The sequence below is a fragment of the Acanthochromis polyacanthus genome, chromosome 3 (assembly GCF_021347895.1).
Source record: "Acanthochromis polyacanthus isolate Apoly-LR-REF ecotype Palm Island chromosome 3, KAUST_Apoly_ChrSc, whole genome shotgun sequence".
Taxonomy (NCBI): domain Eukaryota; kingdom Metazoa; phylum Chordata; class Actinopteri; family Pomacentridae; genus Acanthochromis; species Acanthochromis polyacanthus.
Window position 1 is genome coordinate 5961540 of NC_067115.1, and position 72089 is coordinate 6033628.

Consider the following 72089-nt stretch of genomic DNA (forward strand, 5'->3'; position numbering starts at 1 on the left):
GAGAAAATGAAGCCCGGATTTTGCTACTTCCTGGTCGCCATTTTGGATTTTTTGGAGGCAGTGTCTATGGGCGGGCCATACTGAGAGCTGATGACTCTCTTATCCCGCCCACATTTTACGGCAGAGGCTTCTGTTGCTGCTTTCGCAATAAAAGGATCTGTCAATCATTCCAGACAAGACTGTCTATCAAGTATAGCCACGCCCCCTGGCTCCGCCAACTTTAACGATTTATTTAAAATTCAGTATTGATTTATTTTAAGATCGGCCACCTGATCTCTCATTTTGACCATAAAAACTAACGGGAAAAAAATCCTGAACTGTAGAAAATCAGTTTATCAAATTTTATTTTTTCCGGTGATGAATTGGGGTCTATGGAGCAAAAGCTTTTTGGAGCCAACCCTAGCAGACGGCGTGATATTGCAAGTTTTTGACACTTCCGGGTGGGCTTAATTTTTGGAGCCAGATGCTACATACATCTTTATATACAGACTATGATTAAAATATGAAAAATGCAATGACTAAAAGACAAAACTGAATAAGAATAAGAAAAGAATAATAACAATAAATGATACATAATGATAAGAGATGAAGTCAAAGTGTCAAGCTCCACTTGAATCAAAGGTCAATGAAAAGAGATGAGTCTTGAACAGTGGGGAAGCATGGATAACTCTGTGAGGAACGTAAGGTTTTATCTTGGCTGAAAGTCTCACAAAAATCTGTCAAAGATCAGATCAAGGTTTTTAAGGGGAATAAAAAACTATTGTATGAAGACAAAGGGCCAAGAGTGCTCAGTATGACCCAAAAGGTTCGGACCACCAAACATAACAATCTCTGTCCTATTTTCATTCAGGTGAAGAAAGCGGTGATCCATCCATTTTTTTAAAATATCTTTTCTGCAGTCAAGCATGGACTACACTGAGTTTTTACTTCTTTTAAATAGGCAGATAGACTGCAAAACAATGAAAAGGAATGCAGTGGTTCATAAAAACAGACCATAAGGAGAGCAGGAGAAGACCCAAAATAGAGCCCTGGAGGACCCCAAGAGTAATAGAGGCTGCAATCAAATAACATTCACCTCAATACACCAACAAAATGTCAGACACAACCTGACCCACAGTGTCCTTAATGCCCACATGGCTTAGCAACTCCCGGCTCAATATTTACCAGACACACACAAACATGAAGCTGATCTTCTCATTCCAAAACTTCAAAAGAAAAACAACAGGATGTGCTAAGTGTTTAAAATGCTGAATTACCTTGGAAAAAGCATCACATAATTGTAGGATATTAACAGTGTCCTCAGAGTGAACTAGAAGTGTTGTATGAACATGTCAGAAGTGTAGTTCAAAGACGGGTTAAACCCTGCCATCACAGAGGGAGGTGAGATGCAGTGAATCGTACAATGAAGACAAACGTGCTTTTCTGTGAGGTACTTAGCTTTGCGCTCACTTGTACAAACAAAAAGTAACGGAAAAATCTATTTTCATAATGAAAAAAAAAACGGTGAGCTTAAGATTAAAATTCCAGTCGTGTTTACTTCCCACCTCCGCACATCTGTCCAACGCGAGGCAAGTTTGTTTGTTTCAGTGTTGCAAAGTTCTAAAAGTTGTCAGCCAGCCAGCACATTTCTGACATTAGAAAGGTGCAGGTGGGAGATTTATCTGCTGTAAGAGATTAAATCATCATGACTTGTGTATATCTTTCTGTAAATAAAATTCCTATGTGCAGCTTTTCTCATTTTTGGTAATTCACTTGTTGAAAGGATTCTGCAGCATCTGGCTCACCCACTGCCTCAGTGTCTTTCAGGGACAGCTTAGGCCCATCTATAACCCTCAAGTATCCTCCTCCTCAAGACCCAGTGAACCCACTGGGAACAAAGCAGACAAATCCCAGGCTTAGTGCTCTCCACATTAAACAAAACCCATTTCCCAGTGGACAGACCAGCCGCGCCACTGAATAATCCTGGTAAACCAGGCTCAGGACGGGTTGCTTCCAGGCACGGAGGGTACTAAATCTAACACGCTGTCACCAGCTGGGAGATAAACTTCCATACATTCATGCTCTCTAATGCGGACGGGGTTTCCCTGCACAAACAGGCAGCTATAATGTGCATTCAATCACTGCCTTTTTACCCACAGACAGCATTCTTGCGCTCAGAATATATCTATACATCAGTCTGCAACAGTAGCACAAGAGGAGCACGCTACAACTCCAATTATCCGCCACACTCTGCTTTTAACCTTTTTGTATTTCCCTGTGAGAAGATGTGAGGCTGTTTGTTCTGTAATTCTAGAGGGAAAAAGTTGATTAGACCACCCCTTGATGCCTTCTTACTTTTCCCAGTTACTCCCAGCAACCGAATGGCAGCCACACATGATTGGCAGGCAGGAGCTTTTATCTGTTTGTATAGCTGAAGGTCTGTATAGCTTTTGGCATTTATGGCTGGACAAGGTCAAATAATGTGGTAGTTCTGTCCAACATTTAATTGCCTTTTATTGACTTTGGTAAAGTCTAGTCGTCTGGGACAAAATCTGTCACTTCATCGTTGTGTAAAGCTCTTTGTCGCATGTGTGTTCCCATTCAGCGTTTAACATAATATATAGCTGTGGATCTGAATACCAAGTTGTTGAGTGAAAGCCTTGCGCCTCCTAACTTTTAGCCTTTCAGGAACTTGTTTTTGACTTAGTGCAAATCTTGGTTTTGAAAAGGCCAGAGGGGTCAGACTTTAATTGTTCCCTCAGAGGAACCAGTAATCTTTTAAATCAGTGATAGTGAAAACATGTCAATCCTTAAAGATTGTGCTGCAGAAGAAAGCCTGCTTTAAAAGGAACTTTTTTTTTTTTTTTTACATAAGCACTTCCTGTAAATGAATAGATTCCTGATATGATAATAAACTTAATGCTATTCTGAACACATCAATCATAAATATAAGAAGTGAAATATGGAGACATAAAGATGTTTTGGTTGACGCTAAAGTTTAATAAAAAATACTAAGGATGAACTCTATTTTTCTTCTACCTGTATGCTTGAAAACTAAATTTAGTGCATAACTAGCAATAAGCACATTGTGTATGAATATAACTGGACATATTTTAGTTGCATTATAGGCAAGTAAAACACTCTGGAGTGTGTAAACCATCACAGTGCTCTATAATAATAATATATGACACACTGACAAGACACACAATAACAAAATTCTTCATTCCATTCAGTTGCCAAAAAAATTAATTTATGCTTGTATTTCTCATTCCTATACCATAAATGCACATCTCATCTTTTTATTATGTAGCTTAAGGCCTAAGGCTAATATACAATTGTGAAAACATGGAGTTTGGTATGCTAACCTGCTAACAAAAGCAATTTTTAGTCACCTTGTTAATAATAGATGACTGAGCTAAAATTTGTTGGACATACACCCCCTGTCAAAAGTTTTAGGACAGTGTCTCATTCAAATAAAGTAGAACCTGTCCTACAACTTTTGACAGGGGGTGTATTTCATCATATGGATGTGATCAGGGCAGGACTCTGATCATACATGTAAAGTTTCAGGCAGATTGGAGCATGTTCAGGGCATTTACACAGCATTTGGAATTTCATGGCGAAGGATCAGAATTCCAGAGGCCGCCACGGACACGTCCTTTGACTTTGGAAAAAGATTTTAATAACTTTGGATCATTAAGGCCTCCTGTATGTACTGGCCGAATTTGAGGTGAATTGGAGTTTCCCCCTAGGAGGAGTTCGCTCTAGAAAAAAAACGAAAAATGGGCAAAATCTGACATTCAACACAAAATAGTTCACTTCCTGTTGGGTTTGGAATGTGGCTGTCACTGACTTTTTTGTTCAGCCTGATGTGCTGCACATGTGTACCAAATTTCGTAGATACACCCCCAGTCAAAAGTTGTAGGACAGGTTCTACTTTATTTGAATGAGAAAGTGTCCTAAAACTTTTGACAGGGGGTGTACATTTAAATCTCGATCCCTGAAGTGTTTGTTTGTATGGGTGCGCATCGATATTACCTGAAGGCTAAACTGCAAAACAGAGGAAAAACAGCTTCCAATAATGGAGATAACCCCCACCAGCCTGCATTGGTGGGAGTACTGAGGGGGAGTCTTCACTATTTCAGGGAATAGCATGTGCTCGCTGCCCAATGTACAGATGGGTGACAAACTCAACTGTCTATATATGGACCTTGTTTTGCTTTTTACTTATTTTCACAAGTTAACTAATTCTTATTTTGGCATATGAAGGAGCCTGAACTGCTTTATTTTCACAGAAATTCCCGCTCAACTGATCCTGTACAGTGACCTTCAGAGTTTAAAGCTTAGAGGTGGTAAAAGTGAAAATCTGAAAATCTATATGCTTCTCAAAGAGCACAAAGTGATCCGGTGCAGATTAAAGCTGCAACACGTTCCTCAACTAGCAGCACATCACGATGCTGGATTGGTGTGAAATTCAGCAGAAGCAGCAATTTATAAAAGCACTTTTTGTTAAATAATTGTTTCCGAGCAAGTGAAAATCATAAACAATATGATCCAAAGCAGAGTGGTTAAAATGGCCTTAACTGTGAACATAAAGTTCCAGTGAAATCCATTTCATTCTATTCTACAAAAAAAAATATCACAATCTGTTCGACTTGACTTCATAAAGTCCTCAGAAAGAAGGTGCTTCACGTTACTAAACTGTGTCTTTTATGTTTATTCATACAACATATGAGTTAGTGAACATTTTTTAACCTACTGTATGCTTCAAGTGGTGTTCAGTATGCTGTGTGGCTTAGCTGGGCTTCTTTTAGTGAAAGAAACTTGACTTGAGGTGTTCCTTTGATTTTCATTTGTCCGATACAAGGCAATAATCTTACAGTGACGTCTAATATGTAGACACCGATGCAAGGAAAATAATCTTACTTCTAAATTCCGTTGCTCTTTTACACCTTTTCTCTGCTTCCCCTCAGAATCAGAGGTGGATGAGTGAAGGTGAACTGTGGTTTTTCTCCCTCTAAGGTTTTAGCGGGATGAGATGAGAAAACAGCAACCCATTCATCATGGCATGCTGTAAATGAGGGAAGAAGAGTGATTTATGCTGCTAATAGCATCATAATTACTAGGAATGGTAGTGAATTACAACATCTAAAAACCTAGAAAAGGAAAGGTGGAAACTTGGCTGCTTTACACAAACTTAGAATCTCCTTCCTGATGTGATGTCATCAAAGCCCATTCCTTAAGTTTTTCTCAGGGTTTACTTATGAAGGCTCATATTTGTTAAGAGACGCTTCTGATCTCCACTTTCTACTTGTGAAACTAAACAAAGCTAAGATGCCTTCATGCATGGGAGCTGAAGGTCACAGAAGTGCAACGTCTCTGGCGTGGTTTCAGCCAAGGGCCTGAGCTGCATGTCGTATGCCTTTCTTTCACCTCACTGCTGAAAGGTTTTCCTTGGTCTCTTCACTTCCAACCATTCAAGAAAAGCAAAATGTGCCAAAACACAATCTTTAAGAGCAATGCCCCACTGCAGGACTTTCAGAGTAAGGTGAGGAGTGTCACTATATTACATTCATTTCCAAGATTTTCCGAAGTATTAAAGCTTTGGTCACAATTTGTTTCCAGATGTGCACCTAAACACGTAGCAGCTCATCTGGACTGAGACTTTGTTTGGACCACATGTTTCAGATTGTGATTAGAAAAGCAGACTGGCTCAGCAGAGAACAAAGTGAAATTTAATTTCAACCGCTGATTAACGCCGCATGCCGACTTGCAATCACACCAAGCTTCAGTTAAAACTCTGGGATTTCCCTGCCTGCTGCACATTACTGTTCATCTCACTACGTAAACCTGCTCTGCTCAATTTAGATCAGATTCTAGTCCATATTTTCCAAAAGGAGAAATGTTTTCATTTAAGCATTATCAGTTTATGCAGAGATATTCTGAGAGAATTAGCTAAAAGGGTAAACATGGAAGAAAACCGTGTCGTGTGATACATGCTGCACAAACACTTTCAGTTTATCCTATAATCCTATTGGAGTCTGACAAGCAAATACGTCCATGTATATAAAGATGAAAACATCATCTTTCTTTACTGACAAGTTGAGGTGCCAAAGATCAACCTGCTATGATCAAAACCCCAAAGACAAGCTCTTCAAGCATTGGCCAAAAAGTACAGTTTTACTCACCAGAAACGGGATTATTCTTTAAACATATTTACAGATCACACATCTCAAAGTTCATGCACCCAACGCAAGAACTTAAGATTAATTCAACACACGTACTAAAGACTTGATTAAGCTGCTAAAAGAATTCAGCTAATCTGTCTAGACCGATGTTTATCAGAGAAAACATGTGCAAAGGATTCCTACAAAAAAAACAAAACAAAAAAAGTAATCCTTTAACAGGAAGGTCTTACTGAGAAACACAATGATCTATTACATCGCTTTTTTTTAGCAGAAAACATATCACAGGGACTCAGAACAGCCACAGGCCTGTTCTTTGTGTTGGTCTGACTTCATATTATATCATAAATTTCTCTGAGGCCTGTTTGTGAAGACTGACCACTTTGAATGTGAGCACAGCTGGAAAACCCCGACGTGAAGCCAGTGTTCCAGATGACCCTCACAAAAGCTTCTGTTCAGACGCTGCACACGGTAATGTAGTGGGCGGCTGAGCACATCAAACAGTCCGAGAGCTTCAGTCTGAGTGTGTCCGGAGCGAGTAGTTCAGTGTAGGTGTTCAATGGCAAATCTCGACTTCACTGACTCAATGTCGCCATCTATTGGCTAAGTTTTACACTTCTAAAGAAAAAAAGGACTTGAATAAAGGCGTTCATTACCTCAAGCTTTATTTAAATACGTTTTTGCACAGTTTTGTTGCCACGTACAGGTACAACTAACCAGAACAGATATTGTAGATCAGGCTTCCCATTTTCCACTCGTGTTCATTTCTTGCTAAGCGGTGGAATATACTTCCTTCTGACCAGAATATATTTAGTGTAATCCTCATCTATGAAGAGCCACGGACAGTATGAGGGGGAAAAGGCAGCACGTTGATTTGCAGGACTTGTAAGAAATGTGTAATTTGGCAAGAATTACTAACCAAATAGAGGCAAAGTTCGGAGACAAAACGCATGCAAAAGACACATTAATTCTTGATTTTCAGAGCATGCTGCAAATTTCATAAACCAGCGCATTTTAAATGGTATACTGGAGAAATAAAGCTTGTGGTATTGCTTTTCTTTATCTCCTTACAGACAAGGATGTGTTAAATCTGATGACTACTGAACGTGTCGGCTCCATGTCTGGATGAGCACCCTGCTTACTTTACTGGAAAGGTCACAGCGGCAAAGTTAATATGTTACTAGGCTGGAACTAGTACATTTTCCATGTTACACAGCACAAATTTGAACTGCATGTAGCGTCATTAACGGTTATGCTGACACAAAATCGCAGTACTGATGTCTCAGATGCATGTTTAAGTGTCAGAAGGCCTTCACTTTAACACACTGAACAAGCAGCAGTGCTCCATATCCCATGCCTGAAAGGACTGCTAATTTTGTAGGGGAAAACAAAGGTCAATTTGGATCCATTTAAACCCGAGTAAAAATTAATGTATTGTATGAGCAGCTTCATTCTCTACATGTGTTGAAGTGAATGTAGTTTCTGCACGGTGAGCTGACCTCATCTCTAATCATTGTAATGTACTAATTAGAGATTTATCAACTGAAAAATGCCTTTTTAATATAATTATTACCAAATTACAAGAAAACTTTCTCAAGAATTAACAGTTATACATCTGTTATGTGTTTAGGACCGTATTAAAGAAACAGTGTTGCACATAAAAAGTCTCAGATTAAACAATTAGACTGTTACACTATATTTTATTTCAAATTCAAAACGCTATCTCCAATTTATTGCCTGCTTTACCGCGCTAACTTTGCATTTTTTTGCCTACCAATTTAAAAGCTCATCTCATGTGGTTTTAGTTTTGACAGACAGCGAGTGTCAGTGCAGCACCGCCTCAGTGAGCAGGGAGGACAGTTGTACCGCATCAGTGCGCGTTGGTCGCCATCTCCTCTCTTTTCAGGCATATCTTGAGTGTCTCAGTCCAGCACCTGTCTGTGGTGATGAGTCGGTGTATGTGGGTGGACCTGTCGTCTATGTGGCCCGTTTGCCAACCGCAGCTTCAACAATGTGTGATTGTGTCAACACAAACACCACTCTGCTTCCGTCTTCCTCCACCGTGCTCAACTTCCCAAGCAGCAGGACACAGCATGGAGGCCGGTCGGTGGACTTTTTTTTCCTTCTTTACCGTGTTCATTTTTCACCTGCAAAGGTACAACGTAGGTTAAAAGACAACACAGCCACACTGTTGATGTTCATTAAAAGAAAACTACATTCTAATCAATATTTGTCTTTGGGGGATGGAGTGAGATGTTTAAAGCTCTGACCTGTGGTCCGAGTGTCAGCTAAACATTTTCTTTAGTTTGGAAAAGAAGCCTCCCTCCTCCTCCTTCTGCTGCTGCTGCTTGTCCTGTCCCTCCTCTGAGCTGGTCGATTTTGCACCGGAGCTTGAAGTGCTGCTGCCCCCTCCTGGACAAAAACATGCACTTCATCAGATGAGTACAGGGGAACTGTGTCTATAGGCTCACGTAAGTTCTCCGTTTAAAGCTTCCGTGTCTCCTCTGTCTTGCTGCCTGTGATCTGCGAGTGAGGATGGACAGGGGAATCCTCCTTGTACCTTTTTGCAGAAGTCTTTTCCGCACCCATGACACATAAAAGAGGTGGAACACACAGGTGGAATATACGAACTATGTGTATTTAATATAAATCACTCTGTTACATGACGTCACTCTATAATTGTAAAGTAGTCTTTTGTGTGTCGTGCCTCTTTTATACTTCACAATGCAAATACATCCCAATGTATGATATCTGGATATTCTTGTCACATTATGACATGTTGTGAATTGAATTCTTTGTTAAAAAAAAAAAAAAGAGTTGTAAGATGTCATGACACCATCATCTGCAGACATCATAAAACACAGGAGCAGGCTGGAACAAAACAATGGACATAGGTGGCAAACGTCTTTAAAACGACAGCTCTGACTCAAAGATGCCTCATGTTGTTCAATGCCTATCGCCTTGACTGCTTTCTACTTGTGTCTCCTCGCCTTGTACACTCACATTCCTGGCAGAGGTGATTAAAACACGAGGACGGGAGTCAAGGGAAAGAAATTAAGGATGCACAAACTGAAAAATAAAAGAGGAATATGCGTGTGTATGCGTCTGTGGAGTGATGTTCTGACTGAACGGTGCAGCTGAACTCTCGTCCTGACCTGCTGAAGGGGTGACGCCGTTGACAGTCCCCTGAACATCCGTCTCCTCCTCTGCATAACTCTGCAACAGAGAGCGCTGCCTTCGAGTTAACTTCCTGCAGGGCAAAGAGAAAACAATTACTGACATACAAATTAAACCATGTAATTATTCCAATTCACAATGTAATATCATGTCATAAAATGTAACAAACTAACAGAGCCGGTTTAAAACAGGCCGACTATGGCTTGCAGCATTAAGGAGTGACTGAAGTCATTCATCGCAGGGGAAAATGGGAGTGCCAGCAAATAGTTCATTCACTTTGCCAAAGTTTGTCTGCAGTAATTGGACTGCAAACACAGATATGACATAACCTAGACTGATATTAAGCATTATTTCAGGCAATTTGTCCAGTCTCTGTGCCCTAATATCAGAAAAAAATAACACACACACGCATAATGTTAGTGTTTTGACAAGAGGACAGCTATGAGGATACACTCATTAGGGGCACTGTTTGTGTGTCACTACTAGAAAGTAAGAACAGCCAAAATGATCCTGATGAGCAGAACTAACGCTAACCAAGCCAGCCATGGGACAATAATCTGACAAAAACTGGACATTTAGAAGTTGTTTGCTTTGACATAACAAGTGATTAAATAGAGACTAAAGACAGTGTCCAAAGGAACTTCATACAGGGTAGGGATAGGACTGTGGGAAGTTTGTGATGAGCTACAGTCAGTGAGGTGCTGCAAACACGCTGCCTGATAATGAAGTACTGCAAAGAGTGTCACTGAAACCTGGAAAAAGTGCAACAGAAAACGACTTTTAGCCAAAATATGAGGATTTTTGATACAAACAACTTCATACTTGACACAGTTCATCTCAGAACTCAACAATAAACTAATAACAAAGTGTGAAGTACATCAGATTAATGGTTGTCCAAAAAAAAAGCAAAGAACAGACCAACTTATACAACCTCGACAGTTAGTTAAAATAAGTAGTATTTGGCTGTCTATGCCACAGAAAAAAATCCACATTCTGGCAGATGAATCCACACATATTTCTTGGTAACTTGGAAAGAAATATTTCTATTCACATGTAAACTTAATCTACAGCAAAAAAAAAGAAAAAGAAAAGCTTTGCAGGTGTAAACAACAGTAACGTGCATGTAATTTGTAAATAGTGTAATTTTATGATCATGTCAGAGTGACAACTAACTAACACTTCTGTTACATGACCATGACGTGCTGTCTAGGACAACTTCACGGCTACAGCGAACTGAAAACAGATTTAGAACATCTGCGTGCGTCTTACTTCGGCACCCTGATCTTCATGTGGACATAATGATCTCCGTAGCTGTAACTGTTCATCCTCCTGATGCCTTTCCCCTGCAGCCGGATCACCTGATCAGCCTGGCAACCCTGGGGAATCTGAAAACACAGGTGAAGATTTGAAAAGGAAAGCTAATTTGCCACTACGTGTGTGTCCAACACATAAAGCGAGAAACTCTACAGAACAGAAAACTGGAACACGTTCTTATCATTTTGCTGTAGAAGAAGGCAGACAGAACCACTACACAGGACAGACTTAACTCTAAACCCATTTTCAATTGAACTGAATCAATGTAATAACAAATACATGTAAGGTTTGAATTAAATAAAATATCACTTAAAAATAGCACCAAGACTATCAACAGATTCATATTATATTAACCCTTTAAGCTTCAGTCAATTCCAGCCGTTTTCAGTATAAAAAAATCGCTAATATTCTATTTTTAAATAAAAAAAATTACGAAAAATATGGGGAATATTGGACGCGCATCGGGAGGTGCATTTCCTTGAAAACGACCGATTCGGGGATTTTATACCGACTTCAGGACATGTTTTGGACAAAATAGTTTCCTGGCTTGTGTCATCTGATGTAAAAGGTTGGATTATGGCCGTTTTTTGTGGAATCTTTTTTTTGTGTGTAATAATAAACCCGGAAATGTGAGTCGCGCTGTGTGCTTTGAAGCCGTGTATAGAGAACGGATGGATGGATATTCGTTTTTGTCGGACAAATGTGTTTTTCTCACCCGCTGTGGTAATCGCATCTGAAAGTGGTTTATACCGGCGGATTCATGAGAATCTAAGCTTTCCATCGGTGTATAGTGTTTGTATAATCGCGTTTGCACCCGTCGGACATTCTTGAAATTCCTATGCAAATTAGTAGGTGTACCGCCGGCGGTACACTGAAGCTTAAAGGGTTAAGTATAAGGGAGAGCTCGGAGGATCATGTTTGATGTTCTCGTCAGTACAATCTAACCCTGCCAGGTACTTACCACCATACTGATGGTTTCATGGAGGCCCTGTGCCGTGGCTGTTCCTCCCAGGATGGCCTGGGCTATGGAGATGAACACATCAGAGTGGATGTCTGCTCCGTTACGTCTGAACACTGGGCTCCTCTGGACCTGCACGTTTCCAACACATCAAACATCACAGCTGCTCCAGTACACGGCTAGAATTCAGTAACTCCGTAACTGCAGTGAAAACAGCACTAGTAAGCAAGTAAATTTTATTTCTACAGCACCTTTCGTAGAAAAAAAATTCACAAAGTGCTTCACGATAGAGTGCAAAATGACATAGCTAATGATACAGAACAACACATAAATACACATGACAACATGACACTAAAATAAAGTCACTGAACATTCAGTCAACCAAAAGCTTGTCTAAACAGCAGTGTTTTCAGAGAGTCGACTGATGTAAGGACCGAGGTAAAGCATTCCACAAACGAGGAGCAACAGACTGGAATGCCAAATCACTCCTAGTTTTGGAGCGAGTGTCAGGTACCGTCAATAGATTTTGTTCAGAAGATCAAAGTGGCCGATGAGAAGCATACGGAATTAAAAGATCACAAATGTATTGTGGAGCTTTTCCATGTAATGCTCTAAAAGTAACGACTAAATAATACTCACCCTGAATGTAATGAGGATTTCTTTTGACCCTACTGACATGCGTACAGTCTGACCATTTTCCACTCCTGTAAGAAGAATTCCCAGAATGTCATTATTTACCATCTTAAGCATGTTGTCATACATCTAAGTCTGGCACAAGATGAGACATTCTGAGCATCTCTTTAAGGATCAGGAATTTCAGTCGCAGTTGCTACAAACATTGGAGTTAAAAGAGATCTGTGAGTTAGTGTCCATCTTTGACTTGTGAGATTCCAGGTGACAAACCCACCAGCAGGTACAGGCACGTTGACCGTCTGCCTCTTCTTGGTTTGGCCTGACCCTCTGCACAGAGCGCAGGGTGTGTTTATAATCGATCCTTTCCCACCACAGCGCCGACACGTGGTGCGCATCATAAAAGGACCCGTGTTGATCGATTCCTGCAGGGGGCGACAAGACAATAACATACTGAGCAATGGCACAGTGAAGGAGTTTGGTGAAGTCCAAGAGAGGGTCGTACAGCTTCAGGATGCTCCAACAAGCTAAAGCGCTCTGTTAACTATCCTGCTGTCGAGTGTCAGTGTTAAACTCACCATGCCTGTACCGTTGCAGTATTGACACCGAGACACCTTGGTGCCCGGCTCGTTGCCCCTCCCATCACACCTTGGACAGCTGTCATCGATGTTCACGCTCAGCTCCTTGTTTGCTCCTTTTGCCGCCTCGGTAAAAGTAAGCTCCATCACAAACTGTGGAAAAATGAAGGAAATATATTTACAACGGAACACTTAAAGCACCACTCACATCTTAATGATCCGTTTGATTATTACTCCGCCAAGGAACGAGGCAGAGTTATGTGACGATCGGCGTACATTTGTCTGTCTGTCTGTCTGTCCGTGCACAACATTATTTAAAAACGGACTAACCGATGTGGATGAAATTTCCAGGGAAGGTCAGAAATGACACAATGACCAAGTGATAAGATTTTGGCAGTGATGTGGCTTATAGTCTGGATCCATGGATTTGGTAAAGATTTCTGTATCGTTGTGATACAGCAGCACTGTAACTATGACAACATGCAAACACCACTTCAGCTGCCTGCTGACGATCACACAACAGTGATCCTACAACAAATCCACTGCTGCCGACTTATCGGGACTTATCTGTCGGAAATAATACAAGGAACAACTGATTAAACCATGGGGGTGTTTCTGTGACCCATTTTTTCCAGTCGCCCACTACATATTTAGGCCATCGGAAATGACGATGACTGAGCAGCCTTGGTGGACTACTGCGGTCTCTGAGTGCTTTTCTTGTTGCGTCTGTGTCACTAATTATTCACTAAAATAACAATAAAAGTGTTTAAATACCTGAATATTTCAATACTGGTCTTAAAAGGACAAAACATTTGAATGCTACAGTGTTCATAGGGACCTTTTACCTCTGGCCTTTGGTCAAACATGTTGTGGATGTTTCCAAAGCCCATGCCTCCTGAAAACTCTCCAAAAATCTTCCTGAACAGCTCCTCGGGGTCGATATTGCTCCCCCCAGCCCTGTAGTACTGCTCCTGACCAGTCCCAGCTCGGGTCGGGTCAAAGCCTGCTGCTCCATACGTGTCGTACTGCTTCCTCTTCACCTCGTCACTCAGCACCTGCAGACAACAAAAGAGCAATGAAGCGCTGAGTTTAATGCAAAGCTTTAAACATAATCTGAAAACTAATTCTCCTGTATTTCTATAATGTGCAGAGCTGTGATAAGGGTTTTGACCTCTTCCTTATGTCTTCTATTTTTGCATATTTCAGCATTTTTCCTTTAATAAACTGAATTAACGTTGGCTTTTCTTAGGCTATCTTTGTGTTTTGTTCGATGATCTGAAACATTTAAGCATGAAAATTTAAAATATTTTTTCAGTGCACTGTCTATAACTGGAGAGGGGACTAGAATATATCTGGTTTGTACCTCATAGGCTTCAGCCAGCTTGGCGAACTTCTCTTTGGCCTCTGGGTCATCTGGGTTGGTGTCTGGGTGGTACTTCTTTGCCAACTGTAGACAAACAATGTGAGGAAAGATGAGAACAAAAAATGACAATGCAGACTTAACTGTCATTTCATAGGCATTCAAAACAAGACATCAGATACTTTCACATCTCATGTTTTACTGCCAAACATTTTGTCCAATTTCCTTGTTTTCAAACTTGATAATAAGACATTACTGAGACATGTGAGCGCTATGCACAACAATAGTGTGTTGATACAGCAAAGTGTGTCAAACACCTGATAGTAAGCCTTCTTGATGTCCTTTTGTGAGGCAGTGCGAGAGACACCCAAGACTTCATAGAAGTCCTGCTTGTTTGCTAGACTGCTGCTGGAGTGGAAGAAGCGGCAGGTGGTGCTTTTTACCCCTGCGGAGGAAAACAAAACAAATAATAACTGTTCATAAAAAGTGGTTTATATTTATATATTAGTAGCTGCAGTAAATTATGATGAAAGGTCTAAAATTATTATGTTTGTGCAAATACTGCAATGTGTCAGAAAGTTGAAATTATGTCCAAGTGCGTAACTATACTCCAGTTAGAAACCCTGCAGATATAATCCAAGACTAGTGCTCAGAAACAATTATTTTGCTCTGCACAGATGCCCAATTTAAATCCAATATGGGCTCACTGAGTTGTATTTACAGTAAACTAAAATCACTCAAATTATAGCCAGATATTCTGTGATTTTAAGTACTTTTCTTTGGCAAACTGCAAAGTTTTGGGTTTGGACTACTAGCTGAAAAAATGAGCTAGCTAAACACATCTCTAGGAGCTACAGCTAATTAGAACAACTTACTTTTTTATGTTTTATATTACACCATGCATTTAAATCAACAAGATAACCCTAATTGATGTTATCAGTAGTGATAATCAACCCAAGGACAATAATCATTTGTTGCTGCCATTTAACACATGAAAAATGTCTTAAAATTGAAAATGAATACTATTGAAAAATTTAACTGAAGGTGTCATGAATCAAAATTAAAAGTCCTCATAGTGATGACTGGCTAAACGCTGTGTTATATGAGCATACCGTACTAAAAAAAACAGATCAGACCCTCCAGTGTATAAACCCATACAGCAAAGCACTGGTTTTCGGACCAATATTGGTGCTGATTGGTGTGGGAAAAGTCTCCACAACACGCGCATGACTGTAATGTGACGGCATTACAACCAAACGTGGCACAGAAATGCTATTAGGTCTAACCTGGTAAGATTGCAGTCGGAAATTTTCAGTAAATGGGACTGGGGTGCTCATTCAGGAATAAAACTAACCTGCCCAAAACTAACCAGAAGGAGTGCATGTCTCAAAATTGCTATGGAGAATCAATGCTGAAGGCTATTGAAGCTCCTCTGGTGGCATGTAGGGCTGCATAGTGGTTTGGTGGTGAGCACTGTTGCCTCACAGCAGTAAGATCCTGGTTTGCGTCCCGGCCTGGGATCTTTCTGTGTGGACTCTGCATGCTCTCCCTGTGCAGTGTGGGTTTCCTCCGGGTGTTCTGGCTTCCTCCCACAGCCCAAAAACATCCATCTATTATCTATACACCATTTAATCCTCATTAGGACCACTGGGGGGCTGGAGTCTATCCCAGCTGACTTAAGGAGAAGGCAGGGGTCACTCTGGACAGGTCACCAGACTATCACAGGTTGTGGGAGGAAGCCGGAGTACCCAGAGAAAACCCACAGATGCACAGGGAGAACATACAAACTCCATGCAGAAAGATCCCAGACCCAGGCATGGATGTGAACCTACCTAATCTAGCTGCAAGGCAACAGTGCTAACCACCAAGCTCCTGTGCAGCCCTTAGTCCAAAAACATGCTGAGGTTAGTTGGTGATTCTAAATTTTCTGTAGGTGTGAATGTGAATGTGATTGTTTGTCTCTATGTGTAGCCCTGTGATAGACTGGTGACCTCTCCAGGGTGTCTCTGCCTTCACCCTAAATCAGCTGGGATGGACTCCAGCCCCGATTGAGGATTAAGCGGTGTATAGATAATGAACGGATGGATGGATGGAAGCATGTAGTGGCACAACACCTCACCAGAACACTTTGTACAATTTCCTTGAATTTGTCACAGGTTACAAAAACACTCCAAGAATGTGTTGCTAAAGTAGCCTTTAGAAGCTGACAAACCTAGAGCCATTATGTGATGCCATCATGCTAACATGGAGCAGAATCCACACCACCAAAAACAGACTGTTTTTAGAGCAATGAATCCCGTATTACTGTCCCTGTTTTCTGATAAACTGCTGATCCAGTGCATCTTTTCCTGCCAGTACATTGAAATCACTCCAAAAATGCCCAAACGATGCTGACATACAGGCATTGTGACCGTAGCAAGGTCAGTGATGGTGCAGACCGTTGTCACACTGTAACACAGACAGCAGTTACATCATGCAGCCGGCTAACCAAGCTTGGAGGACAACGCTAGCTTTTACATAACTTACAGGCTGATGCTAACATTTGCACCTTTTTCAACCCCGGAGGGCTGAACATTTAAACAGACTATCGGCGTAATCAACGACAGAAAACCTGCTGTTGTTCGAAACTTTTGGAGTGTTTTGCTAACAGGTAGCTAACTCTTCTCACCTGTCAGTCCGCTCAATGTCACGACATTTCCGCGAGACCAGGAGCTTAGGGTGGCCGCTGTCCCTCCACGATGTGTCTGCGGGACCACCGCCTGACTACCTCCTCCATATCTTGGAGGAACAGTAAGAAAACAGCCGCTACGACGTCCAGAAGAGCCAGATGCCGCTAACCAGCGTGCAGTGAGCCGGGCAGCGGACGACGCCATTTCTGCGTCACTACCGGGTCAGTGGCGGTCTGCGCATGTGCGGGGTCAAATTAAAACGGTCACAAAAATGCAAAAACAAAAATTAAAAAAACTAAACAAAACAGGACAAGCAAGCAGGAATAACACTACTGGTGGAGTGTAACTATTAACAGTACCATGAGTACACATTTTAGTGCGCTTGCAATATATTTATGCATTTTCGCGAATATCAACAACAAAATAATAGTAGTAAGAGGCAAGGCAAGGCAGCTTTATTTGTATAACACATTTCGTACACAAGGACAACTCAGTGTGCTTTACATTAAAACATTAAATGCATTGTAAACATTCAGACAAGCACAAAAAGCACAATTAAAAGGATAAATATAATAAAACATAGAACAGAACAGGAAAATTTGAAATATATTAAAACATGAAATTACAATTTTCATTTCAAACAAGTTAAAATAAGCTATAATAGGAAAGCAGTGGCAAACCGAAAAGTCTTGAATCATGATTAAAAAGAAATTAGAGTTGGAGCGGACCTACAGCTTTCAGGTAATAAATAATAATAATTAAATGGTTTTATTCATCAATTTCAAATTCCACTTTTTTATTAGCAATATCATTCAACTCAATAAAGCATCTTGAATTTAGCGGAATATTTTGTCCCTAGCTGCTGTAAAACACTCAGTGGTAGAGTGTAGTCTGGTGAGATGTCAGGTGTAAGTTAGTGGAAACTCTGTTGACTAACAGAAAGGTAAAAATGTCCGTTGCACTCCCCTAACAGGTACAAAAAAGCAAACATTTATTGTGATGTGTGCAAACTGTGCTCTTCCCTCAAGCAACTTTGCACACAAACATACCGTCTCGTTCTAACCTGAGAAGAATTATAGTTGTCATGAAAATAGCCGTGTTGGTGGACTATTAGAGTGCAGCACCTGCAACATTTTGCACAGAAATTATAGGCTATAAAAGATAAACTATGACACTGAAGTTGTAGTTTACTGATACTGCTGTTTGAAAACAGACTATCACAAGAGGAGAGAACACATCAGCAACTCTTAGATCCCTGCTTCTGGCTTCTAGCTAAATATAGAATTAAGTTTACGGCCCTACTCAATGTCTGCTAGTAATGGTCGGGACCAAAATATATATATAAAATATGTTTACTGAGTACAAGCCTGTTATGTCACTTAGATCTGCTGCTCATCAGCAAATGATGGCCAGAGTTCAAACCAAACATGGTGAAGTGGCCCAAAGCCATCATGCTGCCCACTGTGGAGTCAGCCGCCCCTGAGACTTAGACATAGTATGCTTAAGCTGTAGCAAAAACAAGGCTAAGGACTGTACTTTTTCCACAGCTTTTATTATTTTATGTGCCTTTTTCACATATTCTGTAAATTCCTGTTTAATTGGGTCTGTACTTTTACTGAAGTTCTTTCTACTTTTATTTATGCTGTGCTTTATCTTTAAATCTTTGACATTTTTCAATGCTTTTTATATGAATTTGAAAGTTTTTGTGTTGCTTTTCTTTTTCCATCATTTTAAGGGCTCACCTTTAAGCACATTTTTTCTGATATTATTTATGTATGTGTGAAGGAAATAAAGTGCAATTATAGATGTCATGCAGTTAACTAAGAATAAAGATATCATATTTTACTCTTGAGAGAAGAATAATAGGTCAACATGGAGGTGAAGGGTCGTCGAGCACAGTATCACACAGCACATTTTCCTTTAAAGTAAAGACAATGCATTTTGTTTTTCTCTGTTTAATAATATCTAGTCAGTGTAGACATGTTGCTAAATCAAATGGTCTGTATTTATATAGCGCTTTAGTATACCTGAAAGGTACCCAAAGGGCTTTATATGATACATCACATTCACACACACATGTCAGAAGCTGCCATGCAAGGCGCTAACCACGACCCACCAGGAGCAATTAGGGATTCAGTGTCTTGCTTAGGAGCACCTGGACGGACGGCATGTCTCAGTGGGTAGAGTGGCCGTCTTGTAACTGGAAGGTTGCCGGTTCAATCCTCGGCCCATTGAGCTCATGTCGAGGTGTCCCTGAGCAAGACACCAAACCCCTAATTGCTCCTGGTGGGTCGTGGTTAGCGCCTTGCATGGCAGCTTCCGCCATCAGTGTGTGAATGTGATGTATCATGTAAAACGCTTTGGATAAAAGCGCTATATAAATACAACCATTCATTCACCATTCACATGAGCGCGATGGGTTGAGGATTGAACCAGTAACCCTGTGGTTGCAAGACGGCCACTCTACCCACTGAGCCATGCCACCACATCCCAAGTTACTTTGGCAATTATGTTATTGATAATTTAACTTGCTTTCACTAATTTATTTAATATTAGTCATAAAGATGCTTGCTTGTGCACTACAGAGACAGTAGATGGCATCACTGAGCTGACAGACACTTATCTAGAGCCCTTTACTGTACGTAGTGTCATTGTACTATTTGAACCCAGTTCAAAAAACAGCTTTGTTTTTATGATAAAGTTGCTAAAATAATCAAAGCTAAGTAATACTATATTCCAAGGGTCATTAGGTTCCCCTGACACAGCAGCAGTCAGACGCTAATAATCTCAAAGCTGTGATGGGACATTGACCTTTGTGTCCTGGAGTGAGGGTTCAAATGTCACTGAAAGAGTGGTGGGCTGCAAACAATGTTCCTCTGCATCAGGCAAATGTCAGAGCTGGGTCATGCATGTTTTTTGCAGCTTAGTCAATTCTGGTAGCTTCATGAAATGAGCGAGAATCCAAGTTTTTGCCTAAAATTAACATTGTTTTTCACATTCAGACCAGCCTCTCTTTGCAGGTCTGTGTCAAGCAAATTATCAACAACTTAAAGGCAACAATAGCTGTACAACTGTTTTGTAGTATCTTACACCCTCACTTCTATTATAGAAGTGCACAATAAAGGCCATTTAAAAGCTTTTAAAAAACCCTTTAAAGAAAACTTTTCACCACCACAAGTCATAGCACCAAGAAAAACATCTTTCACATGGAATGCATCTCAGTAAAATGTTTCATTAAATAATTAAATGTTATAGATTTAATTTATTGTTTTCACAAGAAATAGTGTATTAGATGTTCTGCAGTTAAGTACCGATGAAAAGCCAGATAAATATAATAGCTCATGCTTAAACATTTAATGGCGTCTTCAACATGTCGTCTTTGATTCTGGCTATTAACCAAGGCTCTTTGATGGTTACTGAGGAAGTTACTGAGCAGAAACAACCCTGTCTCCACAAAATTATGCTCTCACACAACTAAACTGTATTCTCAATTACGCTGTAGCAGAAATGTATGTTGTTCTGGTTTGTGTCTGTAACATATGATGAGATCAAAATGTTGTATTATAATTTCAAAACTCAACTATTATTCGAAGGCTTCCAAATGTGTCACATTTACCAAAGCGGATGCCTGCTAATGCTATGACAAAAATTGATCCTGCATCAATTCTTTCTGTTGCATGGCATTTTGCTAGACAACTTTAAACCTTACTGAAAAATAAAATAATCAAACTGTGAATAAAACTTAAGTTGAGGAATAATGTTCCCACATAGGACGCAAACCATGGACTCCTGAGTAAAAGTCCTGTTGCCAAACTATTCCACATCATGCAGATTTCACTGTTCTTTAGAACTAGAAGCCTCACTACATCTCTTCGGTAAATGTGCCACACTTGGCAACCGTTCAAAAATGATTGGGTTTTGATAGTAGATGTGACCAGGTCCAGTACAGGGTCCTCAGGTGGATGGTGTTAGGCACTGAATGAGGTGTCAAAATAAGGCTGCACGTTCAGTTCTGGGAAAGCTGCCTTTGGCACAGAGGGCAAGATAGGTCAGGAAGAAAATACAGGAATCGAAAATGAATCCATTAATTAAAACGAGCGATGAAGTAAAGCTACAAAAGCAGGAATAAGTATAGAATGTGGCAGCATTCATCAAATTAACAACAGCTCCATGTGTGGTCGAGGAAAGCACGAAAATGAACAGCAAGGACTTTAAAAACTTGTTTATATTATATTACAGACAAACATAAATCAGGACAAAATATGTTTATGCTGCAACATAATTGAGAATACATTTTCGTTGTGTGAGAACATAATTTTGTGGAGACATTGTTGCCATGAATTAGAGGAATGCCAAATGAAGCCTGAAACAACTACTGCAGAGAGATTAATGGGGTTAGGACTAACTCCATCAAAGCAGCAGTGTAATAAAATACATTCATCCAAATTACATTCATCCACAGTTACAGCCATCCACTTTTCTTTACAGCTAATAAAGTTTTATTTTTAGGCTGCTGCATCATCACACAAAGAGCCATGTAAATTCCCATGACAACGAACACAAAAACGTAAAAGTATCAATGTTCAAGTCTTTATTTGTGTTTGTGCAGCATATTATAATGCAGATGAAGAACAGAACCTTTGCAGATAATAGAAAACATCCATGGACATGAAAAAGGGTCATTAACTCAATTAAAGTCTAGTTCAACTCTAAATTAACATTTAACCAGAGCTGATCCAATACCTTTTTTGTTTCCCCCTCACTATTAAATCTTACCAGCATGTGCTCATGTGACAAGATCTTCAATTTAATCAATCCATTGTTTCACAGTGAGGGATCATCAGGGGGTTTTCCACTTTTCCCGTGTAAGTCTTGCAGCTTTGATCAGTGCAACTTTTTAAACTACATCAAATTTATACTAAATTTGCTCTTTATTGTAACAAGCACCATCGCCTTGTCGCAAAGGAATTTAACCTGCTGGTGTAAAAGCAGTAAGAAACTGACAGTTCTCCAATATCCCAGAGATGTTTTTTTCAACCAAAAACCATGGTGCACTCCCAGATCATGTGCAAATATGTTCCCACGTCCTACTTAGGCCTCTAGCACAAATTGTATTTGGCAATTCCCACTTAATGAAATCTAACTGGTGTCCAAAAATATCCCTGCACCATTTTGTATTAAATAAATTTGCCCCTAGCTTCTCATTTTGATATCTTTTTCCCACTTTTGATATATATATGATCATTTACTGTCCTCTCTATGATTTGTAAAATCATTTATAAGATGCAATGTTTGAGCATTCTTTAAAATACTGGTGTTTTATAAGCTTCTTAAAATATTAAATAGAGAGTTATTTTTTAACTGGCAACAGTAGATTCCTGTGGCCATAGTAAGCAATGCAGAAGGCCAAACATGGTTTAATTTCTTTGAGTTTATATAGCAGACACCGGCCTCTAGTTGTCCCATATTTACTTAACAACACCAAGCAACAACAGGCTGTCTATTGATGTGACAGGAAGACGGCATGACAGACAAAAGCTGAGGTGAAAGATCAAGAGTTCTGTATCTGGAGTAATGTCAGGGCTTATAAGACTGGATGTCAGTGTGTGTGACCTGATGAAAGAGAAGCTCACGCTCCCTTTCAGTTTCCCCTCCTTCTTCCCTGCCATCTCTCTCTCATTCCCCGTCGTCTCCAAGGCGACCTGCAAAACAGCATCCCAGCTGTGTGCGTCTGCGTGGAATGTATTTCCTGAGGAGGCTGGCACTTGCCACCCAGTAATGTAAATATCGCACTGAGTGATGATTATTATCTCAGTAAGGATGCTCCATCTTCTATATTCACATATGCGGTGTCCTGGTGTGTGCATGTGAATGTTGACAGGCCTAACATGCTGAATGAGGGCTATATGATCACATCTGTCGGTGTATTTGAATGACTGAAGAGTTTGCTGCTCATTCTCTGGTAATTCTTTGCTTTTTAATCTCTGCAGCTCTGAGGTGGAGGGTCGAGGTCAAGTCAGCCAGTCAGTAGGAGGTGGGGCAGGGGTGTCAATCTTTACTCAACCGCTTTCGCCGCTGCTCCTCCACCTCGACACATGCAGACACACATACGCAAAAACCCGCAGTGTTGTCATAAAGTGCTGGGTTCAAAGCAGCAGTGCTCATTGCAAGCCTGTGGTTGTAATTAGTGTGTTGGGGTTATGAATGATGGTAATGTGGCTCCATACATCAGCCTCACTGTCAGGCACCAGCACGGCTACCTTATACCTCAGGCCAAAACACAGACACGCAGAGAAACACAACAGGACTGACCCAGATCTTCAGCACTTCTAGAAAATGTTGATTGCAATGTTGACATGAATGTCTGCAGTAAAATCAGTGACAACTAGATTGCTGCTTTTACGGTAGACTGCATGTCGAAAATGACGCTGGATGAAATGGGTTTGGTTGGGTTTGTGGCAATGCTGTAATCTCTTTCATGTTTGAGGGTTTAAAATTAACAGCAGGTTTTACACATTATGAGAAGCACTTCACAGTCTCTGGTAGAGTTTTTCATGTCTGAAACATGAACCCAAGTGATTCTCAGAGTGGTGTCACCCTCAGCTTGGATAATTTTATGCACTACTGAGATTACAAATCTGTAAATCAAAGCCTGTGTTGTGGTGAACACTGAGTTTAAAAGATATTTCGAAGATGAGTTTGAAGATGTAATGAAAGATGACACATTGTAGAGTGACAGATGGATTTGAATTAAGAAACTGGTGGCTTCATGAATAAGCAATAGAAACAGGGGAAATTCATCTAAGAAAAAGAAAGACAGGGCTACAAATACTATTGAAAGTTGTTTCTAAAGGGCTGAAAAGACTTTTAAAACTGTTAAAAATGTACCAGTAAGCTGAGAAGATATCAGATTCTTTGATGCACTTGTTCAGACTGGAGGATTAATGGTCACGATTGATTGCTCATGCTTCTGACCTCGGAAGGGGGAGCTCTCAACCATGATGCTCCTCTTGGACCGGAACTGTCAGAACGTTGTTTCTTCTATCCCCTTCTTCAAGCATGAATTATATGAAATGCTATTGTCAAGATGTTTATATGTATTTTTTCAATGTGCTGAGTGAATTGTGAGTGGTTTTGGAGAGTTATTCTGGTTTTAAAGAGTTAAAATGTTTCAATGAGTCGTCTGCTAATCAGCTAGCCGAAAGTGCCTCCTCACCGCGACCTCCACCACAACAGGATGTCGCTAGTGATGATGAAAAGGACAAACATGCTCAGGTTTAGGTTGTGTTTTTATGCTGTTTGTAAATTCATGTGCTATTGTGTTTATTTCAAGTCCTTTTTTGTTATCATTTGTTTCACTGTGTTCCGGTAGAATATATTTTGATGTGATAACTACCTTAGAAAGACAACATGAGCAGATTTAAGACACCACTTATCAGGTACTTATGATGCCGCCTTGAGAGCCCTACAGACAGTTTCAATACCACTAACACGTTGAGTCCTTCACCTGACAGTTTCACAGCTATACACAGCTTGAGGCATGTGAGTCTTAAGTCATTATTTGGCCATTGGTTGCATGATTTGGGAATTAGAATAAATAGCTATTGCTCTTTACCAGTCAGTCAGAATCCAGGAAGTCTTTTGAATGATGATCAGAAATCTTCTACTCAAGCACTATCTTTCTAAATGCATGATCTACGTTTCGATGGTGATGGAAAACATGCATGCTGGTATATTTATTTATAGTAAAACAGTGATGAATCACCCTCATACATAAATTATATTTGCCAGAACAATACAAATGCATGACAAAAGGAATATATAAATCATTAATATGACCTGTTTACTTTTGTAAAAGCTTTGTGTCCTCCACCATTTAATGTGATTTAAAAAAAAAAAAAAAAAAAAGCTGTATGTGTAGTCTTTCATGGAGCTTGCACTTTCATATGTTTATTCTATTTTCTGCTATTGCTGTGGATTTCCATGTACATACAATGTCATTTTAATAGGCAGAAAAAAATGTAGCATGTAACTTTCAGTACATCCAAATTCAAGAATGAATGCTTTTTTTTTTCAGTTGAGCGGTTGATTTATTGACTTGTTCTCTGCTACTACTGGATGTGCATCTGTCCATACGGTTATAGGGGAAAAAAACGATCTTGCAGACAGTGGAAAGTGAACATTTCACATTCATCTTTCAGAAACACACAGCTGCTGATATAGCTCAAGGGCAGAGCACAGATCAACAGCAAGAGAGAGAGCAGAAGTCAAACCATGTCCTGTATGACACTCCACACTCCTCTCTGTTATGGAGATGATGCGGCTGTTATGGTTACAGACTGTGCTACTGAATTACTGAATGGTCCCACAGTATCACTCTGTGTTTATGTGTGTGTCTACTCCCATACAGCCAATAAGGATTTGAATGTTTTATTCTTCTCCACACAGCAAAACCCCATAACAGAACTTGCATTTTGACTGATCCTAAATCACAGTCATAGCTTCTGACATTTTGAAAAGGGCCAATACAGTTTGCAGCTTTTTAAAACTCAATATCTGTCTTTCTGAAGTTAGAGCTGGGTTCTGCTCGAGGTTTTTTCCCTGTTAAAAGGGTGTTTTCCTTGCCACTGTCGCCTTTGGGCTTGCTCTGGGGGTCAGGCATATAGGTTCTGTAAAGCGTCTTGAGACGATTTGACTGTAATTGACGCTATACAAATAAAATTGAATTGAATTGAATTGAAGTTGTGCTGTTCTTTTGCTTCTGCGCACTTTGCCTTGACATTTCTTTTCAATTTAATATTCATTTCTATTCAACCTATTGCTTTGTCTTCATTCAACAGTAAACCTGGATTAATTTACTTTTTTTCAATTAGTCATGGGCAGAGCAACAACTTGTGAATATAATATTGATAACATGGCAAAGAATAGCACTTTTACACATCCAATGGATAGGGAGCAACATTAACATGAACTATAATTCATGTTGTTGTCAGTCTGATGGATGTTAGTCCTGTATTTGCTTTTCTTCTATCTCCGTTTTGACCTCCTCCAATTCTTTATGAAAGCATCTGTCACTCCACTTTGTTCTTCAGCTGACCAGACAACAGACGTACAACAGAATCATCAGGGCTGAAAATGGCTGCCTTGATAAACGAAAGAAATCTATCTGTGGATTTATCACTACTAGCCTCATGATTTGCTTTATGCACAGCATTTTACCTGCCTTTATGAACATGTTAGAGCAGATTTAAACTTTTTTCCCCAATAAAGTGATGCTTTAAGTATCAAATATGTATTTTTCAAGCCAAAAGAAAATTGAACTGTTTCACAGACTGAATTTGGTTTGCATCCCATTTCTTATCACATCTGTCTTTTTGACATCTTTTTTTTTTTTTTTTGCTCTAAAGTTTCTGTGCATGGACACGCTGTATCCAAACTGTTGGATGAGATACTGTGTCCTCCCAACTGCATGTAGGTGGTCTGCTTCTTCATTAGATAACTAGTATGAATCCAGTTTCCACTGGGAGTACTTGGATTCCACTGTCCTGTTCCAGTTCTCCGTCCTTCCCTTAATCATATCATCCTCATCCGGCTGCCCAAGTCCAGCGTATAATGCCATTCAACAGCGATGACCTCATGTGTTGAATCATAACATCGAATTGCAGGACATGAGGAACAAAAGCATCTCAAAGCAAACATGCAGTGAAAAATCGAAGCTTGCATTCATGGCTTGGGGTTGATGCTTTGTAATTTGCCGGTGTGGTTGCCGTGAATGATGGTGTTGTTTTTCGAACAACTAAAAATGATGGCATCTTTACCAATAGCCTGGCCAAGAGTTGTGTTTTTCATACCCAGGATTGGATCCCCTATTGGTGCCAAGCCTCATTTTCCTGAGGCAGGACGATGACTATTAAATCAGCGACCAATCAAGTGTGGCTTACATTAGACATGAGAAACTATCTGACAGTTAGTCTTCAGATAGCATCAGCACTGAAGCCTGTGTTTTTAGTGTACCCATTTCATTTATGTCCAATTATTAAAGTTGAAAAACTGTGCAGTGGTGCTCCTTCACTGAGACTGATAGTAAAAAAAAAGAATTATGTAACCACGGTTACTCTTCTGCATATTCCCTGGGCACATCAGAGAGAAAGGCCGTCTTTGTGAGAGTATATTAAGGCACTAATCTGTGGAGTCAACAAACGGAGGGTTTCTCTGCCCCTGCGGTTCCGTAGCAGCAGTCTTGGTTGGTTGATGGCTGCCATGGGGCTACTCATAAATGTCTCTGTGGTTCCCTGTAATTCTCCTCTTCCCAAACTCAAGCCAGCCTGTGTGTGTTTTACTTTGTGTGTTTGTCTATTTGTACCTTTGCGAGGACTGTTTTGTGTTGTGGACCTTCTGAAACGCCTTCAAAGCACTGCTTGAGGGTTAAGACCAGGTTCTACTGTGAAGGTTAGGCATTTCAATGACATGCTTGAGGTGGGAGTAAGGGGCTGGGAATGTAGTATTGTCCTCACAAAGACAGCCATAATAATGTGTGTTTAGCTGATGGGTATCGGCTGCTCCAAATGACAGAGTCGCTCTAATGAGTGGGGTTTGGGCCCAGAACAACTTTTGCCACTGATGTACTGAGGAAGTATTGAGTGTGGCAATGTGTGTGTTGAAGAAAGAGAGAAACTGCAGCCAGTGAATATTATGCAAAATGTCACTTTATGAAGTCTGCATTTTCTTAGTAATACAGCAATCTTCCATCAATATACATACATGATTACACTTAGCATGTGTGTTACAAGGATAACAAAACAATTCAATTTGTGTGGAACTAACCAGGCAAAACCTTAAGCAAGGATCATGTTGTTTTTAGTATTGTGTCCATGTCATAGTCAATTCAGTACTTTACAACTTATGTCCAGAGCCACTGCTGTGTGCCACTACAGGATGTTGTGTGATAGGTGAGTAGTTATTCAGACTTTAATGCAGCAGATAGTAGCTCTTGTCCTGTCCAGTGTTTTGGTTTATCTTACTCAAATCATAAAAGAGCTGTGACTGATGTTTTTGGCCACTTGGGGACAGCAGAAACAAGTTGTAAACACACAACCCGGTCTCACGGGGATTCGTGAAACTGTCACGTAAGTTTTAGTTTCGGTTTCGTGCGCACCAACACGATTTCGTCATGTTTTTCGTGCCGCTCACCACGAAATGTTTTTCGCTGTGGTAATCACATCTGAAAGTGGTTTATACCGGCGGATTCATGACGATCTAAGCTGTCCATCGGCGTATACTGCTTGTGTGATCGCGTTTGTGGCCGCCGGCCGCCGGACATTCTTGAAATTCCTATGCAAATTGGTAAGTGTACCACCGGCTTATGGTTAGGTTATGGTTAGGATTATGGTTAGGGTTATGTTTAGGGACGATGTCATGCAAAATATAGCGTTGGATTCGCCGCGGTTTTACATTAAAAATATAATATACACATTCATTTGAAATACGTTCTGAGTGGCACGAAAAGTCCGCCGTTTAAAATACATTGGTGTGCATTTCGTGGTGAGCGGCACGAAAAACATGACGAAATCGTGTTGGTGCACACGAAACCGAAACTAAAACTTACGTGACAGTTTCACGAATCCCCGTGAGATCGGGCTGAAACACACCATTGACATATTTAACCCTCCTGTTGTCTTCACTTACGGGCACCAAAAAATATAGTCTCCTTGTCTGAAAAAAATCCAAAAATTCAGCAAAAAAAATCACCCAAATTTATGAAAATTTGTACAACCTTCAGGAAGAAAATTACAATAATTCCTTAAAAGTTTCCCTTAAAAGTTTTGTTTTTAAAATAATCCCCAAATTTGGCAAGAAAATTTTTGTAAATTTTTTCAAAAAGTGAATAAAAATCTTCCAAAAAAATCCTAAAAATATCTGAAGTGATTACGTATATTTCAGTCAAACGTGTAGTATTTTCTTTAAGAACATTTACAAAAAAAAATTTAAGATGTCTTTCTTTTCACCAAAAAATGTTCAAAAATTTCCCTAAATCTTGAAAATGTGGACATCAGAAGTTTCACTGTGAAAATAGACTTTTTTCCCCATGTTTTTAAACTTTAAAACGGGTCAGATTTGACCCACAGGACAACATGAGGGTTAAGAGAGTTGATCAAAAAGTATTTGTGGGTGCATGCACATGCATGCATAGAGCGCGTCATGCATGTGCAGCATGTGTGAGCAGTAATGGTCATGAGTCAGGAGACTGATGTTGTCCTATGAGCAACAGGGCTGGTGTTACGCATGTTTTCGTGACCACTGGTATTGTGCATTTCCAGGAAATAAAAACTGGAGCAGAGAAGAAAACATCACCTTTGTGTCAGGGCGAAGATCACTGGTGATAAGAGAAGGGTCTGCAGCAACCGTCAAGAGAAGAAACAGTAGATGCAGTTTCTAAATCAGGCAAGGCGCATCGGGTCAGGGGCATGTGAGTGCGCCAGTGCTCTGTGCCACAGTCAAAACCCAGTGATGACATTTTCAGGCCACTATGACACAATCATTGCACCCCACACTGACAGCATCTCCACACTGTGCCAGTAGGAATGTTTTAGGTCAACCAACAATGACTGGTTTGCCTGAGCTGAAGAGGCGGGCAACTGTAGTGACAGAGATGTAGTAGGCTACAGCTGTGGTGACAACTGCAAGTAGAAGCAAAAACACAGCGAATGTCAAGAGTGTTTGTCCAATTACTCATATTGCTGTTACTCATTTAATTCCACACTGCCTGTTTAATATGGCACAATGCACTGGCCAACTGTTTCTTATTTACACACCCAGCAGATATGTGGGAGACATTAGCATTCCTTTGGAGTCATGTTTCTAGCCACCAGATGATGCCAATATTTACGCGCCTTATAATGATGTTTGGCTCTCCATTTCCTACTGAGGCAAACATCTAGCTCCTTAGTTGCTAGCTTTGCTTTTTTTGGGATTGATCAAGTGTAGTACTTTGGGTTTCTAGAAGTTTGTCACTGAAAACAACAACAACTGAGAGCCATGCTGATGTGAGTGGTGAGGTTAGCAGAATCGGTAAATTTGTGGCGTGGGAACCCAAAAGGGTTTGCTGAAGTGCGAAACCTGGTGGTAATTATGTGAGCTTCCACTAAGGTGGCAAGAGGCAACTTTTCAGCTTTTTTTGCTTCTTGTGTTTCCAAGTGGCATCGCTGCTGACGCTCCTGTTGTAAAGACCGGATCGCTTTCTGTTTTCCTCAGCGCCCTGAAACTACCAACAACACACGACGCAAAAGGATCAACACAAGCTAGGAAACGCGAAAGCCAAAGTTAATTATGCAGTCAGCATTTACTTCATTGTGACAAATTTAAGCCAACAACTGGCCTATTGTAACTTAAATGAAAGTCATTTTTGTCATATAAAATAAGTCTTTTAATCTATTGTTAATATGTTTGGATTGTAGCTTTTTCAAACGTGTTATTTGCCACAACCACTTTCTGTTAAAGGGTGTTTATTTAGACACAAACCCTTCAAACCATTATTAAAAACATGATTCTTTCCCCTTAAAATGAAAATAACCATAATAACTGTGTCCACAATGAATGAGAACCTTTGTGCTGGTTTTATGGAAAAGTCCAGCCCACCACCCCTCTTCCTTGTTTCTGTATTTATCCCTCTATCACTCTCCCAAACCTTATCCCCCTCTAAATCTCAGCCCTAAAACCATTTAAATGGCACTGTGACGTCTTGTGGTTGATTGTTCAAAGACTTTGCCAGTTGGGTTTTCAGTTTGAGGAGAATTTTTGTGGTTCGCCAACTGGTGGTTTCCACAGGGAAAACGTTTTCATAATAACTGATAGAAGCTCTCAATAAGTGGAACACTCTGTATTTCTTATGTGTGTGTGTGTGTGTGTTGCCTGTCAGTGGACGTCCATGTGTAAAGGAGATGCATGGCATATGAAACCATGTGCAGATCTGGACAAGGCCACCCACTCAGAGACTGTGGACTGAGCCGTTCCCAGGACTCCTACTCAGCAGGCCAAAACTATCCCGGCCAATTTGGACGGCTCCATAGTGACCCTGGGAACATGCTGTACCTGCACTAATGAACATTTCTTCAATTTCTCAAGCGGTTTTCATAAAGACTTTAACAAACAGCGTTATTGACTTTCTCAAATACTTCAAGCTCGGAAAAAAATCATGTTGGCACCATGTTTGTTTTCAGCTTCAGTCTGCTTCATATTCATACTCTTTCTGTCGTGGAGCTGCACCACAGTCCCTCCACTCAGCTCTGCTGGGGTTGCTGTTCTTTCCTTTCCGCTCTGTAACATTACCCTTGTACAATACATTCCCTTCTAACTGCATTTAGAACGTAACGTAAGCCCTGTGTGAGCAGCAATAGAGAACTCGAGGATCCTATAAAAGCAGGAGTAGATTAAAGTAATGGATATGCAAACTAAACTTTATTCTATTAGCTGACATTTCTGACAACATCGCAAGGATAAAGTGGTATCGGTAGCTTCCATTGCAACTGGATAAGATTATGTACAATCAAAAACATATAGCAATTTTAAATGTGCAAATACTTCAAGTCTTCATTCAAATCCTTATCTTACAGGCTGACGCAATTCAGATTTAACCAATCAGTGCCAGGTATATCTCTGTATTTTACATAACCAGTAACGATTGCTTTTGCAGAGCTGAAAGAGGAAGCAACTGTCACGACAGAAACAGAGTGGGAGTATTGGACGGTCTATGACATAAAAACCTTGGCAGGAAAAGCTTCTGATGCTCAATTTAAAAAAAAAGAAGCAAAGCATTCAGAGGAAGGCTTACAACCTGAACAAAGAAACTCGTCAGTGAGATGTGTCGTAGGCACGTGTCAACACCGTTTTCTGATTCCTTTGCTAGTAGGAGGGGACACAAGTTCTTTAATGCAAGTTTTATGCAAAAACTGTTAAGTCCGTATGTGAGTAGTTCACCAATTCACACACTATGAGCAACAGAGCTGTCCCTCAGGATGCCTGCCTGCCATTGGGAGCAACTCTGGGTTCAGTGTCTTGCCCAAGGACAGTTCGACATGTGGGGGACATGGTGGTTGAATCACCAACCTTACAATCATCGAACAACCCACTCTACCACGCCAGCCACAGTCGTCTTATACATACAGACTGCATGCCAATTTTTAGGCAAGTCACAGCAACACAACATCTAACTTTGCGCTCATCACTGTTTACCACATAGTTGGATGACTTCCATAACAATACCTCACATGTCATCTCCTACTTAAATCCTAGAATGTACAGTACATGATTCAATGACACTTTAACCTTACATAGTCTGTACTTGTCTGTAAGTGCTCGCTTTGACTGATTTTGGGAATCCATCCACATCTTAGGAGGAAAAAACTGCCACCAACCTAGAATCGTTCATCCCCTTTTGATAATTTTAATTCTCCTTTATCCTGTTATTGTTTTCTGTTGAGTCTTTGTGACTTGATGCTAGTCATCTATTTATATACTGATTCTGTACATTGGTTGTGTATTTCCCTGAATTTCGTTTTCTGTTAAATTGCATGATTCAACATTATTGGACAAAAGCATTACGCTGAAACACTTTTTTCTGCACCTGCAGCCGTTAGTCTTATGTGAGGTTCAACTACTATCGTCCTCTCTAATCTGTAAAGCTGTGTGTTGTGTTCCTAATTTGCTTAAGGATACCACTTTTATACTTACAACCATCCATTTCCCAGGAAGTCCCTATCTGCTCCATCAGCTCTCCAACAAAGAGGCCTGCCAGTCGTTCACACCAAAGGCCTGCCTGGAGCTCGGAGCTCTGTGGTATTTCACCTGGTCCAGCCCATCATTTCTGACCTTCCTTCCCCTCAGGTGACGGCTGAACCACACAGAGCAGCAACCAACCTGAGTGCAGCCTCTGGCTATAGGTCAGTGACCACCTTGTTGTTGACAGAATGACATTACTGCTGTCATGTCAGAGCTGTGACACTCTGTGACAGAGAACAGACCACGAATCTGCACAAAAACAGTTAAAAACAACGAGACAAACTGCAAAAAGATGTAGGGTTGGGGTATGCAAGTGTTGTATGGATGTAAATGTCTCTCTGTCTGTCTGTCTTCTCTTTCTTTTATTCTCCTCCTTCCCTCCCCACAACAGGGACCACCAAAGTTCCTTTTATCTTTGGGAAAGGCGTCTGACTTTGACAAGTTCACTTAAGCCTCGTACCGAATCGAGCGAGGCTCCATTAACGCGGGAGTTACAGAGGGATGAAAGATGTTTGCAGAGGGGAGGAAGGTGGGAGGGCCAACATGGTTGAAAACACAGGACTTGGCAGGATGTTACTTTCTCTGAGCTGTTTTGTCAACAGGTGAAGATGTAATTGCACACTTGACTTGTATTGTTCCTGTTGAAGTCTTCTCACTGCTCCCCAGCCTCTGTGAGGAACGGAAATTTAAAGAAGAAAAAGAAGGAGGTTGTCAAGCCAGCCGATTGTGTGTTTTGATGTGACAACATTTTCCCTGTCAATTTGGATTGTTTTCCTGACATGGTTCAAACAGCGTCATGATTCCTAATGTTTGGCCGAGTGTGAAAAAGAGAGAGAGACTCGTCCCCTTCTTTGAAACAGAGCCACAGAGGGATTAAATGTTGTTAAAGTAGAGAAAAAGACAGAAAATATTCACTGTCAAAACGTTTGAATGTATTAGTCTTCTTCCTATTTTATCACACTAAAGATATTCCTATGGGTAGTTATTGACAACACTTTTTAAAATCACAAATGGCAAGAACAGTGTTGTCAGTTCCAGCTCTCTTTTGTTCAGTTTGTCTGACACAACACAGCTCACTAAAGTTGTTTGGGGCTTTTTTCCTAGTTAAACAAAACAGATGGAACAATTTTGGGGCAAAAATGCTCTACTGACTTAACATTGACATATTATTGCCACATAGAGGCGTAAGTCCAGCAGCTAAAGGGCTAGAGCATTTATTTGAAGGTGTGTTTTTGGTCAGCTGGCAATTCTACATCTAACACTGACTTCCTTTTGTCTCAGTTTTGGTCATCTGTTGAGGGAATCATCCTAATGTTTGGCAGCTAAATGGTTCACTTTGTTAGTGGGCAATATTTAGCCCAACGGTAAGAGCAAAACAAAACAGTGAGATTAAAACAAAACCACGGCAGTCATCTTTTTGTTATTATTGAAGTTGCATTTGGAAATTGGTCGAATATTAGAGCAGTGCATTAATGCAAGACTGTTATTATTTAGTCTGCAGTTCAAAGACAGTGCCTCCAATATATACTGTAGAAAAAAAAGAATTACATTGGCAAAATATAAATGTACATATCACAGGACTTGTTTGTACAGTCCTGTACTACAATCTGCAAGCATTCCCTGAGTGGAGCAGGAATAAATGTTTCACTGAGGTCAATCAGTCAAATTAAATAACGTTTATTTCTAGAGTACATTTAAAAGAGCTTTTCTATTCACAATAAAATACAAATGTTAAACATTTACTTGCCTAACAAAAGGAAATTGTCATCTCAGTTAACTTTACATGTTTAAGTCAAGACCTTGGACTGTTAAACCAGAGATTCCCTTTAAGATTTTACTCTGACAGTGAGAAGAAAGAATCTGCCTCACACAGGTAGGGTTAGGGGAGAGGAAAAACTGAACTGTGAGACAAACAACGAACTTTATTCAACAACACTTGTTTCAAAATGCAGCTTCCAGACCCATTAGGTGAGCATCTTTCTTCCTTTTTGGTTGATAGCCCCATACAGCGGTGGCATGTGGGGTAGAAGCCAACTTGGATCCATCAGGTTGGCACTGTCCTTCCATGTGTTTAGTTGATAGGCCCACAGAGCTAAACAACGACACCCGGCATCCCAGTTGCTCCCCTTCTCAATGTTTTGCCCTACTGGTAGCTGATTCTTATTCTTTTATCCTTTCTTTCTGAGCCAGAAGGCCTGTTCTCGGACCGTCAGCAGCCTGTGGTTCAGCCAGCATCCACAGAGAATAGCTGTGTTCTCCAACCCTTTGGTTCTGTTTCAGCTGCTTCTACATCTTCTCAGATGAGCACGATGAGAGTGAATTATGATTACAAATAAAAGTTGAACACAGGTGTCTAATGACAGTTCAAAGACGATGCAGTTTTACTGCCAACATGCATTCAGGTTTCATTTACTCAGGAGTCTGAAGTGTTCCTTTAATTGACCAATGGAGCGTTGATAAGAATTATCCAAATATGCCTCAATATCAATCATTTTACAAACTGTCTTATTTAACAGCGTAAGGTAGGTGGTGATTTTCCTCATGAAATTCTTTGGTTTTGTGCAAACATGGAACTGTGTTAGTCTAAGCAGTTGAACTTTTGAGCCTTTGGCTTAAGCCAGCTTACAAGAGGAATGGAGTATGAATTTTCCTCTAATGTAAAGTGGGGTGCAAAGAAAAATAGCCTTAATAAATTCAAATTGTACTGCCCTGCTAAACTGGCAACAGATGTTTGAAATCAAAGGGGTAAAGCACAGATGAGGAAGGAATTATGGTGAAGATAAAAAGATAAAGAGTCATTTTGTGAGACAGAGGTGATTAAGAGCAGAGTGAAAATAAAAGATGACAGGAGACCAGTGGAGGAGAAACACAACAAAACTAGAGACGAAGGCTATAAACAGGATTGTAGTCATCTATTTAAAACTGTCAGTGTTGTGGATGCATGTAACAGAAGAGGATTATGTGTTTAAACTTGGGTTAAAGGATAGCAAGTTCCCCTTTCGCCAACTTTACAAAACCTTAAATCCTTTGTTTGATAAAAATATTTGAGCAGTAGATTACAAAAGAGGATGATTTCCTGAGCTGGAGTGGTAGATTCTGAAAATTTGTTAGTTCTTATCCAGCAGCAAATGGTAGTTAAGCCTGTGCATGCAGCCAACACATGTGCTTCTGTTCAGAGGGGTCAGGGTTGAGCAGATCATCAGGCCCCTGCAGTTAGATGCTTTGGCACTACAGACAGACGTAACACCGGCCGCCCTCCAGGTCACAGATGGAATAAAATTTCCTGTCTGTGACCCTCCTCTTATTGGTTTACCTCTGCACCTGTAAGCCAACCTGCCACCTTCCTGTGCAGAGGAAGAAGAAAGAGGAGAGGCGTGCTGTGAAGGGTCTCTCGTATGGCTCCGATCCCAGCTTCACATCTGTGCATGGCTTACTGTGCCAGGCACGGTAGCGTCTGAATGCATGACAAGCCAGAACCCGGCATCATCATCCTTCACTCACACAGTCCACTGGAAATCCCAGCAAAGCCTTCCATAAAATGACCTGTCATCTTCAAGGAGCTTCTTCTGCTCTCTTTGTTTTTCACTAAACCCCCTCCTTGTCCATTTTTCTGTGCTAGTTTTGCTGTCAGATTGTCTTTGTTTTCACTGCATGTGTTTCTACTTTACACACTACAGTTTTCTTTTAAAAAATGTGAATGTGGTTTCACATTTATGCTCAAAGTGTTTTTCATTCATGTGTGCATTACAGCAGCACTGTTTTAAGAAGGTATAATTTATTAAGTGTTAACTGTTTACACTTTACAGCTTAACTTTTGAAGAGTTAAGAGGTTGTAAAAAAAAATCCCTTTAGCTGTTTTGCCATATGCCTTGAACAGTAGCAAAATGTGAGGTATATCTAGCCGTATATTTTTTAACAGATTTTTAGAAAGTGATCTTAGTGGTTACACTGACCTCACTGTGATGGGAAAAAAATACTGAATCTTGGATCTTTGCTGCAGTTCATAAGACATTTCACAGACACGAAAATAGTCCAACCCAGAATATGTGGGCTGAAAACTGATGTGGTAACCTCATGTAGTCAACCGATGTTGCGTCTCGGCCTCATGATGTCCCAACAATAAGACCAATATGACTTTCCCCATCTCGCCCATCATAAGAAACCCAAAATATGCACATAGAATGGTAAACTGAAAGTTTAGGCCCACAGACAGATAAGCGTTGTCTTTTATTTCTTCTTTTAGATTTTACTGACAGCTGATTTCAGGATTTGCCCCTGGGATTTTTTAAAATGTAACTTTTTCTATGTGTTTTTATCTGCATCTAATGGCAACTGTAGCCAAAATAGTGCTGGTGCTAAGCTTCTGAAATCAAAGCTTTTTACATGTTTACACATAAATTACATGAAGGATGACAACCTCAGTCCATATTATTCCTCCTCCCTTGATGTACAACGTGTAATTGTTTTTTTAAGGCTACTGCTCTGGCATGCTCTTGGCAGAGATTCAGTTATGTTTTCTCGCCTCCATGTTGATCACTTTTTTCAAACAATGCTTTTTTTGGACAGGGTTGTATTAAAAAAAAATACCTGTGCAGACTAGATTTCATACTCACTGCTTCAGATGCCATTTTTTGTTTACATTTTTGTTTCCAGTAATAGATCCCTGGCACCTCCTTTACATTACACAGTGACTACGCACAGTGTGTAGTCTGCTTCATGTCTCAGCCAGCAACCAAGCAAAGCTGTGCTTATTTAGGTAGTTAGGCCTTTTTTTATTTTGTGTGTTGTGTGTTGTCTATTGCTCATAGGTAGTATTGCCTGTTCTGGCAATGCCACTTTCCTAAATGAGATTTTGTTTATTTTTTTTAAATCTCACTGAGACTTTTCTCAGATTGAAAAAAAAGCAAATGCTCCAAATCTGTGTAAATCTGCTGTTCAGCCACAGCATGAAACCACAGAGGTGATGCACACTACCAGTCAAAAGCTTGGCCTTCTCATTCTTTTATTTGTATTATTTTCTACATTGTCGATTAATCCAGAAGATTTACACTTTTTTGTTTGCAACATAATTCCATGTGGATTCTTTTATAGTTTTGATGTCTTCAGTATTAATCTGCAATGCACAAATTAATTAAATAAAAACCAGTGAATGGGAAAGTGTGTCCAAACTTTTGACTGGGAGTGGATATTATCTTGATCATCTCATTACAATGCAATATTCTGCTGGGACATCTTGGGTCCTAGTATTCATGTGGATGCTACTTTAATACCTACCACCCACCTAAACATTGTCCGACACAAAGCAACCCGCCTCCCCCATTTTAACTGCATTCAGCTGCCTCCCCCAGCAGGACAAGCTGCTCCGTTACTCTGCAAGAACTGGTCAGGAATGGTTTGAAAAGCACCACAAAGAGCCCAAGGCATTGAGCCATCCTCCATACTCTCCAGATCACAATCTGATTGAGACTGTGGGATGCATTAGAACAAACCCATGGAGGCCCCACCCTGCAATCCACGTCCTGGTGCCAGACACCACAGGTCACCATCAGAGGCCCTGTGTCCCTAGTCCAACAGGTCAGAGATGTTTCAGCAGCACAAGGGAGTAGACATGAGGAGACAGTGAAGCATGTTCCCGTTTTTCGAATTAAAAAAATAAAATGCAAAGTATACACAAGTGCTACAAAGGTTTCAATATTCTTGAGGAGTTTCAGCAATGAAGTGTGAATACTATGCTCCTGAAAAATTACTCATGAGCTCTGAATGTTGATTCATTCCTTTCCTGACTCTCTTGCATCTTCTGATACATTCCTTCACTTTCTGTTTATCGCTGTCCTCATTGTCCCTCTCTCCTCCATCTCTCTATTCCCTCTCTTCTTACCCTGCAGGCATGAACACACTTTATCACTGCTCCTCAGAAGTCTCCTGGCCTTAATCCCTCCCTAGCTTAGGAGACAGAGAGACACTTTGCTCTTCGCTTCCCCACTGTTTGATCCCACATATTGTGCTCTGCTGGTCGGCAGGGAAGAAAAGAGCAGAGCAAGGTGGGGAAAAGAAATAGATGCAGGGCAGAGGGGACAAAGAACAAAGCAGAAGAGAAAGACAGTGCAATGTGACTCTGGTGATATGAAAACAAGGCATAAATTCATCTTTGCCAAGATGGATATCTTTTGGTTTTGAACTCGGGGATGATTTGCCTCAATCCCTGGATTGAAGTTTTGATGCTGTTATTATGTATTATGCTGAGGGAAAGATGAGAAGCAGGAGGAGGGAGGGGGGAGGGATGTTTGATATGAATTCCTGTTGAGGAGGACAGCTATATCAAAGCCAGTGGGCAAATATGATTTGTGATGAAACCTGAAAAATATTCATAAGAATGATATCTCTGCATGAGAGAGGCAGCACTTTGATCTCGGTTAGGAGTGGCTGACAAGATGCCCGCAAGATGTTACAAATCAAAAAAGAGGGAGAGAGGGAGGCAGAAAGATTTCATATTTCCCTCTAAATGTTTAGATGTGTTTGTCTGAGGCACGTCAGAAATTCTCCTCTAACTGCCTCGTCATGCCAGCAGAGATATGTGAAACTTGATGGGAGAAGGGAACAGACAGATGAATGATGAAAACCATGCACGAGTATTAAAAAATAGTGTGTGGCATGTGTATGCAGTGTTATTCATGGGTGTGTAATTGGTGATTTTTCTGTCTTTGTTCAGAAAAGACAATACCGTACCCCCTCGAATGAGAGCATCTTGAAGGAATCCTGATCCCTGTGGAAGGCAAGCTGGCACCTGACGGCCGGACAAAGCCGAGGTCAGGAGGTTGTGAGTCAAAGGTCAGGAGCAGGGGCCTGACGTGGACGCAGAAAAGAGTCTGCTGAATCACCTCAGATCAGTTTGTCTTCTTCTTATTAACTGTCTAGAGAGCAGCTGTTTCTTTCTTTTTGGGGCAGACAGGTTTTAAGTGATTAATGCAGCCTTTTGTGGCTTCACAGAAATCTGCTGCACGTTTCCCTTTTTGCATGTATTTTTCTCTGTCTCTGTTTTTTGTGAAGTAGTTGTTACATTTTTTAAAAGACTGAGAGTCCAAAGACATGCTAGCAGCTCTGTGAAGCTGAACTGAGACACAGTGTCTCTATTAGCAGCATGCAACATGTTCACAATGACAATACTTCAAATTTGACAGACAGGCCAGCTGACTTTAAGCCAAGATAAAGTTTTAGTTCTTTCAAATTGACTTTAAAAGAAGTTATGGCTTTATTATTACTGGGTTAGACTGTTGCCATCCCTTGTATCTGAAGATCTTTCTGGAGTCTGCAGCTGGCGCTAACTATTTTATTTGTTTTTAAAATACTGAATGGATTGACGCCGGTTTATTCATAATTCATTTGTAATTTGCACCGTCAGACTCTGAGGTCACTCAGGTCGATTAACCACATGCTCTTTGTTTCAGGATTCAGGGGGAAAAAAAGAGATTACTGAGCCTTTGCAATGGCTCTCTTAATCTTTCAGTCTCCTTTTTCATATAAGAACTACTTAGACTTTTAGTTACTGTGTCTTATTGTGATTTATGACCTGTTATTTTAGTGGACAATACCATGGTTTACCTCTTGTTGTTTCAAGATGGGCTTTAAAAATATTATTAATATATATCATTAATAATGCTCCACCATCTGTGTTTTGTGTGGTGCATTCACACAAGATAAACAAAGTATTTTACTTTAGTCTACTGACTTCAGCCCTGGATATGATATGAACAGGCGGCCGCATCACAACTGTTGTTAACTGATGGGACTCAGAAACCCCCCCACAATTTAATCAGTTATTCCTTGCATCATTTCTGATGGATAAGTCCCAGATAAGTTAATCTGCAACTGTCAATTTGTAGTAGGATCACAGTCATGTGATTGTCAGCAGGCAGCTGATGTAGCGTTCACTTAATGTCATAGTGATGTCCTATTATGGAATAAATTTCCTATCATAATTCAAGAGCATTTTAAATTGATTTGAGGGCAGCATTTATCGATTTCATTCTCAGAGTTCGTGATATTGTCTCTCAGAACTCTGCACTCTCGCTCAAATTTGCTCTACCCGTGCTCAAACTGTGCCAAAAACAGCGAACGCACCCGTATACAAACAGGGATAATGTGATTGGTCAAAGCTAGCCGGCCTTCTATTGGTTGACAGCGATGATACACAAAAAATCCGAGAGCAGAGCAGAGATCCGTGAGCAGAAGGTCCGTGAGAGCAAGAGGAAGAGTTTGAGTTTGAGCCCAAGAAATCTGTGCGAGCAGCATCGTAACCGAGTGCGAGGACACAGTTTGAGCACGCGCAGAGCAAATTTGAACGCGAGAGCAGAGTTCTGAGAGACAATATCACAAAATCTGAGAATGAAATCGATAAATGCTGCCCTCAAATCAATTTAAAATGCTCTTGAATTATGATGGGAAATTTATTCCATATCCTGTCGCTATCTCACAGTGATACAGAAATCTTGAACAAATCTGTGGATCCAGACTATAATCTGCATCGCTGCCAAAATCTAATCACTTGGTCTTTGTGACATTTCTGACCATCCCTGAACATTTCATCCAAATCTGTTTTTGGGTAATGCTGCAAACAGACAGACAGACAAACCAACGCCGATTGTCACATAATTCCACCGACGCTCAGCTTCCTTGGTGGATTAATAAATGAGGCTTTGAATACACTGCAATAGTTGTTACAATCACTTCATTGTTGGAATATGTTGACAGCAAGAATATCTAAAATATCACAACATACCAGCGGTACTTTCCCCAGACCTATCTCGTGATTCACCAAACATTTTGCCAGCAATAGAAGGAGAAAACAAATCTCATATGCACAGAAACCAAAAAGCAGGAGTCAGTTTCAAATAAACAGTTGTGTTATTTTACAAACACAAATGCATACAGGAACATTTCGTTACCAATGTTTATCTGTGAACAGCAACACAAATGCTCTAAATACAAAGACACAGAAAGCAACACATGAGTACACAAGTGGAGGATAAGTTCTCCACATTCAGAGAATTGAACAGAGTGGTTTATGGGTAATAAAGAGTTCAGTCATTATAGTCTTTGATGGGTCACTGCATGGCGCTCTCTCTGAAGTCAGACCCCTTTATGCGGACTTGAATGAAGCAGATTTACTGGCCTCAGTCATGTGATGGTCATTTATTTGGTTTATGTTGGCTGTACGTCTTCCAGAATCAACAAGTGGCTGCAGCGTCGGGACATCCTGCTTTTCCTTCTGCGGTGCTTTAAAAACTCCTTCACTGTGTTGAAATACTGAGACATTTTCCATGATGTTCCTTTGAAGAGGAGATTTTTGATCTAAGTGCGGCTCGCCAGGTTAAATAAAGAACAAAAATGATTAACTTGCCTGTTAGTGGTGTGGCAAATCATCAAACTGTCAGACTGCAGAACAGTTTGCCTGTGAAAAACTCTGCTGGTTCATTCACTCAAGCGTGTCCCTGCTCTCTTAATGCTCATTCAATAATAAAACTAGATTTACTATCAGCCCAGTGGCCCCGTCTACCCTGCCTCTGTATCCACCTCTCTATGAGAACATTTTCTCCTCTTTCAGCCTGTTGATGTCTTTCTTTCTCTTTCTCACACAGACAGGAGTTTTAGTATCTACTCAGAGAGCTCCATAATTCAAGTGAGCTCAATTCAAAAGGAAAAAAAAACAGTTCTCATTGGACGGCTTTACAATATTAACCCTAAAAACAGGAGTGAGAGCACATTTAAAAACTTTAATAAATTTACCTTTCCCAGATTTGTGTCCATTTTATGCTAATTTTGCACTCACTGCCTCCATTGTAGAGACACATGATGCCAAAACATTGTGTATCAGCACAAGTTGCCAAATAAGCTACATATATAAGAGAAAGTAAAAACTTGCTGGTTAATCAAATATCTACAACTAAAGTGAAAAGCAAATTTACCCGGACTACTACAACAGTCAGAATGAGCAGAACAGGACCGTAAAACCTTGGTTAAAAAGTACTTGCAAAGCCCAAATACATGCTGAATGAAATTTTTGTTTCTGTATTTTGAATAACATCTATCCTTCTAAAGCTTTCGTAAGCCAGTGGCACAGGAACAATAGCTGCAGAAGTTTTTTGTTTTCCCGTAATGAGAGTGCATACACAGCATAACAGTAGGTTTTTAACATTTTTGTCACATCTAGGGGCGCATACTTGTTATACGCTGCATTCTGTTTTCACTGTAAGAATCCATCAGCTTTAGGGCTGGGACTTTAATGCGTTAATTACAATTAATTAATTACAAAAACATAAAGTGTTAAAACTATAAGGCATTTAATTGCACCTTTCTCAGTTCCCAGCAGGTGGCAGTAATGAACCTAAGGTCTGTTTGCCAGCAGCAAAAAAGAGTGAATCAGCGCAGAAACGTCAGACCAACATGGCGCTCCGTCGCAAACTTTCTCTGTTATTACGAAAACTGGTTAGCAAAAAGTTTTTCTGAACGCATTTGAGGCGAGAAGTAAGCTGCTGAATCCATTCTCGTTTCAGTTCAACAACAGCTAGTTTAAACGTGCAATGAAAGCTTTACGATGTGTTGGACCTCCGCTCCCCATGCCACATTTGCTTAAATGAAACTACTTCATCCAAATGAGCTCCGGGGCGACGCACCATACGTTAGCTACAACAGTCCTGATACAGGCAAACAGTGCAGCCAGCCCACAATAGACCATTTCCAAGACACTGAAAGAGCTTACAAAAACTCGCCCCGCGGCAACACACCACCAAATCTGGACACTCACAGTGCAACTTTAAAAGTTACAATAAAAAATGTTTTCCTTGAAAAGCCATAATTAACGTTTGAGTGCAACTTGAGCAAACCGCTAACTTTTTGGACATTTTTTAAACTTTCCTGTCAACTTTGTGTCTCCCACTCACCATAATTTCCAAGATTATCATCTCTTGAGCCTCGCTGACCTCATTCTCGCATGCAAACTCCAACTAATCCTCTTGTTACAGCAACAAATGGATTTCAGGAGTCTCTCTTTGATGAAAAGAGGTTGCAACCTTTGCTTTAATTTATAATGTCACTGTAAACCGTTTAGTTATAAGGTGTCATCTACTTCGACTGTCACTTTAACACAACCTTTATAAAGAGGCAGGATATACAGAAAAATATGAATTAAGCAGAATTACGTCAAAAGAAAGGGGAAACATTTGATTATGTTAGAAATGACAAAAAATGTATAAAGTACAAAAAACATGAAAATAGTTTTTAAATAGGTAACTACTATAATAGAGGAAACACCACATTATTAGAGGAAATAATGCAAAAACAATGAATAAATATGTATTAAAGGGAAAGAGACAGCAGGGAGTCTCCCATGTACAGTAATATCCATCCTCAAAATATATAAATACTCCAAAGGACCTAAATATTATCTGTCATGCAGATGTTCTTGCCCTGCTCCTGTATCACAATGGCTCTTAATGGCTTTGTGGTAAATGAAAACACAACCACAGAGGGATTAAAGAGACAGTACATGCTAGAGCGGCATAAAAATAACTACGATAGATTGACTTTGCTTACAGCTACATGTGGCATCAGGCTTAATCTCCACGCACAGCCGCACTCCTGCAAAATAGGTTAGAGGAGAGTCCCGGCTCTGCATGGCTTCTTAGGTCAGTGGAAATGAAGTTATTAACTGCAATCTAACTAAATGTTGTGTAATAGTGCTGTGTGACATGATATCAGCCGGGTTTGACTCAGGGGTCGAGAGCGTACACACTCACACACACCTTTATCCTTCCACAATCCAACTCCCTCCTCCAGTGAGTCCATCAAAAAGCACTTAACACCTCCCTAGCTCATTCCCCCCTCTCTGTTTTTATTTTCCTCCTCAGTCACACTGCTGTTTTCCTCTTTGAGTGGCTCAGAGGCAGCGGCAGGCCTTTGGCTCAGTCCGACCAAAGACAATGGCGGAGCTACAGGGGTCGGAGACGGCGATGAAGGAGACGAGAGGGGGGTTTATTTTGCTGAGTGATTTGGAGTGGCTGACAGCAGGGCAGCTTTTTTTGTTGGGTTTGTGTGTGTGAAAGGGGCTTATGGCTCTAAAAGAAGCTGTACTGAAGTCAAACAGTGAGCGGCAGAGCAGGAGGTGTGTGGTTAGGTGGTGAATTGGGCGTTTGAGGGAAATATCTGATAGTGATCAAGCAGCTGTTTTCCCTGAAGCGACAATGTCATGCTACATGTGGGAACAAACCCAAGGTCAAAATCATGTAATTTGAGCACAACTCAACATATATTTTAGTCCGTCTTTTCTTGCAACTGCCTTCTTAAGCTGTACTGTCCAAGCATCCAGTTTGTTTGCTCCTCGTTTAAACGTTTTTATCTTTTCAACCTAGGAAACGGTCACCGGAAACACAAAAATGAAGACTTGTAACAAAACATACTAGAACAAGTACAGTCAGAGATCAGTATGCTCTCCAGGCTCCACTGACTTTTCTAAATTAGCTGACAAGTACAGACAACCTCTGCGTTTTAATGGATCTTAAGTCAGAGTTGATTGGTGATCCTGTTGAACCATTTAAATCATAGAGTAGAGTCACTTATTCTGCAAATTCTAATGGGAAATAACACAAATGTGCAAATATTTGTGTTTTTAAAAAATAATTTAACATGTTTTGACAAGTTTAAGAGGTGTAACAACAGCAGAAATGTGAAGCAAAACATATGTTAAGATTAAAACATGCAGTGTATTTCAAAAGCATTTTTGTTAGATTATTAGAAAGATGTTTTTTTAAATTCTGACATCAGTCAATAAATTGAGAGCTCTGAAAATAAAAAGGGAAAAAATCAGTTATCTGTGCAGTCAAAGGCCTATCAAAAGCCAGTCTGATCATTGCATTCAGTCCACATGAGATAACTGGTTGGCCTATCTGCCTGTGAGTGTACCCGCCCACCTACTTAAACTCAACTTTCTTTGTCAGCTTTGACTTTCTGCTTCAAACTGCATATTCAAAAGCAGACATTTATTGGGTCATTTTACTCTTCTTCAGCGCAAAATGAACTGATCATATGAGGCTGCTTCATTCCGCAGGTTGTTTTAGTGGAGAACAATGAGAAATATATAAAAAAAAATATAACAGTAAAAAATGCTGCTACGGGAAATCCTGCAAGACAGGAATGCTGATAGAAAACTACTGAACATGTGGTAATATACTTATTTTACTAATCAATGCAACCACTTATTTCCAGCTGAAAACTGCACATTAGATCTGTTAAACTTTAGACTTCATATATTAAAACATGATACTGTAGTGAAATGCATTTACACCTGACATTCTCCCATAACGCAGGAAATCGATTAAATTTTTGTCCAAATGAAAGCAAAAATTAATACTTTCCGGAAAAAAAATATCGGTTGAATAATCAGTTTTTTAAACTCTATCAACTGCAGTGTAAAAGGACTGAGCAGCGAATCAGAAACAAACAAACAAATAAAAACATATTCCCGCGATTTCTCACATCACCAATTAAATACTTTGTTGGGTTCCCATGGTAACCTGATGCATACAGTATGTGATACTGTACCTCCAGAGCTTCATTCAGTGGTTTTAGTAAGACACAGCTCAAAAAGTTTCCAAGTACAACACATTCTCTCAGCTGAGAATCTGCACTGCTCATAAAGAATCTTCAGGAAATGATCTGGTTAAAGGGAGACACTTCTTACAGCCGATATAAACCTGAAACTCTGTTCCCAGCCAGGTTAGCTCCACATCATCAGTTGCCATGGAGATCTAGCAGGTAACAAGAGAGCCACCTTCATAACACTAAAAACTCTGACTTTGGACTCAAGTTACCTCACTAACCCAACAGTCTTGCTTCATTGTGCAGCCCTCAGTGCACTCATCTGACACATTTATCTTACGTTAGTCAGTATGAATTTTAACGAGATATTTGTCAGTGTGGTGATTTAGCCTATTCGTGTGGTTGTAGACATGAAGTAGTTTTATTGTGCTGCACTCCTCTTAAACACTTTGTCTCATGGGATAGTTCTCCACCTGTACACCTGTAGTGGCTTTAAGCGATGGTGGGGTTTTTTTTCCCAGTTGTTAGCTTTCAAAATCTAGCTTACATCAGAGTTGCCTTTGATCCCACGTATACTGTCTTTAACATATTGAAGAACAAAGGCGGAAATAATCCACTTGACTAATGTGGGCTTCTTCTTTTATTTCCCTAATTGGAGTCTGTTGCCTTTATTCTCACTGATCACTTTCTTTATCCATCACTCCGTCCTGTCTTTGTGCTGCATTATCACAAAAATGTTGCCGCTTGATCCTTTGATTGGTGTTTTTGTCTTTGGGTGTCTACACTAGTAAAGTTGGAGTCCAGTTCAATGACAAAGCAGATAATCAACAAATTTCTAAATTTTACAGTACAACAACAGTCATTGTTAAACGATGTGTTTGCTGCTTGGAAGCTCTTCTCTTCTTGAAACACAATTGTTCATCTCATTCAACCTCAGCTCGTCTCTCCCCTGTAAAGCCTGAATATGCTTCTATTCACCCTGTAATCTCCTGGTAGCCATCTGGATACATAATGTTGCATTGCGTGAGAGCATGAACATGCATCGAATACAGTTAATTTATCTTTAAAGCAAAAACATGTGATATATCTTTCAATATAGCTTCATAAATTCATGTTACCACTTCTTAGTTGTCCTCGAAACAATTAAGTTGGAGTTTACATCTATATCTTTCCAGACACGTATATATTCGTAGCAAAGGCTTTGAACAATTTACGTTCATTGAGAGCAATGACAGAACAGGGTCAGATTCCTTGTAGGTGTTCATGTTTTGTCCATGAATCTCATTCTGATAGAACACTATGACAGCAGACAAAAACATTATACATTACAATATTCAAATATGGATGCTTTTGAAAAGATCCTAGAAATTCTACAATGTAGATGTTTCATACACATTTTCAACCCAGCAGCACAGAAGGTCTGAATTATTACCAAGGTGGGAACCCAAAATAAGAGTAACCGATTCAGTGTGTGACCAAATGTGAAATATCGTCTCAATTTTTCCTTCTGTTTCTGCAGAATGAATGAAATACGGATACTGAATTTGTCACAATTGTAAATAAATTCTGGAGTCCTGGTCGAACATATGTTCAGGAAGCTCACAGTGAGCTTTGGTATTTGACCCCCAAAATCTCATGTTTTTATCACTGAGTCCAAGTTAATGTTTGTGTCAGCCTTGGAGAAATTCCCTCAAAGAGATATTGTGTTCACCAGGATGGGACAGTAGATGACCAACCTGAAAGCATGATGCCAATAATACCATGTTACGATCCAACCTCTAGGGGGTGGCTGGATGCAACAAAAATAACCAGATGTTATTGGGTCAGGTGAAGGGATTTATTGCTTAGTAGTGAATGGAACATCAAAGTGACCAGAAAGAACACAAGACTGGTGAGTGTTGCTAAATCAAAGAACAGAATAAAACCAAATGAAGGCTAACAGAGTCTGTAAACTATCTAAACCCAAAACAAAATAACTAAACTCCCTAGCCAAAACATAAGTACATCAGTAACACCCACCACCAGTAACAAAAACTAATACAAAGAGTGTCAAAACAAACTAAACAAAACTGGTGCCTCACACACTGACCACACAGGTCTAGAATACTCAAAATCCAAAAGGCTTCTTCACTAATGGCGACTGCTACCTGGAGCCCCAGGCTCCACACCAAAGTAGCAGCCGCAGTCAGAAGCCCAAAGCGTCTGCGGTACCCACCAACCCAACCACATGTACCTACAGACCAAAATTCTTCACACTACTAACAAATTATCGCACAGAGAGGCACCATGGCAGACTGATCTCAGATATCAGCCACCCAGCCTAAGAGCATGGTTGCAGATATATAGACAACAGGTGTGGTGATGGCTGTGTCTGATTGGTTGAAGGTGGAGGGGAGGTGGATGGTGGACCAATCAGAAAGGTTGGGAGGCGGGGAGAACAGGACTGCAGTGGAGGTCTTCAACTGCGGAGTCATCAGGTGGAATGGCTGGCAGCTGGTGTTCCAGAGACTCTGTAAACAGCTCCAGCTGAACCCACGCAAACAATGTCCGACACACAAAGGCCCAACAGAAAACCACCCAGAAACCAGGCGGCACACAGATACCTGTGGCCGTAACATCCATAAAACCTTCTGTTGAAGCTTTCTTTCAGTGTTAAGCAACCAACTTTCCACCAACTGAATTTAATCAGGTATTAAACTTTATGCTGGTAAATGAAGCTGATTCAACCCATGTAAATGAAACTGGACCAGCAGAACTGCTTCACGACAAAAAAAGCATTTATTTACGTAGAAATACTTGTGTTTAATAAGTAGTTATGTTGAGTCAGTACAATTCATTATGATTTATTTAACTTATTTTTCCCGTTATGTGCATAAACTCATTAAAGCTAAATTGACTCATTTTATTCCAATATAAATAAAACTATTAAATTTTAAGTTTTTAAATGTCATGCCAAAACTGCATTATTTAATCATGATCCTTTTGAAAACATGAAACTATTCTGTAAAAGTACATATTGCTGGCACTCGTTTTCTCTTTTACTGAGTGCGCTGTGGGGTTGTGTGTCTGTATTCTGAGAAGAGCCTGGCACTGATGCCAGCTGCTTTACCTGAAGGCCCTAAAGGAGGAAAACAGGAAGGGGAAGATATGCAAACAGAGGAAATACCTTTGACCAGCATGTGGAAATGGATTTGCTACGCTCTGTTAAAACAAGAAGAGCAAGAACAAACCGCCAAATCCCGCTGCATGCATCAGGAGCTTGAACCTGGAGGGTGACAATAACATGGTAAACTGAAGTGACTCAGGGAGAACTGGTCTTTATTACAAACATGTGCGATGCAGATGGATGTTTGAAAATGTACATAACTGGGCAGCAGGTAAAACCAGGAATTCAGGAATTGCTTTTCACGCCTGTTACCTTCCTTCCTTTCTCTTTCTTTCTCAATCTCAAGTTTTACATTTTGGACAGGGATCATTCGCACCAGTATTCACTGGAAACAAAACCTCTACACAGGATCCAGCACCAAAACATCAGCCTTGACCACACAGCAGTAAATCTTAATCCTACTGCGCGATGCCAAACCTCAGCTCCAGTTCTCCGTCCCTGCTGTATCCAGTGGTGGGAACAAGCTGGATGGTGGGAGCTGGATGTGTTTATCTGGTAAAGCAGCTCTACATGACATATGGAAAGGAAAGGAGGAGATCAGGGAGGAGAAGAGATAAAAATGACAGTTTATTTTTATTTAAGACTTAGTTTGACAGGATAGTAGGAGGATGAGAGACACTGGTGTGATAATGATGTTACATGGGGTTGATTCCAATAATGGTTACTGACTTGTCATGTTCCCCGCTGCCAACATGATGAGGATTTCTCCCTGACCACATTTTGACTCTGTGCCTCATTTTCTACCATTTTCTTATCTTACAGGTTCTCCTGAGGTTGGAGTGGCCTTCCTAAAACAAGCCTGTATGGTGTTGTAGTAAAATAATTCCCCTGCACTTTTAATATATCAAATATATCATTGATGTCACATAAACTCCAACCAGACTAAGAATATATACACAGCAATGTTAAGAAGTCCGTGATGTGGTAATGTGCTCAGTAACGCTATGGACTGCATGCTAATGTCTCACTTATTAGCACAAGAGACAAAGTACAGCTGTTGTTGGGAATTAGGAATTTCGTCTCAGGATATTGAGCAAATTGAAGTTTTGACCTGACATGCCACATGGAAAGTTAATCACCAAACTCATTATAACTAACTGTAAAGTTAACATGAATGCGTGCTATGTTCATGGAACCCACCAAACCAGGCCCAGACTGGCAAATTTAGCAAATACTAGATGGGCCATCCCATCTGTAGGCCACAAGAGCACTGGCAATGAGAAGAAAATGTCTGCAGAAAAAACAAATAAAAAGTCAACCTGACAGTTGTGGTTCCTTGATGCTGGAAAATCCCACCTGACTTTGGGGATCCATGGTCCCCAACAAACTTCCTGAATGTTCACAATTGCCATTCTTACCAATGCTCGGGCCTGTCAAGATGCTGACGTGAGCTGTAGTGATAATTAACAATCCAAATAAATAGGAGGAGGAAATAATCTGCATGCCGGAGGCTGATTCCATTACAGAGCAGGAGCAAGAAGAAAAGGCTGCTGCCAAGGATCAGCAACATGATGACTTCAAAGGTGATGCTACCTGTAGAGACGGCATTAACAATGCTTGTGGTGCTAATAAACCGAAGCCAGGGGGAATTCATCATTCAGAGCCTACCATAAATTATTGTGCGTGCCCAAAACCAAACAAGTTTGACTTGCTCTTTAAATGTCATCCAAGCCAGAGCACAGAAAGTGCACTTGAAGTAAGGCTTTCAATTAAAGAATGGCACGAAACGTTCATGGCTTGCACACAGCAACAGTGGTGCTGCCAACTTAATATGTACTAATAGTCCATTAAAGTATAAATGACTTGATATTGAATTGCGTATGTTGGGAAAAATGGGGTCAGTCCTGAGGAAAGTTACCAGGCCCAAATTTTGTTTCCAGTCCAACCCTGTTCCCAAAGTTAAGGCATTTTACTACAATACAAGATGACCCCCATGAGAGGCAAAGTCATGGTCATCAACAGCAATAGAATTCCTTCTCTGGAAACCATGAAGAGTGCCATTGTGGTGCAATAAGTAGATATTGAGATGTTACAGTGTGGAAAATCGAGAAGATGATGACAAGTTATAGAAAAAAATGAATGAGAGAGTGAACAACATGTCAGAGAGAGGGAAGAGTCACTAAGGATTGATGAGAGTGAATATTTTGTGAATCATACATTGTGGTCCAGTCAGTGACCAACTTAAAAATCAAATATTTTCCCCCATGTGTTTGTCATCTTCATGTCCATCATATTATGGTCAATCAGTGCAACAGCTCACCAGGGCTAGAAACAGATGTTTCTGATAAATGCCAGCTGACAAACACACAATAACCTCTACGCAGATATCTGACTCTGTGGAAGCCCTTAAATCCAAACTTAAAGCTTCTTATCACCTTGACTGAACCCAGCTGCTTATTCCTTGATTTTCGGCCTTGTGCCTGTTACCACTGACTGAAGTGGGTCTGTCCCAGTCTCAGTGAGTACTGCACCTTGTATTTACAGAACACCTCAACTGTGTGTTGAACTATCTTGGACCCACTTTTCCCCCGGAGCCATCGATGCCTTATTCCAAAATACATTGCTCTTTGTTCCTGAAGATTTTTACCTCTTCTATCATCTTTCCCCTGCTGTATATTTGTTCCTTCATATATCTGTGAATGCTGCCCTTGAGTTTGACCTCCTGTGTGCCTGTGTGGTCTGTACTTTTTTCTTTAGGGTAGTGGTGACGTCTTTACCGGATTATTTCATATCTCATCAGGGCTGGTTCCAAAATCAAAATGACTCAGGATGCACCTGAACTTACAAGTGATGGTCATACAGCAGAGACTATGGCCAAGTTAGAATACAAATTACCTGACCATTTTGTTGTCTGGCACTTGCTGGAGTTGGCAGGCCCAGTGGTGGAGGCAAGTCCGGTAACTGGTGGTAGTAGCCATAAACTTGAGACGACTAGGCAAACTTTGACTGGAGTTTTCTTTATGATTTTGCTGCTGGAAATGGTACTGCTGTCTCCATGGTCTGCCTTAGTGTGTGGTGCTGCCGGTGTTCAGCTTTGGACTCCCCAACCGTTTCGGAATAGCCTAGCAGTGATATTTGGACAATGAGCAAACACTAGAAGGCTGTTATATGCATCAAAGTGAAATTGCAAAAGTCAATATACCTATGTGTAATTTTGGTTGCCATTTTGCATGATCGTTAGACTGCCATGAGGTGCACTTAGCAGGAATTCCCATGCACTACGTGCAATTTACTGACAACACATTTAGTATTTAAATTTCTACTGAGGTGCACTACATGCTTTTGCATAGCTGTAGAGCTAAATCCTCTATTGATCTGATAATCTAACTCTACACAAGACCGTAATAGTTGTTCCTCAAGGAGTCAAATCTTTCCTTTCAATTGATTTCTATAAAGAGCATCTACTGACACCAGTGGGCAACAGCAACAGGACATGGAGGTGTTTGTCCAGAAAAACCTGCTGACCTCAAGTCAGATTTATTTTCAGCTTCTTAATGACAGAGGGTAGGAATACGGAGGTTTTGGTAATCTGATCTGAGATCTGTAGCTGAAGGGAACGGGCTGGACTTCCATCAGCTTATATCAGGTTGTACTTGACCTGCAGAGCGTTCAGCATTTTAGCTAGCCAGTTGTTAATCTGCTTAACTGAGCTTTACAGAGATGGAGTTTCTCTCTGTTTCACACAAACACACACACACACACATAAACCCACGTTTATCTCGTCTCACACACAAAGACACACTTAAACTGTTTTTCTCTCTCTCACACACACACACACACTGTATTACATCCTGTCTGTTTTCATTTCCTCGCTCTCACCTTTCAGACCTTGTTAGACACAGTCTTATCCCCATCTGTCTCCTCTCTCTCCTTGTTTCCTCTCTCACAAACGGCTGGATTTCTCTACTTTGTATCCACATGATACTTTCTGTTTTATGCATTTACATGTTGAATATTTAACTGGATCCTGAGAACACAACAGACCAAACGGCAGCATGCGATTCTGCTGCTGCAGATTTCACAGACTGGAACCAAAAACCAAACCTTTTTTTTTTCCAGTAAGTTTTCAAACAGTGTCTTCTTTGTGCAGCTCACATTGAACCACTCAATTATGAAATTTATGTATTTACACCAACTACCCACTCTGGTTACGCTCCCAGCCAATGTCTACACATGGTTTACACCGGCTCCTCCAAAAGCAATATGGCAGCAAAGTGAGTTACGCAAAGTGACCTCAGGCTCGCATGAAGTCACCCGACTGTCTGCCTCGTCTGCTTTTTCGCCACTGCAACCAACAAACATTTGTTTTGTCCTCTGTTGAAAATGTAGTCAGCTGCTGAAGCATGTCACATTAATAAGTGTTTAACGTCTGCAACATAAAGAGCTGTTTGAGGTGGCTGCACTCTGTGTGGAACCGCAGAGCAACAGTCCAAACAGCAGGTCTGCAGGATGCCAGCAGGGGTTGGAACGGCCTCATGGCTACCAGGTACGGCCCCGTGTCTCAGGTTTGGACAAGGAAAGGAAAAAACATCATGTCTTCACCACCAACACAAACTCTACAGTCTCGCCTCTATTTTGCTGTTTACTAATTTGCTGCTTTTCCCAAACCAGTATAGTTGTGACTTAAAGACCATTTTCCTGTCGCAGAATGACACAAGGTGGTCATAGTTCAGATGTAAATGTGTCCCAGATAGAGTCAAAGTTTAAGTTGCTTTATCTACTTGCACCTGAATAAGATGACGCCTGTGTCATTTGCTGAAGGAGATTGTTGAAAGTTCTAGAAAACCGTTGGAAGTAAACCTTGAGTTTAGAAAGCATCACGTTTCCAAGGTAGAGACTGCCATATTCGTATGTGTTGGCATGGCAAACAATACATATTTCGAAGATACTCAAGCACACGAGCAGCTGCCTCTGCCAATCATCCTCTGCATGAGATAAAGCGCACAAAATCATGATGCCAGATAGCTCTAAGATCCATGAGTGTCAAAATTCACAACTGTAACTGATATTACGGATGTCCTGATACCAAGACTTGGGCAGGAACCAACATCACTGAAGTAGTACAATTCTTAAATCTAAACAAGAGAGAGATCAGTTTATCAACTAATAAAAAAATGGAGCTCAGTGTTATATTTTGAGTTATCTGCAACACTTAGGGCATGATCCTATAACTTTACAGCCAGATATACTATTTTAAAAAACAGGGAGTGTAACTTTTTCAGATTTGTGACATCGACTTGGTATCGTCCATTCTCAAGACATCCATTGGTATCCATCTATCCATCCATCTATGTGTCACATGACTGATGGACAGTTGTGTCTAAACTGAACCCTCAGCAGCTCCAACCTGAAAGTCCAACTGGACTTCACACTGTCTCTACAGGAAAGGCCTGAATTGGCTGTTTTTCCTGCAGAGGCTTTGGTCCGTCAATGTATGTGGCGCCATTCTGCGGATGTTTTATGAGTCTGTGGTGGCCAGTGTAATTTTTTTACAGTGTGGTCTGCTGGGGCAGAAGCCTGAGGATGGATGACATCAAAAAACTCAATAAACTTATTAGGAAGGCTGGCTCTGTCCTGAGGGTGGAGCGGACAGTCTCCATGCTGCAGCACAGTGGAGGATGTTGTTAAAACTCTTCTCCATCATGGAGGACGTCTCCCAACCTCTGAATGTTCTGGTCAGAGGAACACATTCAGCCAGAGTCTAATAATGTTAAATGTTATGACGATTGTTACAGAAAGATCCTTCCTCTACGTCTTGTGACCATCCAGTTATATAATTGCTCTTTTTGTTGGATTTTAAAGATCCCTTCCAGTAGAAATCAAGTAGTTTTATTTTTTACCTTGTTAACATCTTGGCATGGTGTTTTACATGCTAGATCGATCATGAGCAAAGGAGGCAGTGAAATAATTTCAAATTACTCACTGATGGATTCGGACTTCCTGGGTTACATATGTAACAAACTAAACCTAAAGTAAAGCTGAGAGTGATGAGAAATGTCATTAGGTTTCAAGTAAAATGGAAAAAAATATAAAATAAAACATTTTTTAATCTGATGAGGGTACTAAAAGAAAATCCAGGCATTATTAAAGGTGGGGGCAGTGATTCTGGAGAAAGATTATTACTATTTTGCCAGTTAGCATGACAGATTTACCAGGAAAATATTTCCTGTTTTGTCACATGGATATACTGAACATTATAGCAGTTGTAAAATCTGGATGAATAAGAAGCATTAATGAAAGTGTGACAATGATGTTTACTGCAATCACTTGATAATGTGCAAGATGATATTGTGTGCAGCTTTACCTTTCAGCACTCGATAATTTTCAATTGCAGTTTTGTGGTGTCTTAGTACTCATTTAATCATTTATTATACATGCAATTACTGTGGGAATAAAACCTCTGGCTCTAATGCATGTGGTAGCATTTTTCTTTGATTTAGTGATCAACCACTGAGCAAATAAATGTGGGAGGTTTTATCATCCAAGGCTATAATCTCCTCTTATAATTTTAAATGCTAAACAATAAACTTGTCTGTTGTTCATGGCTGCAGCTTGTTGCACCACCATGAAGCACCTGTAAAAGAGAGATTCCACCACAACAACACTAACGAGAGTGAACACCATAAGTGACGGATGTTTCATGTTTTGATATGAAGTCACTTTCTCCTCCACGTCATCCTGCTTTCAGAGCTGAGGTCACCTCTGAAAACATTTACCCTCCTCTTTACCATAACAATTGTCATTTCCTTGACCTGAGTTTGGAATAATAACAGAAACAATTTAATGGCACAAAAACCTCTATTAGTTATTCCACTGTGTAAAAAGCCTTTCCATGTGTATCTCTGTTCTTTCCTTCACCGAGGATTTAAGTGTGTGTGTGTGCTGCTCTCAGTTACAAATTCACAGGGGTTTTAGCTTCAGTATTATGATCCTTTCCAGATAATCTCTGTCACACACACAATCTTTTTTGGGTCCTCTTTCTGTTTTAAATGAATCCTTAAACCCTTCAGTCATTTTGTTACAACCCTGTTTGTTAAAACCTGTTTTCTGATCACAACACTCGCTTCTTTTTTCATATAAATATTTTATTAGTATTAGTAACAGGTCAGGAGGATCATCTTCCTCCTATTCTTTATGCGGATAACATACCAGAAATAGAAACAGACAGCGATAGAAAATGAGAGGTTATAAAAATAAGAGGATATACAGTACGTGCATGTGTGTGAGTGCTTTGCTGAGGAGTACAAAAACCTAATCCCAGTCACTGTTTCTGGAGAGGATTCCACACAGTTTATAATCCGAGTCGCTGGGCAGTTTATACTCTGGAGAAGGAGCACGGCACAGAAAATTAGTCCTCGGATATCCTCGACGCCCCCCTCAGCTCTGCCAGGACTCTGAATTTTCACCAACTAATCACTCGTCTTCTCTGTCGAGGAATCACCAGTCTGTCTGGAAATCATTTCTGTGTCTGGAAGTTTGACGCTTGGCTCCTTAGCAAATGTTTCAAAATACAGCTGAGTTCCACAATCAAAGACCCCAAAGATCTCGTGGCAAAATATGATCCATCAAACCTGTCACTTGATGGCAGGTGGTGAAGAAAGTGAAAGGCAGAAGATGTTATTGGTTTCTTCTTTCTCTCCTCCACTCCTTTATCTGTCACTCTTCACCTGATGCCTGTTGGAGAGAATCGAATATGAGGACACACAAACTCATTTATCTCCAGGACAGTTCCTTTTCATGCCCGACATTCTTTTAACTGTCCTCAGTATGAATTCCTTACTTTGTGAAAAAGTGAAAGTTTAGTCAGCCACTGGCAGCCAGCGTGAATTCTGTAACAAAAAATATGTTTCTCAAGGTTTCAAATAAACCACAAACAAAAGATTTTTAAAAAATTTTGGTGGCCAGTTAAGGCTGATAAAAGTCAGAGACGACTCGTCCTACTGCCATCATGAGCTAAAGTGTCACAGAAATGGCATTTGTTCTGATGTAGGATTTCCTTTACGTAAAAGTGACTTATTTCTAAATCTGACAGTATATCATTGCATTTACACAATATGGTGCATGTCCAAAAAGGGACTAAATGTACATTTTCACATTCAGCTGATGGCAGTGTAACTTGCACGACGTTAGCAGGTAGACGCTTAGCAGGAAGTCATGTGGCTGCTGCTGGGAGTGAAATGTGATTTTCTGACTACAGAGAGAGTTTATCTACAAGAGCTTCAGTATAAATATCCCCAAAATATAGTTTGATAGCATTCACTGTGTGGCTTACACAAGAAATGATTGTTACAGATCATTGTAATTCATTTCAACCCAGCATTTTTTTACCATGCTTAGAAACTATTTTCTTCTTTCTCAAACCCCCATTTCTGCAGAACAATTGGTTGTAATTTAGGAGAGACATTTGAATAATACTCTTTGTTTAGGGACGTGTCTGTGTGTGTGTGTGTGTGTGTGTGTGTGTGTGTGGGGGGGGGGGGGTTGAAGAAGGGAGGGTGGTGCCCTGAGGGAAGACTAATTCAGGCAGAGAGGAAAAACACAGTAAATACCTCAGATCCCTTATCAGCTCTGTCGGTGTCAGTCGAAACATTCAGACGGGAGAGGCCTTCACATGTGAGCTGATACACACACACACACACACACACACACACACACACACACACACACACACACACACACACACACACACACACACACACACACACACACACACACACACACACACACACACACACACACACACACACACACACTGCTGTCTGCTCACCATTGTCTGTGTCTGAGTTTGGGCTGATGTGGCGTTTGTTGGTGCACATGCACTCCAAGTGATCCTCCAGCTTCACCTGCACCTCCTTCAGCTTGGGCCGCCGTCGCACGTACTCCACCTTGGCCACCTGAGGTGAGAGACAGAATCAGATAAGGTAAGCTTTGAAAAAAACAAAAACACTACAGCAACATTGTGAGGAGTGGACTAATCAGTGTGTTTATCAGCTCTGACATAAGCCGAGAATACAACATGTCAGCTTAGCTACCTCCACTAGTATTAACATTACTTCAAAGGCGGAGGGGCAAGTCATTTTGAAATATGAGTTTAATTGTCCACATCAAAAGGCCAGAGAGAGATTTGGAATCTGTTTTTTTTTCCTTTCACTTTTACCGTAAATTAAACATTAAACAACAGCTTTATACCAGTGAGTCAGTGGAGATATTTTTGAGCAATCCCCAATCAAAAAACTGTGACTAACAGCTGCAACTCCACCTAATCTGATGCAACAGAATTGAAGCAGAACATTGTTTCACCATTTGAGTCACAGAGGTACCAGACGACCTTTTCATTGACTACACCGCACTCAGCACTCTTCTAAAAACGGTGGTAGTCTGAATATAAAATACACCTGGTTCTGGGGTAGGGAAAAAAAGAAGATAAAACAACCAAGTTCTGTCCATAACCAGCAAATCCACCACACACAATTGTCCTACTGTGGGGAACCAGTCCTGGATGCCACATCAGAGTCTAGTCTAATGCTAATGTCAGCAGCTCCGCCCTGCTCTTTACTGGAATTAAGGACATTCACACTCCAGTAACACCAGCCAACAACACTACAGTTAGGAGCAGTTCTGTCAACACATCGGTTAGTTCTCCTCCTAGCAGCCTTTTCTTTTGTAACATTAAAGAAAGTAGAAACATAGAATTTGAAAATATGACCCATGGACTGTATATAAAAGGTATCGAGTATCAATCAAGCTGATTTCCCCCCCAAACAAACCTCTCTTTGAGGCCTATCTATTTAATGATAGATTTTTTTTCTAAATGACCACCAGGACACTGATGAGGTAAAGTGAATTTAGCTAATAGCATCATAATGACATGGGAAAAAAATGTTCAGATTTATTATTTTAACAGAGAAGTTGGAACTTTTTGAATGGAAGTCTACTGGAACCAGCTGTTATTTGGAGCCCCCTGTGACCATCAGTGGTATTGCACTTTAAGTTACTTCTCCACTGGCGCCACTTTTCAGACTTGATGACTGTGTCCATCTTTTTTATACAGTGTTACAAACGATCATGCAATCAAAGTATTTAAAGGGTCATGCTAGTGTAAAATACCTGTCTTATTTTACATTTAACCCTCATCATTTTTATAAAACAAAATCTTAAATGTAGAATTACATATTTGTGCACCTTAATACCAGAAATAATCTCTTCATTTTCAATGTCCTATTCATAGAGAAACTACACATTTCTTGCCTGTGACAATTTTAGCTTCAGTCTTTACCATCTTAACAGCCATCTAAGATGTCTTTTACAGATTCTTTGTTAAAATCTGCCCACATTTGAAAGTCAGCCAGAGAAAGGATTTGCACACACCTAGTGGGGCTGCTAATTAGCTACCTGGTGTAACTGTAGTTACTTAAGTTTTATTATACTGATTTGTGCTGTTTACGAAGTTGTGCACAATTTCGGACTTTGCACAATTCAGTGTATTACATAAGTATATTTAAATGTGCAACACATGAGCAGCATATATAGTAGACAATACATACTGTATGAGAACACAAAGTCTGACAGGTGTAGCAATAGCAATTAGACTGCATTAGTTTTAACTAGGTGTGAATCACAAACTGGCAATTGAGCGTGTATTCCAAATGTAAATGTTTTTAGTTTATTTTATATACTTAATTTCTGCAAAATCATTTCAGATACATTTGCCATAATTAATTTTGTGTCTTCACATTTTATCTGCTTCTACACAATATGAGTCTAAACAGAGCAACACTTAGGTAGAATAAAACAGTAAATATGCAGTACAAGTGCAACACACATAATGCTTTACTTTAACTTATTGCTCACAAACGATGTCTCTCCTGTAGTGTAAACACACAGATGTGTCTGCTCTTGCTTGGATACATGAATAGAGCATTAACACTGACAGGAGGTTTGATTTAACTGACATTAAGTGACGCATATTTCGTTGTGTGCCAACATACGTCGCCCTCGCTGCCAGCGCTGGATGTCTGAGCCTCGCTGCTGAAACAACAGTAGCTCTTTCTTGCTCCTAGACACATTCTCACAGAGAAACCCAACTTACTGTAAACGTACAAAATCAATGACACAAACACGCAGATGCTGTACATGCTTGATGCTCGCATCCCTGACAGGGAGCCAAATCGGAGGAGCTCCAGGTCTGATTGCACAAGCATCTTCACTTCAAGTCTGGACAGACTCAGATTTAAAAAACTAAACATAACAAAGAAAAAAAAACAACCAAAGAAGTTCAACTAAGGTGATGTAATGTTCTGCAAAGTCAACCATTACTCAAAAGATCTGACTTTCATGTCACACTGCTTTCCCAAAATAACCCTCCTGAACATATATGAAGCTGAGATGAAACTTTTGCTTTCATAGAGTTGATGAGGACTACTGACTGTATTCAGCTGCCTATTGGAAATGCCTATTGCTATTGTTTACCATTGACCGTATGCAAGATGGACAAACCCTCTGTGACGTCACCAGCAGGTTTTCTGAACAGCAGTTTGAAGTTCAGCGTGGTGGTTCTGGTTATCATCATCCTGACAGCGCCTGACGCCTCCTTATTCTCAGTTAATTCATAAATGAGCAAAGACATAGAGCCTGAATGGAGGTGAGGTCATGATGGTACTGAAGTCTCAAAGCAGCTCCACCCTTATTCATGCATAACTTTAAGCCTTAAACAATTAAAACAGTTGAGTTGTATAAAAACTCGTGCCCTGCACAGTTGGAATGAACAGAAAGTAGTTTTTTGTATCAGACGCTAAACAAGTTGATTCCTGCTATAAAATTTGGAATTCGAACATGGTGGTCTAGGGGGATTGATTCACTTTTGGAGCCTCTACCTGTGATTTTAAGGGGATGTGTGTGCAAAAATAAAAAATCGTAGTTCAAGTCTCAGGGAACCAGATATAAATAAATCAGTAAATTAAAGTCCCTCCCTGGTGATTAGTTTAACTCCTGAAAACTCAATTCTGTTTATTAAAATTACATATTCTGAATTCTTTCCCATGAAAATCATTTCTTTCTGCTCTAAAAATTGCTCAGATGTAACTCTACACTGTTGATTTCACCAGAATGTGCAGCTCTATAAAGTCACAGCCTCTCTCTCTGCCATTCCTGTGCAGTTTTTAGTCATACACATTTAAATCAGAAACTAAATCTGAGCCAGAATTGTCTTACTGTTGAAGTCTAAATCTGTGTGTTCGGGAAGGTCATTGTGACGCAGCAGTTTCAAGACTTTTTTGTGCTTGATATCTCTTCAGACATGTACAAAACTCCCTTTGGACACATTAAGAGTGTTCTAACTTGATTTTTCATCACAGAGGGGTTTTCCTAGCTTTTTCTTCATATTTAATTCTCTCTTCATCGGTACAATAGAGTCCACAGCTGACAGACTAAAGCTCCACCAATCCACCTATCTCCCACTTCGACTTAGACATGTGCAAGACTCTGAGACACGTGAATCCGAGGCAGCAGCTTGCTCCAAGGTGAAAGGCAATCCATCATTCTCCTGCAAAGCACAACATCCTTGAACTTGGACTTACAAACTCTCATCCCACCTGCTTCACACACCAGATATGGCAGCAGTGAGGTTCAGATGCCGGTGGTAACGTTATCTTCCTCTCTCTCTCTGCTTCCTCTCATATGGACACACCACCTGAATCTCGGCCCTGCCATTTTCCCTCCGCTGTTTATGCGATGCAATTTGCAGTCGTGACCGTTTTACCCTCTGAACGCTGAATCTCAGCACATGTGAGTGACTTTATTTTTGATTTCCTCTGTAAGCAGACAAAGAACGGTTCCTTTCATCTGAGATTGGATTTCATCAGGCCAAAGCACAGAGAATCAAAACTCCCCTTCTCTTCCTCTTTTTCAACTTTTTCCCCCTGACCTCTGGAAACACTAATACCTAATCTCATTCCTCTCTCTTTCATTCCTCTTATTTCCCACCCACCCACTTTCAACGCCTGTCTTCTCAATCTTGTTTTATACTCTGTTTGAGTAATGTGATCATACATCAACCTGTACAGCGCATTGTTCATATTTCACAATCGTATGTACACATTGAATATCAACAACAATGATGTTGTTCCTCATAGTTTAAATGTGCATTTTAGATCCATTTCCTGAGTGCAGAACACACACACACGCCCACACACACACACACACACACACACACACACACACACACACACACACACACACACACACACACACACACACACACACACACACAGACACACACAGACGCCTTGGGTCCGCTCCCAGTTGGCAGCTTGTGACTGTGAACCAGTTGGGGTTTACTGAGTCTTATTTCCAGCTCTGGAAGAGATCAAAAGGAAGCTATTATGTTCTTGAACTAACTCGCTGCCAGACTCTCAATCAGCAACACACACACTCACAAACACACACAATGGCTAAGCCTGGGAGAGTAATTGTTTTTGGCAGGTGTAGAGTGTATACCTCCAGTAAGTGGCAGTGTGTTTACATGCTCGCTGCCATCATTAGTTTTATGTGTGTGTCCGGGGTCGGTGCCACTAAACGACAAACAACAGAAGCCTTCTGTGAAATATTTGTAGAGTAATTAGCAGTCTTTATGATTGAATGTGCGTGCATTTTTTGCCTGTTGTAATGTCTTCCTGTTTTATTTTCTTGCTTTTATACTATGACTGTAATGCCAAGGTACTGTTTGTTCGTTTTATTTCACATCTAATGTCTATATTCAGATTTATAATGAGGTACACTAAAGTTTATTCTCTATGTTGTGAAACTCACTCGTATTACCGGTTTCTCTTAAATGTCTGTCATAAAATATGAGACAGCCATAAACAAAGGGCTGGCCACATAGTTTATTATATAAACTGCTTAGAATAAAGTTTGGAAAGTTATCAACAAAAATCTTCAAGTTCTCTAGTGACGCTGCATTCATTTATCAAACTGTTCCTAACTTTAGCTCCTCAGTTTCCCATCTACTGTAGATTCTTTAAGGTGCCAGGTTTCAATGCCAAATCATGAAATCATGTACACAAGTCAGGATTTATCCTAAACTTCACAACAATTTTTGAAAAAAACTGATCATTGAGTCGCTGAGTATAAACCTCTACATTTCACCAAATGTGCTTTTGGCTACTAGGAATTCAAGTCCAGAGCAGTTATCTGGATTTCTTTGGACGAAGAAGAAAATATCTGAATCTGAAATCTGATGTGAAGCTGGATTTATGGTTCCTTGTTGGTGTGAGTTTACGTAGCTCAGCAGCGGGTTTCATTGAGAAACATGGAAAAAAATCACACTAATTTTTAACGGAAGGGTCGGTGGTGCTGGAGTTCAGGCGACACGACACAGAAGACAGAAAATCCTGGAGGGAAGACGCCCAAAATGTGCGTGACGATAAAAGCTAATACTAAGTTATTATCACCCCAGTAGCGAGTATGATTGCGTCTGAAGTATGCTTGTGCTTTTGTGTTGCTCTTTTATCTAGCTTAGTTGTTTTAAAACTATCTTATATTTAATTTTACCTCATATTTATTCTTAATTTTTTTAGCATTACCCTCATTTCTGCACTGTGAATGGATGTGAGAAACGTCATTTCGTTTAACTGTGTACTACGTACATTGCTGAATGAAAATAAGCTGAAGTTGAAGTTATCCATCCTTTGCTAAATAATTAAATGGAAACTGGTGTCCTTTAGTTACTCGTTTGCTCTGACAAAACCACTGTGGTTACCAAGTAGGGGATCTGGGGAAATTTCTCAAGTTATATGTTACATTTAATTTAATTATCAAGGTGTTTTGCCTTTACATTTTAGGCCACAAGCGACTGGGATTCACTTAGCAAGATGAGCCATGAGTTTACACCGGCTCTGCGCTGATTAGGACAGGTGATGTTGCTAAGGATAGTTTGCTATCAAAGCTGCTTCAAAACTGGGAGGTAGCAGTGTTTATAAGTTAGCTTTAACTAATCGTCTTCTCTACAGAAAGGATTAATAAATTACTGCAACACCAAGTCTATTGGCCCAATCTTCACACTTTGAGGTGATAAGTGCACGAAGGCTCATTCTGTCTGACTCTGACTTTTCAATTGACTGCTTATACTTCAGAGTGTAATTGGTGATGTATGAACGTAGCTGCCAAGCATGGGTAGTGGAAAGAAGAAATCCACTAGAAGGACGACGGCAGAGGGATGAAACCCAGCAGAAGCACAAAGAATGGTTGCAATGGACGATTGCTGTATGGAGACGAGATCAGTCTACTGCAAAGTTCTTTGTGCACCAGCGGCAAAACAAAAGGATCAACAATTGCACAAACACAAACAAGAGTAGGATACATTTCCTGTTTTTTTGCTGGCTTTTTTCTCCAATTTTTTACTCTTTACAGCTACAACTGCATCTGCAAAGCTCTATAGTTCATAGTAGAAACACAGTACCTACCCAATGACAAGTTTTGCCCTTAAGGAGTGCCTTTCTCTCTGTCAGCCAAACATCTAAAGGTCCTCACACCTCTCTAAAGTCGGTCTTTACGTGGACCCTAATAATCAGAATAGCAGCCCAATCACAATGAATAACACCTCATGCAACCACCTCTATCAGAACAGACTTCTGCGTAAGTTTGCATCATGCTACACTCCTGATTGGTAAACTGGGCAAGAACAAGTCTCTCCTACCAGTTTTTGCTCTGGATTTTCATCTACTGGTCTTTGGCAGTAGAAGGGCACAAAGTTGACCATTAATCATGAGCTGTGAAATGTTTTCTTGCACTGTTTTTACTGCAGGAAAAACCATGTGTTGCTGATGCTGTTTAATTAGAAAGAACAGTAGAAATGCTGAAACTTCCCAGGACACATGTGGTTGCATCTTGGGAATTTTCTTCAACTCAATTAGTGAAATTTTCTCAATAAAACGGAAAAAAATGTAAAAAAGTTTCTTCCTCTGTTATATTTCTGGAAGATTCTTAGCTTTCCAGTGGCAGAAACACATGGCACATGTCAGATAAAGTAAATTCTGAATAAATGCTTTGGGGCACGTAAGCATAAATCTAATCAAATCATTTTTCCATCTGTGATTTGAGTCAAGCTGGAGAAATACTGTCTATGTAACCGCAGTTAGTGTCTTCCCTCTGTGCAATTATTTTGAAGTATCTGAATTATGACTCGGATGCCATAAAAGTTTCAGGATGTGTTCTAGACATTCAGATATCACATCATATCTTAAGGTGTATAGTTATTAATTTACAGATCTATTTCACTCAGTTCTTGCTCTTGGACTACACAGATCTTTCCTGACAGGTTCGTTCGAGGAATGATGATAAAGAGAAACTCATTTCCAGGTTTTGGTTGCATGTTTGATGATGGTCGGGTCCAGTTACATTTTCAGCAGCCGTGTGGGTGCCGTGCTGCTGGGCCACTCAGATGTGATGTAACAATCTACCCCCAGCACCCCATCGCCCCTTGCCAACTGCCCCACCCGCCTCCTCACAGCAAGGCAGGAAAATACAGTTCAGCCTCTCTCAATAATTCAAGAGTCCTCCTCCCACCCGACCTCATAGATTCACGAAGCATTTCCGATCCGGTGTTGGCCACAAAAACTACAGATGACAGAAAGAATGCGCTTCCCTCCACCTTTTCGCTGATAAGATTATTCACATTATTTTTGACAAACACCCACTGAAGGGGAAAATTTTCTCCACTTAGATTACATCTGTGCCACAAAACATGTGGAAAACTGAAGCCTCTCGTGCACATGAACCGAGGACGGACACCAACTCATTGCGTGTATTCATAACACTTGGCTTTAAATGAGGGGAACAATCTTAAGCACAGGTTAAACTGTCTGCACAAAACAACCACAAGTCACATTTTCACACATACATGCAGTGAAGTCAGGATTCAATCTCCTACCTTGACGGTGCGATGTGTTTGCGACCGCCTGGCACCTCATGTTGCTGGTTTGCAGCAGCCGGTGCAAGACGTTCACCTCGACGCAGGAGGCCAGATGATGAAGTTTGGCGAGGTGGGATCGAACCTGGCTCCGGGGATTTCATAAATCGTTGTCCGCACTTTGCACACAGCCGGCAAGGCCTCTTCCACCACTGCAGGTGCAAAGAGGTCAGGGGTCTGCCATCAGATCGGCAGTGTCGAGAACTTTTTGCACCAATACAGAAGCAAATAAAAAGAAGGCTATTTTGTGCATGAACCAGTGTGTGTGAGTGTCTCAAGGACAAGCTGACTGAGTGTGTTTGTGTTCTCACCAGTGCTCCTCCGGTGTCTGGTGTGTGTGTGAGCTCTCTTCAAGGTCAGGGTAGCTGTGAGAGAAGTCCTTGTGGTAGTTGTGTTTGGTCTCCTCGATCACCTCGTTCTCTGGGCAAAGACAAAATAAGAACGTCACAACACGCCCACTGCTAACAACACAGACCCTGGGACCCGTGTGTTCAGAGGCCTGTTTTAGTACAGATAAGACACATGTACAAAGTTCATTTTCCTGGGAAGGCATCCGTGTTTTTTTAGAGTTTGTTTGGACTTTTCTTTCAAACAAAATGAAAACTGTGTCCCACAAAAGGTTCGGTTTATCCTCAAGGTGCCATGTAAATGTAACAATGTATTCTCATTAATGTCTGCCTCCTAGGTTTGATCAAACTTTTAGTCAAAGAAAAACATAAAGTTATTTCGTAGGTATCATGCTCCGGGACCATGAATCTTGTCTCAGGATAACCTCTTGACTGACACCAAAAAGTCAAAGTGTGAAGATGTTACTCGCTACACAGAGGCTGTTTCTTTCAGACATCTGTCTCAAGTTAGCCTCCTGCTCAGAGTAGGAGTTTTAACCTAGTTACTGTAACTCAGTTCGGATTTTATAACTGTCAACGGGTTACTGAGTTCTCCGTACGTTGATGAAACACAGTGTGTCAGTGCAAATAATCAGATACAATTTAAATGGAATTCACATAAAGACACGGATGCAAAAACTACTTCAGGAGAAACTCAGAGTCACTTGATGGTCAACAGCTGAGAAATGTCAAGAACTTAAAATGCAAACACTCAGTGTCTGAGTGACATCAGATTACCAGACTGATCTGAATGTTCGTCTGAGAGCTGGAATTAGCATTATAATCAGCTGCTGTCTGACTTTGACACGTTTTGCTCGTCTTCCTGGGAGGTTGTTATCTAACTTTTATTTTTTAAATAACTTGACTGCAGTTTTGTGAATTTTATTTAAAAAGTAAGCAACGTAAAAATGCGTCATTACAAATCAAAGTGCATTGAAATCCTACTTAAGCAAAATACACAAGCATTTGAAGCAAAACATAATTACATTTTTGCAGGAAAAATACCAGATTGATCCCTCGACTGATAAATATGATACATGAGCTCATTAGATGATTAATACTGAGACATCAGTGTGTCGGCAGCATGTTGCTGTGTAGCTGCTGCAGGAGGAGCTGGTTTAAACTACTATTTATACAGTTTCATAGACAGGGACTGTAGATAAATCTGGGACTCATCACACGATTATGGAGAGAATAAAGAAGACAAAACAAAGTCCTGATGCACAAATCTATTGTTGGTTGTCTTTTAATTAATTTTTGATTTGATTTTGGATCCAATAAACATTTCTTCAAATTAAATCATGTGAGAAATTTAGAGGGAAACAGTACTTTTTGGTGGAGCTTTTACCAACTCACAGACATCCGAAATGTATTGTTTAAAATGTGTTGTACTTTAAAAGCCTGTTATATCTATTGTGAAAAATGTTTCTGTCATGTAAAGAAAGTGGAACAGAAAGTGCTTTGGAAATGTAAGGAATTGGCAGCATAAAATGGAAAATACTCAAGTAAAACTACCTCATGATTTGTACTTAAGTGTAGTATTTTGGTTAAAGTAATTGAAAGACCTGAAACCGTTTCAGGATGTGAAGCCGCTACAGTGAGAGGTTTATGTTACAAGCTAACAGGAAGATGCTGAAACTTTCCCTCCTTCCCAAAAATATAATTCTAAATGTAAAAACCACATTCTTGAGATTTTTTTTGACAGTTTATATATATTGCCACAACCTCTATTCTCACCCCAGTGCATCACGGCAGATGACCGCCCTCCATGATCCTGGCTCTACTGGAGTTTTTCTTCCCACTGTCACCAACCTTTTTGCTCTGGATTTGTTGGGTTTCTCTCTACAATGTATTGCTGTCAGGTTTTTACCGTGTGAAGTGTTTTGAGATGACTGATTTTGAGAACTGGAGCTATATAAATAAAATCCTGGTGAGTTATACCTAAAGTAACAGGCTGGTGAGACTGTCACGCCTTCACAATATCTCAAACTATTTGAGGAATTGCAATTGAAACGGGAACATAGTAGTTTACAAAAACAGTGTCACCAACAGGGCCTGTTCAGTAGCTGTTCTGCAGATTTTGATGGATTCTCAACTTTCCTTCAGCTAACATTTGCCATCTCAGCTTCTAAGCAAACATGAATAATAAATCCATAAAGTGCTCAGAGGAACGGAAATTTGAACGCCTGCATTTTGATCACAACTGGGAAACTGTACTACAAAATGATTCATGTGCCCCAAAAGTGCTTTTGTCAATTTGCTTTGACCTGGTTTAACAGCAGTGAGCACGGGAGGCTTTTACCCTTTATTCTGTTCGGTTTGGATGATATCAGTTTTTCTCATTTAGTTAAAATGAACCTGTTTTAGGTTCATTTTCGTGTGTTTGTCATTCCCTGAGGCACGCTGTGACAATACTCCATCTGAGTCTCATCAGACCTGATGTTTATCTTTAGTTAGCAACCAGTGATTTACAGCATAAAGATGCATATCAGCCCAGGAGGGGTAACTGTACCCTCCAGGGTGGAGTTTTAAACGGAGCTCCGTCTTTAGGTGGCGTGTGTGTCTGAGTGTGTGTGTGTGTGCTTCAGGAGATTCTGTGTTCCCAGTATTGGCAGATTCATCAAACCACTCAGCACTTCCAAACCACAGGATATCCACAGACATGTTCAAAGCCAATAAATTCTGCGCAAAGATTGTGTGTGTAGTGTGGACTTCAGTTTGTGTCTGCGTGTGCAAATCGGTGGTAAAGGGAGACGGATTCCAGGAAATCAGCATAAATGATGTCTGGGCAGGACTATTTTAATTTGATGCTGAATACCAAGCCTCACACTTCTTTTTGTGTGTGTCTGTGTGCACCCGTCCACTCTTGCTGCTATGTGTGTGTGCAAGCAGTCACGCACACACGCCTGCCTACATGCACAATGTGCTTCTGAAACACAACAAAGTCCACCTCCAACATTTCCCCCTCTCTCTCTCTCTCTCGTCCTGACATGCAGGAATTTGAGCATGAATTATACATAGCAACACAGCAGCCTTCCAGCGAGCCCTCCTCTCACACCAATAATGGGCAGCATGACAACAGTATAATGAAGTGAGCCACTTGACCCCCACCGAGCCGGGGAGCCGTCACACTCGACATTTGCATCTCAATGATGCCAGGATTAATGGTGGCACCGCTCTGCACGGCAGACATTAAAAAATGAATCAGCTATGTTTCACAGGCAGCGAGAAGCTCCGAGCTGTGAGAAGTTTGTGTGGCTGGAATTTAGAGTCTGACTCGAGGCTTAGATGCAATAAAGCCTGTTTTATGCCACAGTTATTTCCTCCTGTCTCACCTCACTGATTCAATCTGCTCTGATTTATTACTTGGATAATGAGAGTTGGCATCAGTGTTTGTTGAAGGTGAATACTGGAGTCTTTTAGACTTGTAGACAGTTTGTTTTTTTAATTTGCCACCACACAAAAACTCCCCTTTTAGTGATTACAGTTACAGCTTCCACTTCTAGCTGACAAATGTTCCACAAAAATGACACCACAGTTGAGTTTCTAAAAGAATAAAATAAAAAATGCAGATTGTAGATTATGTCTTTGGAGTGTCAGCTGCTCAACAAGAAGCAGAATACACGTGTGTTGTGCACACTGATGTCGAAACCTTATTACTAAATCTAAATTACAGTTGTTTTATACACTTTAAGGGATCTGAAGACTGTAATTAGCTGCCTCAGGCTGAAGAAAATAAGCTAATTTCTGCAATTATTCAGACTCTTTGAAGACACCAGCATTACGCTTGGCAACCAAGGGACAATCAGCAGAAACTGAAGGTGTAGTATTGCTCTTTCAAGAAAAAAAAAGAAAAGAATTAAAAATTAAAAATTAAAAAAAAGAATTCATTGCAGCAGAGGTCAAGATAATTTGACTTTTAGTCACTAATATAAGTGAACCTCTAAAAAAGTGCGGTTCCCATGATGTCACCGTTACACACATCTTTAAATATCACATTTTGTGCAGTTTCTAATGCTGGTATCACACATTTTTGATTTCTAGTTTAAGGATAAGATACCCAATGCTGACATCAGTGTGACATAATCATACATTTTAAGATGCTCAAACTGTTTTAACAGGTTGAATAGCACTAATCATACTCTGTTGACTTATATTCAGAAAGCCAAATACGTGGATGTAGTATTTACTTTAAAGTTCTGCCTTTCGCTCTTAGTTTGTGACCAGTAGACGCTGATAAGCACAAATTTAAAAGTTCAAGGAGGGTGTGAAGAGCAAGACGGACCACTGGTCTCCTAGCAACATCCAGTGAAGCATTCCAGTAATGAGATGAGAAGGAACAGCATCCTCTGACTGTGCAGTGAACCAGATGCAGCTAATACCTCAATGCAGAGTCCTTCAAGGGACAGACGGGGAAGGAAGCAGCACATGTAAACCTCCAGTGGACAGATGTTTGTCAGGCTGTAACTCTCAGTCCAGTTAAGACTTGCTGTGGATATTTTGAGGCTACAACTTGTAGGGTCATTGTTTCTATCCATGAAATGAGAAAATAAGAATGATGCAACCACTGCTCCCCATTTCAGAAGTTCACATAAATTATATTCTCGTCTAAAAAACAAACACCCCTCTCAGTGACTCATAATTGCAGGAATTAGAAATCAGTGGTTTAGCCTTGTTTTTCAAATTTCATAAATATTTCAGGCCCTTGTCTGCCTGGAAACTGTCATTCATGCCTTCTTTGGCAGTCCCTAGACAATTTAATTCTATGCTCTCTCAATGGCATCAGCAAAAAAAGCCTCTTTCCTATTTCTACCTCCTTCAAAACGCATCCAAAACTTTTTAAATTGATCCCAAATTCTACGGCGTACTTTTAAAGCCCACACAGCTCTCGCTCCAGGCTATATTTCTGACCTTTTGTTGTCTTTTGTTCCCTCCCGCTCTCTGAGATCTTCAGATGCCTCTCTCCTCATTGTTCCAAGGTCTGGACACAGAGGTGGTAGAGCCTTCACAGTTACTGCTTCTATACTTCAGACTGACTTGTCTGAGGAGCTCAGGACTGCATGCTCAGCTTCACCTTTAACTCCACTAAAAATAACACTTTTAATTTTAATTGCTTTAATTTGTTCCCTGTTTTTACTCTAATGTACGTTGTCATTAGATAAAGGTCTAATATAACCGAATACTTTTCCTATATTTCCATGACCCTTAGAGTCAGCTGTGAAGGTATTGTACATTATGATCTTGATACCACAAACGTCACACGAGCAGACTTTTTCACTGAACAGCTTTGTTGCAGTATGAGAGATGTATTATAATGAAGCGATTTACCTACGGAGTCTATCTCTAGCAGCCGCTGGAGG

The 72089-nt window shown here is 40.4% G+C and overlaps 1 protein-coding gene and 1 pseudogene across 1 annotated transcript; both read right to left on the reverse strand.

Annotated features, from left to right (window-relative positions):
* Positions 1–6812: 6812 nt before the first annotated feature.
* LOC110954013 (dnaJ homolog subfamily A member 3, mitochondrial-like) lies at positions 6813–17076 on the reverse strand. Its single transcript, XM_051945817.1, has 12 exons — positions 16850–17076; positions 14499–14626; positions 14185–14268; positions 13667–13876; positions 12822–12974; positions 12521–12668; positions 12253–12317; positions 11617–11745; positions 10611–10726; positions 9320–9414; positions 8435–8576; positions 6813–8311 (listed from the first exon to the last, which is right to left on the reverse strand). The coding sequence occupies exons 1-11, from the start codon at positions 17052–17054 to the stop codon at positions 8449–8451; spliced, it is 1461 nt and encodes a 486-aa protein (XP_051801777.1). The 5' UTR covers positions 17055–17076; the 3' UTR covers positions 6813–8311; positions 8435–8448.
* Positions 17077–56444: 39368 nt separating this feature from the next.
* The window catches only part of LOC110954012 (platelet-derived growth factor subunit A-like), a 16852-nt pseudogene continuing 1207 nt past the window's right edge, over positions 56445–72089 (reverse strand).

What these genes read in the sequence shown, in the direction of transcription:
- LOC110954013 (XM_051945817.1), bottom strand. Translation starts at nt 17,054, where the DNA reads ATGGCGTCGTCCGCTGCCCGGCTCACTGCACGCTGGTTAGCGGCATCT. An exon ending in TCAAGAAGGCTTACTATCAG is followed by an intron (nt 14,269 to 14,498) that starts GTGTTTGACACA and finishes GTTTGTCTACAG; the next exon opens with TTGGCAAAGAAGTACCACCC. An exon ending in ACTGCAACGGTACAGGCATG is followed by an intron (nt 12,669 to 12,821) that starts GTGAGTTTAACA and finishes CGCCCCCTGCAG; the next exon opens with GAATCGATCAACACGGGTCC.